The 72,089-nt window shown below is 48.8% G+C and overlaps 1 long non-coding RNA gene across 1 annotated transcript; it reads right to left on the reverse strand.

The window, feature by feature from the left end:
• Positions 1-19,243: 19,243 nt before the first annotated feature.
• On the reverse strand, positions 19,244-29,093 carry LOC132252479 (uncharacterized). The gene is made up of 3 exons (XR_009464384.1): positions 28,741-29,093; positions 25,549-25,614; positions 19,244-24,697 (listed from the first exon to the last, which is right to left on the reverse strand). It is a non-coding gene; the product is annotated as an uncharacterized LOC132252479 (long non-coding RNA).
• Positions 29,094-72,089: the final 42,996 nt, after the last annotated feature.

Genomic DNA, 72,089 nt, shown 5'->3' on the forward strand with positions numbered 1-72,089 from the left:
GCCTTCTTCCACAGCTACTCTTCTCAGGTCCACTTTCTAGGAACCCAGGTTTGTGCTTCAATCAATGTTAACAGCATGCACATCCCATCTTCCAGCACTGCTGCCTACATCTGGCAGTGGTGCTGAGGCTGCTACTTGGCCCTACTAAGTATAATGCCATTGGGCTAGAACTGCCATCTATGGCCTGCCTCATAATACAGCTGGGTATCAAACTCTGAAAGCCATTTAGAAGAGCAGTTCCAGAAAGCATTGGTCCCAGGATGACTGAGCAATCCTTTTCTGCAGTACATACATAAAGCTACATGACTCAGCGCATTTAGAGGGCTACCGGGTTGAACAGCTCAGAAAGTATTTGCTTAATTTTTGCTGTTGTTGCTGGTTGATGCCAATTTATCAAAAGGTCAGCCTTTAGAGGAAACATTAGTTTTGATGAAATTGCCTCTGGTTAGCCAATATCCTGCTAGTAAGGGAAGTCAACTGGGATATGAAAGCATCAGGTTCAAATCACTCTTCTACCTGTTTTAGAGAAAAGGTTGCAGTCAGTCTCCCTCCTGCCTGAGGTAAATGCCCACATCAGAGTCAGTGTCTCTCTGACCCAATGAATAGTTAATTAATTGCACAAAGTGGAGCTTCTCCCACAAGGAATAATGAGAGGGGGCTGCCTCTGTAGCCAGTGGTTAGGGAACTTGCAAGGCCCAAGGAAGATCTAGATTCAAGTCCATGCCCTCAATCAGGCAGGCAAGGACTTGACTCTGGAGCTTTACCCCCTCTTTTAAAATTAAATTGAGAATGTACTCCACCAAAAACCAAAACTAAAAGTCATGGGACAGATGGGAAAGGACACATGCATCCATGCATTAAAATTAGAAATTCCTTGCATTGCAACACAAGGAATAAAGCCTAAATGTGGCACTCCCAGACATCACCCGCAGCTGAACCTTGGGCAGCTAAGTTTTGAAGAGAAAAGATACCATTGACCTGTCAGATGGGGTTCCCCCAGATTGTTCACTTGGATTAAGGCCTAAATACTTCGCTGTCTCTGACCCTAAGTGTACCACCAGCTGTCACATATGAAATCTGGTAGACTGGAAAACAGGGTTCCAGCCTGGGCTCCATGGTCATGCTGCCCTTCTCCCCCCTACCCTGCTTTCTCACCACTGCCGCTTCTCCCCGCCGGCTCCAGCACCACATGCAAGAGCAAATCCCACTCTACTGCTGCCCCACCCTGGGCCCCCGCTAGCTGTCACTCACCTCTGAATGTGCTGCTGCCGCCATCGCTCCTTCTCCCCAGCCCTGCGCTGAGCGTTATAACAAAACGGTAGTCCCCCCCGTTGGGGGATGGGGGGACTACCGCCACTGCTGGCCCGCTGAGCAATCCTTGCAAAGCCAGCGGATCACGGCACTCAAGGGAGCCCACCCCGGCCCCAGCCCTGGTAAAATCTGTGGGCAAGGAAGGAGCACCCCAGGGGGCACTTGCCTGCCTGTACACTAATGCCAGAAGCCTGGGGAATAAGCAGGAGGAACTCATTCTCCTGCTCAGTGCAAACAATTACGATGTCATAGGGATAACGGAGACCTGGTGGGACTCCACCCATGACTGGACCACGGGGATAGATGGCTATACCCTGTACAGGAGGGATCGTGTAGAGAAAAGGGGCGGGGGTGTAGCTCTCTATGTTAGGGAAAGCTATGCGTCCCTGCAAGCCGATATTGGTGACCAGGGTGAACGGCTGGAGACCCTCTGGGTTAAAATCCATGGGGAACACGGCACAGGGGACACAATGATGGGAGTCTATTACAGACCTCCCACCCAAAAGTCCTGAGCTTGACCAGGAGTTTGCCCAGGAACTGGCTGAGGCAGCTTGCTCCAGGACCATGGTTGTCATGGGTGACTTCAATTACCCAGACATCTCGTGGGAGGATCGCTCAGCAAAATCTGAGCGGTCGCAGAGCTTCCTCTCATGCGTGGATGACCTCTACCTGACTCAAGAAGTCTATGGGCCAACGAGAGGCAAAGCGCTGCTCAACCTGGTACTGGCTACTGGGGATGACCTAGTCGGCGACCTAGTGATCGATGGGAAGCTGGGTGACAGCGACCACGAGCTGATCACCTTCACCATCCACCGAAAAGCTGGCAAGTCAGTCAGCAACACGCAAGTCCTTGACTTCAGGAAAGCCGACTTTGACAAGCTCAGGAGGCTTGTCAGTGAGGCCCTAAGGGACTGTGACCACAGGGAGAGGGGAGTTCAAGAAGAGTGGTTGCTCCTCAAGGGACCGATCCTCAATGCCCAAACTAAGTCTATTCCATCTCGGAGGAAAGGCAGCAAGAGGGCACAGCAGCCCCCCTGGCTCTCCAGGGACCTAGCAGACCTCCTGAGGCTAAAAAGAAAGGCCTACAAAGGATGGAGGATGGGAGTCACCTCCAAGGAGGATTATTCTGCACTGGTCCGGTCCTGTAGGGAGCTGACCAGGAAAGCCAAGGCTGCAACTGAACTCCAGCTAGCTTTGAGCATCAAGGACAATAAAAAGTCCTTTTTCAGATACGTGGGGAGCCGGAGGAAAAGCAGGGGCAATGTTGGACCCCTGCTGAACCAGATGGGGCAACTGACAACTGACACCCAGGAAAAAGCCAACCTATTAAATAGGTACTTTGCGTCGGTCTTTCATCAGCCCCATGGGACGCCCATGCCCGCTACAGGGCCGGGAAGTCCGGGTGAGGGTGATCCCCTGCCCTCCATTAATGCTGACTTCATGAAGGAACATCTTGAGAAGCTGGATACCTTCAAGTCAGCCGGCCCTGACAATCTTCACCCCAGGGTACTCAAGGAGCTGGCGAACATCACAGCCCAGCCTCTAGCGCGGATCTTTGAAAACTCTTGGTGCTCTGGTGTAGTGGCCGAAGACTGGAAGAAGGCCAATGTGGTGCCTATCTTCAAGAAAGGGAGGAAACTGGATCCGGCTAACTATAGGCCCATCAGCCTGACTTCTATCCCGGGGAAGATCTTAGAAAAGTTTATTAAAGAGGCCATCCTTAATGGACTGGCCGACGCCAACATCTTAAGGGATAGCCAGCACGGGTTTGTTGCGGGTAGGTCTTGCTTGACCAATCTCATTTCCTTCTATGACCAGGTGACCTATCACCTGGACAAGGGAGATGAGATTGATGTCATATATCTTGACTTCAAAAAAGCCTTCGATCTGGTGTCCCATGATCGTCTCTTGGAGAAACTGGCCAATTGTCGCCTTGGGTCCTCCACGATCCACTGGCTGGAAAATTGGCCCCGTGGTCGGACCCAGAGGGTAGTAATTGATGGAAGTCACTCATCGTGGTGTCCTGTGACCAGTGGGGTCCCCCAGGGCTCTGTCCTTGGACCCATACTGTTCAACATCTTCATTAATGATGTGGACACTGGAGTCAGAAGCGGACTGGCCAAGTTCGCAGATGACACCAAACTTTGGGGCAAAGCATCCACACCAGAAGACAGGCAGATGATCCAGGCTGACCTGGACAGGCTCAGCAAGTGGGCGGATGAGAATCTGATGGTGTTCAACGCCGATAAATGCAAGGTTCTCCACCTTGGGAAAAAAAACCTGCAGCATCCTTATAGGCTCGGCAGTGCTATGTTGGCTAGCACTATGGAAGAAAGAGACTTGGGGGTCATCATTGACCACAAGATGAACATGAGCCTGCAATGCGATGCTGCGGCTAGTAAAGCGACCAAAACGCTGGCTTGCATCCATAGATGCTTCTCAAGCAAATCCCGGGACGTCATTCTCCCCCTGTACTCGGCCTTAGTGAGGCCGCAGGTGGAGTACTGCGTCCAGTTTTGGGCTCCACAATTCAAAAAGGATGTGGAGAAGCTTGAGAGAGTCCAGAAGAGAGCCACGCGCATGATCAGAGGTCAGGGAAGCAGACCCTACGATGACAGGCTGAGAGCCCTGGGGCTCTTTAGCCTGGAAAAGCACAGGCTCAGGGGTGATCTGATGGCCACCTACAAGTTTATCAGGGGTGACCACCAGTATCTAGGGGAACGTTTGTTCACCAGAGCGCCCCAAGGGATGACAAGGTCGAATGGTCACAAACTACTACAAGATCGTTTCAGGCTGGACATAAGGAAGAATTTCTTTACTGTCCGAGCCCCCAAGGTCTGGAACAGCCTGCCACTGGAGGTGGTTCAAGTGCCTTCATTGAACACCTTCAAGACAAAACTGGATGCTCATCTTGCTGGGATCCTATGACCCCAGCTGACTTCCTGCCCTTTGGGCGGGGGGCTGGACTCGATGATCTTCCGAGGTCCCTTCCAGCCCTAATGTCTATGAAATCTATGAAATCTATGAAAACGCTCTGAGTGCTAAGTGAAATAGGTTATGTATTTTAAATGAGCGTTATAGCTAAATCGCAGTAAGCGAAACCACGTTAAGTGGGGGTTGCCTGTAACTATTTCTTGGCACCCACAGGTTGAGACAGTTCAGATAGACCATTGCATATGCTCACTTATTATACAATTGCAGGGTTTGAAACATGCACATAGTGTACTCACAGTTTGTATGGGTGTATACAATTGGCACTGTGGCCCTTTAGTAAGGCTAGTACTGAACAAGAGCTGGAATTTCTTTGGAGCACGTGCAAAGGCCCAGATGGTTCCCTTGCAGTTTTGGGTGAAGATACAAGTGGCCAACACCTGGGTAACATTCCACATTTGAGTTGAATTTGCTATGAAATCTTGGTTCTTAGTCTAAAACTGTCTGCCCTCAACAGTTCCCTGATCCATCTAGCTTTTCACTAGCTGGGTGGGAATAATCATGCCTACTAAATCCTTTGGAAAAGCAATTGTGTGATGATGAATGATCCAGTAGTCACGGAACTAGCTTAGGCCTTAGGAAAACTAGCTTCAGTCCTTTTCTCTGTCACAGATGTTGAGAGAAGATCCAGTACCTAGACTCCTACCGGCCCCACACAGACTTTTAGTATCAAGGCCCCCCTTCACCACTCTGCAGCATTTTATTTTGTTACAAAAGTCTTTATCACATCTGTGGTATTGATGTCTTTAAATAGTTTGTTCTCAATTAATAACACTGCCAGTCCTGTATATGTGCAATATTAAGACTTTATTTGCAATTGTAATTTTTGAATTTTTTTCATTTTCGGGCCCTCTTTCTATCCGGGCCTCAGGCGGCCGCCTGGTTCTCCTATGCCTGTGTCAGGATCTGACAAGATCCAGAAGAATACTCGGGTGCCCAACCTGTATGTCAGACAATTTCAGTGCCTACATCCAAATAAGCAATCCAAATAAGCAATCCACAAACCAACCCCCGCTCCAACAGGCCCTTGGCACCTATGCTTTCTCTTGAAATCTCCCTTAGGTGACTAAAGTTCAAGTACCGCATGTGCCCATCTTGGCTGAGTTGCCATCTTGGCCCCCAAGCCAAGTCTATGGCATTCAGGCCCAGACTCAAAATGGGACATACACGTGCTAGTCACTTCTCAGTCTGAACTGACGTGCCTGTTCTCTAATTTGTGAATGAGCAAAAGCCTGCCTAAATGTTAAGTGCATCAAAGCCCCAGGCATTTCAGTGCAGGTCTATGTGGTCTAGTGCTTAGATGCAAAGGGACCAAGGTGCTTGTAAATGTTGCTCTTATGAATACTTGGTGCACCCACCATTTTGAATGGGGTGTGCATGTTAGGGTCTGGATCCTGCCTAAGGCTATTTGGGATTCACAAGCTGAGCACCCCTGTGCACAAGTCCACCACCCAGTACACACCAACAGCATCAGATCCAGCACTCAGGATCACCTTCCCTGGAAAGCAACCAGGTAGCGGAATAGGCTGAGATGAGAGCACTCTCCACCCTCTTATTGTATTAGGACCACCAAAGAGTCAGGAATGCAAGACTCATGGGGCCAGAGGGAAGGCAGGCAAGCGGTGGCATGACTGCACAACAGTGATGCAAGCACTTCCCTAAGAAAGAAGCACTCCTGAGTCGTGGTCCCTGTTCCCTTTGCTATTTTTGCATTGTATCCAATGACTCTTCAATGCAAAATGTATAAGGGGATCTGCCCAAAAGGGGGAAGAGGAGGGGCACTAGTTGCAGTTGGCTTCCAGGGGCATATTTGATTTCAGTCTGTCTCAGCCGTCTCCTGTAGCCAGTGAGGGTTTTATCACAATCTGAGCGTCTTCACGGTTCTGCTGTTCCAAGCTCCAGGAAGCTGACTGCCAGCCCTTCATTTTGCTGCAGTGAAGGCATCATTGCGCTGCTGCAGAGAAGCAGGCAGCTTAATAAATAAATAAATAAATAAATAATCAAGCCCAGGTGGCTGAATTCCAGGATGGCAGAGTACAGCTATTATTCGATGATTATTCACGTCTCCTAAATCTATCCCCCATGCCAAGAGACTGTAATGACTTGGGGGTATATATCCACCTGAGGCAGATAGCCAGCTCCTAATGGCAACCTCTGCTCCAGCTGTCATCCTGAAGACATGGGAGGGGATGGTGGAATAAGTATAGAGGGCAGCACCATGCATTCTTAGAGTAACTTGGTGGAGGAGGATCCTGAAGAGCTTAGATACAAGAGGAAACCCTCCCCAACCTAGTTAGGCAGAAGATAGGCAGCTAGAGTAGGAATCACACTATCTAAGGAATTTGAAGGAGGTTGGCTCTCATCCAGTTTGGGAGACTGGGTGATCACAGAACTAACAGGCCAGCAGTCTCAGACATGCCTAGACCAGAGGCTGTCTTATGGCTCCATGACCAGGATGTGTGCAACTATGTGCTACATGTATACATGCATACACATATGCAGGCACACATTGGCTGTCCTGTTGCTCCCTGCATGCCTTGCAAAGCCCCCTCTAGAAGAAGTGCCACTGCTCATGGTCTAAGCGCAGTTACACACAGGGGCTTGCTGTGTGATGAGAAAAGACCTGATGAAGCCCTGATACAATCTGGCAGCCACAGTATTGATCAGCTGCTTACTGTGACAGACATTGCTTGTCACGTGTCTGCATCTCTCCGAGATTTCCAGTGCATGTATCACCAACTTGTCCAAGCCACATCCTTGTCCTAGTGAACCTCAGGATCCCTCACAGAACTCCTGGGTCCGCCTTGTCCCAAGGGTCACCAGTGCCAAGCTGTAGCTGAGACAACCAGCTGATTCTCTGCCTACCTGAAAGATCACTTCTCAGCTCATGAGCCGCAGCCATAGCTACAATAAGCTGCAAACTCTCTTGGCAGGGTGTTCTCTACGAAAGCTCCATGATATGCCCCAAACCCTGCTCTGGAGAAGTCCTGATTTGCTAACTTTCAGAGGAAGCTGCCGGACCCATTTCATTCAGCCTGTGAGCTGAGACTTGGGAAAGTGAACTGTGTCTGAGTTGTGGGGGTGTTTTCGTTTGTATTAAAACTGCTGGCAAGAGGAGGAGGTTGGAGGTTGGAAGGATGGTACAATGAGCATCTCGCTAGGTTGAGACTGTTAGAACTGGCACAGAACAGGATGGAGGGAGCAGCACAGGAAGATGGAGGGAAGAATTTAGAGGAGGCATCAAAAAGTCAGTTTGTGTGCATGTGGCTGGGATGTGAGCTGCAGCTAAAGCGTCTCTGTACATAGCTGTTCTAATAAATGGGCAATTTAGTTTTAGATACACAGAGGCCTCTTGTGTTATTATGCAGCATGGAGTACAATCAGGCAGATTTGAGAAATCTGCTTTCAGTTTCCATCCCTGCCATACATTCCTGGTGTGACCACTTGTGCTACCCTTGTGTTTCTGCAAACTGGACCTAGTACTGCCCTGCTTTGTACAGGTGTGCTATGTACTAAATCCATTATTGACTTTGAGGCTTTCAGATACAAGGGCCATGGGTTTAAAGCCCATAGTAATAGGGTGTCAGTTTGAAATGGGAAGTAGAAAATTACCATACAAAGCTGAGGCTGATGCTGCTGGAAAGATGTAGGTCATCATTCGTTACTAGTTCAGTTACCTATGCAGCAATGTGTCCGGGGCATCCAGGCTAACACCTACAGCCTCATGCAGAAGTAATGAGATACAGAGTGGGATCAAGTGGTCAGAAGGGCTTGGGTTGTACAGTATTCTTTACCCAAAAAAAGTGCCTCAAACAAAGCGGTGCCCCTAGTGACTTCACTCAGTACTGACTCACATCAGGGAGTGCCTCTACTGGATCCATAACTCCGCAGTTTGGCATGTTTCTTGGGGTGGGTTCTCTTAACTAAGTATTGACAATTCATGACCCAGCTCTGGCTGCAGCAGCTGAGAAGATCACAGCCCGAGGGGGTCTGGCTGCAGGCTAATCATATTCCATATTTCATTATGATGTATATTAAGCTGAAATTTGCAGATGCTTAATCACTGCAAGGCATTCCAAGCACACAGTCCTCTCTCTAGCCCAGCAGCTCTGTGCAAACACCAAAAAGAAGCCCTGCTAACTATCCTACCACATGGTGTCCTGGAATCTTTACAGACCATTTCACCTTCACAAATAGCCTTGGAAATGCTCTCTGCATCTCCGTCTCCTGCAGTAGCCAGATAGCGCAGCTGCCTGGTCTGCAGCTTTCCAGCCCCTCTTAAGCATTTCCCAGCACACCATGCAAATGCAAGGCTCTAGAATTTACACCGGAGATGAGCAAACTAGTTCCTGTCAAATAAGATCTTCGCCCGAAGCTCAAAGGAAATGTGAACCATATTTTATAGAGGTCTGGAAAAACTTCAGCTGTTGGGTTTTTTTAATGATTTTCCCATATCCTTTTGCCCTTCTGGTATCTAGGAGGGAATGGTAAAATATCATGGAAAAAAATTGCCCTGGGTAGTTCTGGAAATAATGGAAATCTCCTGAGAAAACTCTTTGGGGAAGAGTCCTGAAACTGGAGGAAGGCCATCTCAATTTTAGGGGTGGAAAAGCAAAGCTCTCTGGCGTGCAGGAAGACAGCAAGCAGGCCTGGGAAGGGTTAATCAGTTACTGTCCTTGCTGTTTTTTCCAGGCCCTCCTGCACCAGATTCTTCCGTTTCTCTTGGCAGACACTAGACTCTTGGGCTCAGAAAATCAGCTGACCATGTGACCCTGGAGAGTCCCTGGAATCTGATGGCAAGCGGCAGACAGAGGAAGTCACTCTGCGGCTTATTAGGAAAGCAGCAATCTCTGTCCAGGGGATGCGGGCGCCAAGTGAGTGGCAGCAGCAGCAGCAAAATAAACAGGGCATCAGGCAGGAGACGCAGAAACCAGACGATTCCGTTCTCCTATTTAGAGCTCTTTCCCTCTTCAACAACATTGTCTCAGCAGTGCGTGCATGCACACAGGCTTCTCATTAGTATTAATATACTAGAGTAAAATATCACATGCTGCCATATCATGAAATATACAGGAAGGGGACAGTGCTTACTAATCACCTTAATAGTGGTGTAAGTGTTCGTCCTTCCCTGTGTTTCACAGACTTTGATAGTTGCTTTCCCTGTGGTCTCTTTCCAGCACTGTGGAATTCCAATTATCCAAAGAGAAACACTGCATTTGTTTGGTGAATTAGGAATGCAGCTAATCAGGGAAGAGGGAATCAACAGAGGGGCACGTGCTGGCTGACGGTGCCACAAGGAAGCTGGGGTGATCAGTAGAGCCCCTTGAACTAAATTCTGTTCACTCTGACTCACTTATTCGTAAATATTCAGACAACTGACAGCTGGGTGCTTGTGAAAATGTTCGTACTTCCAGAAAGCATCGCAACATATAGCACAAATAACTCTTTGTCCCAGAATCTGCAGCAGCAGAGTGTGATTTGCTGGTCACGATGGCTTAATCTCCTGTCGAAAATACTTGGCCTCAGTTCTACAAGGTAGTTAGGGAAAGACAGCAATGTAACTAGAGGCACCAGTGCCAGGTGCTGCTTTTGAGGGAGAACAAGAATGGTGGTGTCTGTTGGCCCAGCTACCACCATTGCCCTGGCTGCCACTGCTACCTACAGCACAGAAACTGCTTGTAAAATCTCTGGGTAAAGAGACCAGTTTTCAGGAAGCAAACTCCAGGACACAGTCCCGTGTACTCCACAGTCTATATGACTTCTGGGGCTGATGAGCATAGCTGCCTGGCTGCAGTACTGTGGCCAGGCTGGTAAGTAAGGCCACACTGGAAACAGCTTTGCCACATTCACACAGCCCCAGGCGGCTCTGAGCTGTGTCCTCTCAGTGATATGACTGGGACCAAATTTGAGACATTTCTTGTTTCAAGGTCTCTTTGGAGACACCCAAAATTTAGAACAGTCCCAGAAAATTTGATAGGTTTATATTTAAACATGTGTCTAAGTATAAGCACATGACTAGTCCCTTTGGCTGCAACAAGACTACTCACGTACTTAATCTAGGCACATGTTTTGAGGCCTCCATCACCCCATCAGAGAGCTAGAAAAACATCAGGAAATGTAGGTTCCCAGCCACATACTGTGAATAATAAATAGGAACTAGTCAAGGGAAATAGTCTGTGAACAACTCCTAATTATGAACATCACTTGACCAAAGCCTTTGGAAAAACACAATATGAAGTATGAACCAAATATATCTCTGTTGTAACCTAATTATCACCATAGTTGGATTTGGCCTACTTGACAATCAAATTGATACCAGAAAGTTGAATAAAATGTCAGCTAACTATATAAATATTAAGCTTATTTGTTATTTGTATTGCCTACCCTAGTGTATAAAAGTCCTTGGCATGGACCAAGATACTCTTGTGCCAGGTGCAACACACAGGACATGCCTACACGTGCAGTCAGCACAACTGAATAAACTCTGGTGCAGTTCACGCCAGAGTGTATTGCTCCCGAGTGCGCTGTTTGCACATGTGCTCAGGACTCCAATACATTGTGCCAGGGCAACGCAGCCCCAGCCAGCAGGAGGCCCTGGGGGGTCAGCCTGCCAGCCTAGGGCTACTCTAACCTGGCTCAACATGCTGTGGAGGGGCTGGCTGAGGCACAAGGATGCTTTAGCGTGGGGCTAGCCAGCAGGCAACCACTGCACTAAAGCACCCTCATGCCCTAGGCAGCCCCATCAGCATCTACATGTGCACTGTGGCAGAGTAAATAATTCTGCCATAGGATAATACTTGTGTCTTGCAGTACTCTCCTATGGCAGAGTTAATGAGTTTACTCCGTGCTAATAGCATTTGCACATGTAGACGCTGATGTTTTAGGAGAGAGCTAATTAGGCAACTGCAGTAAGTGACTCATGTAGATGCACTCACAGAAAACAAGAAGACAACTCCTGCCCTGAAGACCTGTCAGTCAAAGACAGGAAATTAAATGGAAACAGGCAGACAAGGGAGAACAAGGAAACAGTATTGGTCAGCGTGCAAGGCAGCGGTCTCTGTGCATCAGCAGCCTAACCACTGTCAACTTTAACATACAATTTATCACTTTATACCCTGAGTTGGCCATTCACTCCCCTAAGAAAATATTTCCCTAACCAGTTCTTCATCCACAGCCCAGGGATGGCAACAGGAGTCTTCCCACTGTCCTCAGAGAGCTTTCCATCAGGCCTCTAGAGATATGCCAAGTCTGTTGGGTTTGGATTCATCAGTGATTGAATACCAACACTAAGTTTTCATCAGATGCCAAATCTGATTCAAATCTAGATAAAAAAACAACATACTCTTTCTGGGGGAGGAAGGAGAGAGAGGAAGGGAAGAATTTATTCCAGTGGTGCTTTAAAATTAAAAAATCAATACAAATTCCATACTTTTCATTTGGAATACACTAGCAACTACAGACCTCAAACAAGCTCAGGGCCCTGTGGTATTAGGCGCTATGCAGACACATTGAAAGAGGAAGTGTTTGTACCGGGGACCTTACAGTCAAAACTGATGAGGGAAGAAAGGAAGGGAAGCAAGTTGCTCTAGTTCCCATAGCAGATCAGCAAAAGAAGTGGGCATAGGATTCAAGTGTCCTGAGACCCTGCCCAAAAACCTGTTCAGCAGACCTCAGTGCCTCCTGATGGGAGCCTCTAGACAGGGGCTGAATCCCATGACTTGACTGATCAGTTGTTGAGCAGCTTTGGACTGACACAAACTACAAAACCAGACAGGATTGGGGCCCCTGGGTCCAGGTTCCTGCTATCAGAGGAACCATATCATATGGTCCCTTCCACAAGTTGCTCAAACTCCATCTTAAAAACAGTCAGTTTGTGGGCCTGAGTACTCTTACAGGAAGACTATTCCAGAACCTCCCACTCTGGTGGTCAGAGATTTTCTTCTCGTTGGATGCATCTACATGAGATGCTTTACCACGCAGTAGACTAATTGACTGTGCAGTAAAGCGTCACCATATACACGTGCAGGCACTTACTGTGGAGTCAATTAGTCTACTGCATGGTTAATTTGCTACTTGCAAATGCAGGTAACAATTTAACCGTGCCATAGTAACTGCATAGTAGCACACATGTAGATGCCAACAGGGAGCAAATTTGCTCCCAGTTAGCCCCACCACCAAGAAGCCACCATCCTCGGGCTATCCCCAAAGCCATGGAGCTTGGAGCTGCTCCAGGCCCAAGGCTGGGGTGGCTCTTTGCCTGCCCCAGCCTGCCCTTTAAAACTCTGCAATGACCCCAGAGGTCTGTGCCACCTGCTGCCAGCCTCTGGCCACCAGGTCTCACAGCAGTAGCCCCAGGCAAGCCTCAGCACCTCCTTGGACCCTGGCACTGGCCCCTGGCCCACTCCGCTGCCTGCCTGCCTGTCCTGTACCATGTCCCTGTGCTGGGCACTGCAGACACCTGCCCAGGTCCATCAGTCCCAGACTCTCACCCACAGCACCTGAGGGCCATTGAGGCAACCACGTTGGCATCATCCCCAACACCACACACTGCCTCCTGGGGATGGAACTGGTCCGATGAGGAGACCACAGACCTCATGGTGCTGTGGAACAAAGCTGAGATCCTGAGCCAGTTCACCTGTAACAGGCGCTCCAACACCCACATCTAAGTGGGCGTGGCAAGCTGTATGCAGGAGCGTGGGCACAAGCAGTTGGTGTGCCAGCGGCCCATAAAGGTCAAGGGCCTGGAGGCACAGTGGGTCTACATCACCGACCACAACCACAGGTTGGGGGCAGCCCACAGGCCCATGTTATTTATGTGGCAGCTGGACCACATCTTCACACCCCAGGACCGTGGGTGGAGCTGTGCCGTGTATTCCAGCACAGAGCCTCCGCCATGGCCTGGCAGCAGCAACAAGACACCAGGAGCCTGTCCCACTGTGGCCCCCGCCTCCAGTGTCATCCAGCAGCTCCAGCAGCCTACATGCGCACTAGATCTAGGTGCGCAGCCAGTGCCCCCTTGGCTAGGTAGGCACAGGCCCCTCATACACGGAGAAATGCATTGATGCTAGTAGTGATGTCATCCTCGGCTGTGAGGGGCAGGGAGGTGTAGCATAGGCACAAGTACCCCTCCAGGCAGCAGCAAACATTGCAGGGAAGCACAGGCTTGCCCACTGCACCGTTGAAGCTCAGGATCCTATGCTACCTGCCATGTCTCTCAGATGTTATGCAGTACACAGGCTGCAATGATGACACAGGGGATGTTGGCCTCCATGACTTCAAGGCAGGTGGTGAGGGTGCACCAATGTCCCTTCAGGCAGCTGAAGGCGCACTCCACCAGTGCACGGGTCTGGCCCAAGCACCTGTTAAAATGTGCCTGCCAGAGGAGGAGTGGGTAGGTGAGGTACCCAATGAGGAGGAGTGGTACTGCCACCTTGTCCAGCCGGAGGCCCAGCACCGCTGGCACAAAGTACCTGCTGTCCACCAGGTCTGGCAGGGCAGAGTTCCAAAAGATGCAGGCATTGTAGGCACTGGCCACCCGGCCAGCGTTTATATTGGCGAAGGCACCATGGTGGTTGACAGCCGGCAGCACAATGGAGTGAAAGTCCCATGAGCTCTAGTAGGGGCAGTCGGCACAGGACAGGCAGGTGAGGGGGATGTGGGTCCCATCCAGAGCCCTAGTGCACTGGGGGAAGCCCATGGCGTGGAACCCTGCCACCACTGCCAGGGAGCCATGGACCTGGAGTACGGTGTGCCCCAGCATATCCTGGAGGGCATTGCACACCTCCAGGGCAGCCTTCCCAGAGGTTTCCTTGCCCATTCCAAAGACGTGGTCAACATAGTGCAGGCTGGCAGGCATGGCCAGCTTGAGCTGGGTGATGGCCAGCCGGGTTTCTGCGGGGAGGGGCTGCAGCATGGTGGTGCCCTGCCACTGCAGGTGGGGGCAGAGCTGGTTGAGGAGCTCCTGGAAGGTGGCCCAGATCATCTGAAAGGATTCCAGTTAGTGCTCATCATCCCAGGTGGTCTGGACAATGTGCAGCCACCAGTCTTGGCTGGCTGGGTGAGCCCACAGGCGGCAGAGCTGGAGACCCAGGAGCACATGGACAGCACTGGTGACACTGTCCACGTGCACATTGTTGGTGTACCTGCCAGGGTCCAGGAGCCAATCCAGAGGCTTGGCAGCAGTAGTGCAGTGACAGACACTCTGGAGAGCCTGGCCACGCCACACAGTATGGTGGAGCGGGCAGGCCCGAGACTGACCTGGGCTAGGCAGCGGCTGCCACAGTGGCAAAGCACAGTAAGCAAGATGGCCAGCAGGAGCCTGGGACACAGGTCATTGCTCCCAGGGCCTGGGGATGCAGCAGCCATTGCAATCTGGTCACAGGCTCCACAAGCAGTGCGGGAGAGGACTGTGCCAGCACACTGCAACCTGCTCCGGGCCAGATAGGCAGGTGGCCAGGGAGCATGGCACAGGGCTGGATTTGAAAGAGGGCCCTTGGCTGCAGGCAGCTGTGGCTGGAGCCCCCAGCTCCCCATGGCTTGTGTAAGTGAGTGGAGCAGGGCCAGAGGAAGCCGGGAGCAGGCCAGTGCCATGAGGAGCAAATCTGTTCCCAAATGGGAACACATATAGACACCTGCCCAGGGTGGGCTTATGCCTCAGTAAACTACTGAGCAGTAAATTGATATAGCACTAATTGCATGCATAGATCCACCCATTTTAACATAAATTTTTCATGCACAATTAATACCCATTTGTTTTGTGACAACATTGTCCTTTGTCTTAAATAGTTCACTCTCTTCTCTAATGTATGCCCCTTGGACATATTTACAACCCACAGTCATATCCTTCCTTAGTCCTCATGTTTGAGGGTAAACAAACCAAACTCCTATAGTCTCTTTTAAGACAGCCTCTCCAACTCCTGGAGCATCTTAGTAGCCCTTCTCTGAACTTGTGCCAGTTGAGATTCAACTTGTGAATTCATTTGATAAAACAGAGCACAGCCCTTGTTGGGAGGGGGAAGGGAAGGAAGTGTTTCATTTGTTCCAGTAGTGCTTAAATACAAAACCATTAGCAAAAGCAAGAATACACTAAGTGGCAACGCTTACTTAGTTAAAAGGACAATATACAACATATGTCTTGCAGTAGAGTATGAGGGATATTGGCTGGATTCCACTGTCATTTACACCTGCATAATTCTTCTGATATCAGAGTGGTTCATACTGGGTGCATCTACACAAAACACTTTAGTATGCAGCAGACTAATTTGCTGCACAGTAAAACGTCACTGTCTACACATGCATGGCAATTAGGGCACAGTAGACTAATTTACGGCACTGCTGGATAGTCCCATCAGACTACCTGGCAGCACAGTAAATTACAGTGCTTAAATGCACCTGTAGACAGTGATGTCAGGATTAGTCTACTCAATCACATTACTTGCATATGTAGACATGCCCACTGAGGACTAGATCTGAGCTATGTACTGCAAAGCTTCAAAGACAAATTAAACCATTTATGATACAGTACTAATAATCTATGGCTGTGAGGAATAGGTGACTCTAATTAGCTTCTTTGCATTTACTAAATGCTCCCCGGCATTATGATATTCCTTAATAAGAAGGCCACAACATTCTTTTTGTTGAAATTGCTTTTGCTATAGAACAAGGAAAACAAAAGGAAGGAAGGAGTGCAAAGTCTCCATGAAGAGAGTATGGTGTGTGAGCTTCTTCTCCAGGATGCCAGAACAATTTGGGGATCAAAATAGCTGCTCCAGGAGCAGAGCTCTTGCAAATGGAAAGGTGTGGCACAAAGTAAACAGGGACATGACCGAAGTGTCACAGTAACAGCTTGGCAGCTGGGCCTGGGATAAGAGATGCAATTGATTGCCATTGAGCACAAGTTACAGGGCGCTAGGGGGGGAGGGTTTATGTGGTTATCTGTCAGATTTTTTTCAGGCCATTTGCTTGATGAGTCCTGGAATAACTCAAAATGAGGCAAAGCTTACTCTGTGGCAGGAATTATTTTGTCAAGGGATGTTTGAAAGGCACTGCCCCTTTCAAAGGACTTTCAGTGAAGAAGTTACTCTTGGCTTCTCTGGTGAAGGATAATTTAAAAGATATGGATCATATTATTATTCATTTACATTTTTAAAATATGCCTATTGATTTTGTGGGGCCATGGGCAGTCTCCTTGGACAGCTGCTCTCAGGGGGTAGAATGTACCTCTCCGCAGATATCCCGAACCCGGGATGTTTAACTGAGGGCTTTAACTGGGCTTGCCTCTCCTCTGACCTCTAAGGTTATTTCAAAGAAGACAGTTTACCTCAGGCCCATTTAACCTCTGCCCCCCCTGCCATGTTTGTGTCATTACGATGTAATGTTCATCTGCAAATGGTGGAAGCAAGACCTTCAGCTGGTGTAGATTAGAGTAACTTCTATGACATGCAGAATATTACAGTTTGATGACCTTACCATTTCCCTCATTACACTGCCCATCTCACTGTTGGCAGAGTAGGGCATAAAGGCCCCACTTCACCCACTTGCTGCCCACCCACAGTGGCAGTCTGAGGAGACCTCCTCCAGCATTTGCTGGTCTCTGCTGTATCTCCACCTACTCCATGCATAGGACAAGCTCCAGCCTTGCCTTGACCCGTCACTCAGGTACGTTTCCATTCCCATTCATTTTGAGCTGGGTGATGGCCAGCCGGAGCTGTGGATGCAACAACACTGACATGAAGTGTTTGGCTCTACCTGACACCGCCCTAACACTGAGTTTGCACTGTGAATCAGTTCTGTGACCACATATACACAGAAGGAACAACACAACTTGTGTGACACCGTAGTTTGAAGCACATAGAATCACACAAATATAAGTCTCAGGCAGAAAAAAAAAATCATTCAAAAAGGGGAAAATGGCCTTTTGTAAGATTCCCACACCTAGCAGAAAAAACATGTGGAAGTTAGATTCAGCTGAGTAATCGACAGCCTTAAACTGAAATGACATCTCTTATGAATGCAGCATTCAGGGACAGAAGGTCCATGCACAGAGATAAACAGGAATCTGAGTAAATCTGGCAGCTCTTTAAAAGAAATTACTAATGCTGTACGTGTCCATCAAGGGCTTCTGCATTATTCCTACAGGTAACACACATTGACAGTCATGACTGTACAGAGCTCTTTACAGTGATGTTCAGAGATCGTGTCTGGTATCGCAGTTTCAGGGATCTATGGCCAAATCTACCTTCATATAGCTTTCCTAGCTTTTTACTTTGGTAAGGCAAAAGAAGGCAGATTTAGACCAGCCTAGGAGATAGTATGGCAAGGAGTACCTTTCCATCACTAGCCACCACCCACTGACCAAAGAGGCAAAAGCAGGTAAGGAGGGGGTGGGCATTTCAGAGGAACATTTCTGGGCTTTAGGCAGAGGTGACTCCTGTAGATTTGGATAGATATTTGAACCCCATTGAGCCTCTTTTCAACTTCTTTCCAGGCTCCCTGCACACTTGTTCGTTCCTTAGGTTTTGTAACAAGAATGCTGGGGCTTGCATGGTTTTTTGTTTCCCTGACAGTCTGAGAAGCAAGGCAATCATTATGTGAAGGAGAGCCATTATTATTTCAGGATGCAAGTCACAAGAAAGAAGAGAAAACTTGGAAAGTAGAAAGAACCCACTCTCTGTGCCCAACCAACCCCAACCTCCCTTTGGTTTTGCCATTTGTAGACACAAGCTGATCATGCCAATTAAGTCCTGAATCCAGCCTTTAGCGCCTAGCATCGGAGAGACGGGTTGGGGAAAGCAAGAGGAAGAATCTTTCTCCTTCCCCCACAGGCAATGATCCAAACCTCTTGGGTCTGCAAAAATGGACTGGAAATCTCACAAGAACAGGCTCCCTCATGAGATTTTCTACTGCTTCCTGTTTCTTGTCAGGCAGGAAATACCAAGCAAACAGTTTCTTGCATTACTTCAAAACTTCCACTTCCAGTACCGGCCAGAATCCAGAGAGTGGAGGCCCGGATGGGAGAAAGACTAAAGGAGAAAGTTAATGAGACCTTATGAACCTTTAAGAAATGTCTTTTTTTGGGCACTGGGCTAGGTTATGTGAACTGTCTCACCCACCCCTATGCAGGGTGAGTACTCTCCTGATTGTGCCACCTGATGTGAAACCCCTGTGGCAATGACTTCTGGTTACCATTAAAGCATACATTCTCAGAGGAACGCAGCCGTGATTGCCTTGAAATCCCACGCCACTCACACTGTTGGGAAAACCTCTATTTCTAATCTAAGTCCATGCCAAGGGAAAACAAAATAGTTCAGTACTGTTCACTCATGCTCACCACAGCTTAGAGCCACAGAAAAAGAGTGTCTGGAAAAGCAGGGACTGCTGCTGTCATGAAAATAATATCAGTGGAAGGAGGAGTCCATGAACACTTACATTCTATTTTGTGTTGGCTGCCATGGTATTGTTGTCTGTGCAACTTCTATGAGAGTTTTCATTGCAAATATTACGTAGACTACTGGCTTATTTTTTCTGATGGAAAAGTATGCAAAGCACTGAACAATGTTAGATATAAAATATGTGTCGTCTTACAAAACTGTCAGCACTTCCTCACCACATTGCCCGGTTTCTCACAGCTTGGGAGCTTTTATTATTATTTAGGTTATAGTTGCATTTAGCCATGCTAGGTGTTGTACAAATGCATAGTCAGAGAGAAGCTCCGTCCTGAGAAGCTCACAATCTAAATCTTCAAGACAGACAAAGTGTAGGAGGAGAAACAGGTATGAAGAAGTGAAGTGACTTTCACAAGGCCACATAGCAGGTCAGGGGCAGAGCCTACTGTCGACCCACGTGGCCCGTTTGGGTTTTTTCACCGGCTTCACCGAGTATTGCCCAGAGCCCCTTCCTGAGAAAGAAGCCTGTTGAAGATACTGCTGGGTGTGGGAGGAGGTTGACTTTCAAAACCACATTTCTAAAGGAGTCTCAGCCACCCTCAATACTCCACTCCAGTCTACTGAAAGCTCCAGATTGAGACCATTACAGAATCTAGCCTTGCTTCGCTGACCTCCACCCCCACACATCCCAACCACGCTTCTGAGAGCTCTACGCCTCAGCAGCTATGCTCCACCTACCCAGCCCATCCACGTTTGCTAGGGCATACCCTGAGAGACTGCCCAATGTGTTACACTCTTAGCCAGAAAAACATCAGGCAAAGCATACCCAGCATTGTACCAGACCCCAGTCATGACTCCCATGCTGCCCTCTCTATCCAGTGCCAGAGGAAACATTTTCAAAAAGAAAATTCAAAACCTGATTAAAGATAATAAGGTAGGTGCTGCCACAGAGCTGACAACATTTCCAATCGGTCTATTGATCTGCACTGCAGTTCATTAGTGCTCACCAGGTAGAGCATGGGCTGCCTTTAAAGAGTGCTTCAAGCAGGAAAAGAAAAGCAGGGAGATTCTGGGTTTCAGTGCAAGGCCAAGCTGGTAAACTGGAGGTGGGAGGAGGGAAGCTGATCTGTTTTGTGGGCATGATGGGTAATGGGGAAGCCAGGAAAATCTTCTAATGGTACAAGGCAGGGCTGAGCCAAGCAGCAGAGCTCCAGGGGAGATGGAAAAGAAGCTCCTGTAATATTGCAGCTCAGATATAGCCTGCAGCTGGTAGGTGAGAGAGATGGAGGAAGCCCTGCAGTCGAGAGACGATTAGACTGTGCGATCAATGCTTCTTTGTCTCCCCTGCCCGTCTCTTTCAAGTTGCATTTCCTCTTGCCTTTCTATCCCGTTTCCAGACTCTGCAACATTTCCTTCTGCTCTTAAGGCAAAAGCAGGAGAGCTTTTGCATCTGGGGCTCATTCCCCGCTTGGGAGAAAGTACAAATGACCCAGCGTTCAGCTGTTACTCATGGTGACCACTGACTGGATGGTATTTAAGAAACATAAATCGTTTAATTAACAGGGAGGTGCCTGAGCCATAAAGGTCAGATCCAGAGTTGAGCATTTCTGAAACCCATGGGGATTACAATGCTGGGCTCTAGTTCAGACCCGTTTTGGAGAATTGCTGTTGAGAACCTCAACAATTAGCAGGAGGACCTAGAATTGGAAACATGAATGAAGGGAGACCCAGGGCAGTGTACTGCAAGGTGTTCACAACATAGAAGCGCACTGTTATGTGCTGAGACCACAGTAGCTTCTCAGCCACAGGCACAGTGAGTTACTCAAGTCCAGTCTACAGATGACTGAAGGATATCTCCAAATCCAGACCCTTGTCTGCTGGAAAAATATAGAGGCTTCTGACCAGCCAGAGATAACTTTTTGCTACTCTTGTTAGCTCTGTGGTGCAGATGCACCACTGAGCCCAGAGTGACCAATGAAATATTTGTTGTCCTGATGATGGGTAGGCAAGTGATTTCCCTAGTGGGTAAAGTCAGAAGCTTAGTTGCAGAGAGCACCCTCTGGTAGCAGGCTCTCTGCTCTTTGGCTGGATTTAGTTTAAGCCAGCTGCTCTTTGCACATATGCTTATCCCCTCCAGGCATTGTGCCACCTGCCTGGCAGTGCTAGCCACACCTGCTGAGGAGGAGACATATGTTGGGCAATGTCAGAGCATTAGAAGCATTTGGGCGCAAGATGCCACGTGGCTTCACCACGTGGCTTCTCCAAGAGGTGTCATGTGTTCATGTGAAAGGAGAGGAGATATGATAGATCCCCCAGCATCCCACAGCCAGTGGTCCCTGGGGAGGAGGAGCAGGTGCCCTCCCAATTCTCTAGGATATATTCAAGGTAAATGATCAAAACCATCTAAGAGCCATCTCATTTCTTCCTGCCAGGGATGTAAGTCTGACAATAGCAGCTGGGGTTGATGGTGTGGAAAGCACAGTGGGCACAAGCATTTACCTTGTGCCCAGAGCTATGAGCAGATCACCCATCAACATCAACAGAGCAGATTTTTTGCCCTTGTGCTGACTTGTCTCCCAACTCAGAGGCATGTAGGATATATGGGCAAGGGACAAGTGCAGACCTTGGTTGGTCACCAGGACCTTCTCACCTTTTCATTGATTTAGCCCAGGATGGGGAGTGAGACACTGAGTAAGGGAGAGGAGAGGAGTAACTGATGGGCCAATTGGCACTGAGTATTGGATTTAGCTTGACAATCAGCCCACCATTTCAGCCTGGCCAGGGGTTGTTTTCTTTGAGGGAGGGTTAATGATTTTAGAAAGTGCCCTTCAGTGAACTCCATCAGCCAGAAGAGGCATGGGCCCATTTCACACGCATCTACAATATGACACTAAAAGCATGGTAGACTAATTCTACTGCACATTAGCGCATCATGGTGAAAGCATGGTGAAACTAGAATTAATCTACTGCACATTAGCATCACATACAAGATGTGCACCAGCACAACTACACGGTAGCGCAGATTACAGAGTATTTAGTACGTATTACAGGTACTAAACTTAATGCATGTGTAGATGTGTCCAGTAGCTGCATGACTCTCTAGCTTCACTTTGAATAACTGGAGCACATTCTGACAGGGAGGGCGACATCATAAAATCATGAAGGACTTCAGTAGGGTAACCGTATGTCCCAGTTTAGCTGAGACAGTCCTGGATTTCAGAGGCTGGATCCAGCCAGGTGTTGGGAATTATAATGAATGCAGCAGAAACGCAGGGGCATGGGGCGCAGTCTGGTTGGGAGTCGGAGCAGCTCAGAGCACCTTGCAGGTGGGCAGGCAGGCACCGATGCCTGCCCAGCATGTAGCCCTGCCCCCACTGACTTGTGACAGCACCAGAGGGAGGGGAGGGCAGTGTCCTGGATTTCCCAGATGATATCCCAGATTTCCAGGATTTCCACAGTCAGCCTAATTCTCAGGGGTCATTTGGTCCAGTCCCTCTAACCAGGCTTCTTTTCTTCAGGCCTCATCAGACTCAGTTGGTTAACCTTCATTTGCAAAGCTAGGTACACGCATTCAAACTTTTTTTTTTAAATAAAGACATTTTTCACTTTCCAAGCCAAATTAAGTCCAAATTCGTAAGTCAGTCCAGAACCATATGTGGCTCTACAACCAGCAAACATCCTCCATTTGCAGCAGGGGCTTCAGATGTTTCCAACATATTTTGGCAGGCATCCTACATGCAGGCCCAATCCTGGAGGCTTAAGGTTTGGATGCCCCCAAGTTTTGCCTGCCCTCAGCCAAATGGCCACAGGTGCAAGCTAGGGAGGAGCCTCCCATTTCCATAAAATAATCTTTAAGCCCCAGCACCTCGGCAGGTACTAAACCACACCAGAAGAACAGTTATCTGGGAGAGGGCTTAAGGAAAACTGCCTTCTTGGACCCAGATACATGGTGTTTTCCCTGCCAGGTAAGTACAAACATTCAAAAAGCCTGAGGCAGAATCAATCTAAGTTGCATGGTTTTCTGTAGGCAGCGTATTTTAGATTGGTATCAAACAGAACACACATTCAACCTTTGGCGGGGGGGGGACACAAATCTTAGACCGGGTTCCGCCATTTTTAAACCAGTCTATGCGTGATGTTTTGTTATGGGTTTCCAATCACTTACTCTGGTAAAAGTGTAATGTCAGTACCTGGCCCAATACACAGCATTTGGGCTGAAACTCCTTGTGCCACTCTCATAGTTGGGACAACACAGTAGCAACCATTGACTACCTACCATGGGGCCCTATATCAGGAGCAGTCTATAAAGGTTTGCAGTTTAATTTCCCTTCTATACAGAATGTGTAGACACCCACAGTGGGCCAGATTCAGGTCTTACATCGCTTTACATGGATGTGACTCCACTGATTTGTATGTCATTACTCCTAATTTAAGGGAGAAGGAGAACAGAATCGAGCCCTTTACACTGGACAAGGGAGGTGCTGTTCCTACCCTCCTGCCCTTTCTTTCCCAGGGCCATGTCTGTGCAAAATGAATGCAATGTGTAACCACTGGTGCATTTTGCACCCACCCTGCCCAGAAGCAGGGGCAATCAGGCCCAGGGTGTTGTCCATGTCTTGATCTGGTTCACCTTCACCTTTGTGAGAGGCTATCACTCCTCAGGAGCTGCCAAGTAGGAGCTATTTCTGAAATAGAAGTGCACTATTTTTACCCAGCTGTATGTGGCACAGCTGTGTAATGTTTCACCATTGTAACGTCAGAAATTGCAGGCAGCCCTAGGAGGGGCATGGCAGCAGCATATAGAACTAGGCACGCCGAAAGATGATATGTTTAACAGCCAAGTCCTTGAATCTGCCTGAGTTGGGCTGGTGCAGGACCTGGGTGGGAGGCTGGTCAGGGGAGAGCCATCTTTCTGTTGCTTGCTCTGTTTCCTAGGCCCATCAGCTCAGAGCAGCATTAGGGTTTCTCTAACTTACAGCAGTGTTATTTACCACCCCCTGAAGGCCTTACATCAGCCTGGGGACAGTGAAGAGCACCAATGCCTGAATATACCCTCCTCTAGAGACAACTCTGTTAGGAGCAGCCACATTCAGGTAGTTATAGTGTAGACAGAATGGCTACATCATAGGGAGGCTCAGCTATTGCCACTACAAATGATTGGCTATAACGAAACAAGATTGTGATCTTCCATTACTGATAAAATGCAGGAGCCCAGCCGTATAGACCAGGCTGAGCCTTCAGCTAGGTTGTGCTCTAGGATGGCACAGGCAGTTCCTGTTTCAACAGGAGCTCCAGAAATCCTGGTGTGGAAACTGGGTAGGCGGAATAGATGGAGGAGGAGCCAGACAGAACAAGCACTTACACCTCCCTGACTGATCACCTGGTCCTGTGTGTGTGTGCTGGTCTCATGTTACAACTTGGGATGGGTTCCACTGGGGCATTTCCATTGGTGACATGTACGCTTGCTGCCCGCCTCCTCCCCCACCGCCAACACTGCTGCGGCTGCCTGCAGGCAGTCGCCATGCCCCCCCAGCCTCCAGGGGCATGTAGTGTTCGTGGGCATTTCCTTTCACTGCTGCAAAACCCAAGTTGTCCAGCTGGGAGAAGGGATTTCCAAGGACATGGCAGAGCTTTCCCCTGCTTTTGGCCTTAAATTCACTTCCTCTCTGGTCCCCCCTCACCAGTTTCCAGTGTCACCCACAGTAGTAATTTTCCCTAATGGATGCTGTTCCCCTACTCAACTCCCCATTATATAGGGCCATGACGATTCACCCCAGGAGAGAGTGTTCCCTAATGGTAAACTATGCCTATGTGAGGAGCTCCCCTGGCACCCCACTGCTGAATATCCAAGGGCCTAGTCCCACTGGCACTGAAGTCAGCGAAAAGACTCCCATCAGCTTCACTGGCAGATGGGTTGGATAATCCCAGGAAAATCCACACCTGAATCAGGAATACCACTCCAGGGACCAGCCAAGAGGAGAGCACCTTTGGAGGACTCTGCTGAGTGGGATCTGTGAGGAATAATAGGAGGAGAGAGGGAAGATATCATAGCAAGTGATGACTCCCTATACAATACGTTTCACATGCAATTAATACATTCTCCATAAGTTGGTCTGCCCTTTCCCAGGAGAAAGGAGATCACCGATCCAGTACCAACTAGAAGCAGGGTAATGGCTGTTCTTCCCTTCCTACTGCCTCCAGGTACTAGTCTGGAACAGACCAGGTAGCTGAAGCGCAGAGATGGTGGGTACCTACCTTCACCCCCTTGATTGTCCAGCCTGGGAAAGCCATAAATCACCACTGATGTCACTCAGATCAGTGCTGTTGCTTGTACCCATAATAGAGTCAGCCCAGCTGTCTCTTTGGTGCCTTTCCAAAATGCCTCACCCTTTGCCTTGGCTGGGCACAGCCCCCTGGGAACAGTAGGGGCTATTACAAGGAGGATTTAGGAATCCCGCCTGATACTGCTGGGGCTGAATTCAGCAATGAATTCAGAGGAGTGGCTAGAAATGTTCATGCCTAGAAAATTGTTTCAGTTAAGCCCGTGCTCACGTTATTTGGTTCTGCCCTACGGCTGGGCTGGGCTGGGCATGCCAGGGAGAAACTCTGCCTTTATATCACACATGTACAGTGCTTAGCACCATGGGGTACTAACCCCTGTACTGGAGAGCATCGGATGCTACTGTCACATGAGAAATCTCACATTGGGTCTCCTCCCAGGCCGGAGCCCTTGCTGTCAACTTCTCAGCCCCATTCTCCTCTCAGTCCCTTGTTGGTCTTGTCTGGTTGCTCTCAATGATTTTGGTCCTAATTAGAACCTCCCTAGGTGGTGAGATTGGAAGATGATGTGGGAACCACTGACCTGGAGCATTCATGGCCTGCATGGCAGAGCCCCTCTTTGCAGCCCAAGGCAGTGTCCAGGGCAGTCCTGTGAGGTAATGAGAAATAACAGGGACAAAGTTGGACCCAGAGTTTAACATCCCTGATGAAAGCCTTGGGTCTCAACACTGGCACCAGTTCAGATACAATGAGGAGGGAACCCAGACCCAGATTATGATCACCCCAGCATGTCACTTCCCATGGCTTTTGCCTGGTCCCTCTCGAGCTATCATTCTTTTCCAGCTGTTTGTCCAGCCCATCCAAACACCCACGTCCTTCAGCCTCATAGCCTTGCAGCTGCTAGGATTTGGTTTCCTGTGCCCCGCACTGAGCTGCCAAGGTCTCAGCTGCCATTGTGTGAGCCAGAGCAGAGCAGTCTGCAGCCTGCTATTGGGATGTTTACACTGTGCTCTCTGGGCTGGGTTTGTGAGCAAGGAAGTATTCTAGGGGTGGCTTTACCCCCACTCTGGGTGCCTGTACAAGGGATCAGCAACCCACTCAAAGTTACAGCAGATGCATCCAGAATGCCTATAGGGCACAGCCCTACAATGAGAGTTGCAAGAAAACCTGTATAGACTATAGGAAATCTCCCCAGCTGGCTCAGGAGCTAGCTTGGCTCCTTCACCCCTGCAGCACTGGAGCTGCAAGGGGGCAAGCTGCTCACCATTACTTCACTGTGCCTCCTTGTTTTGCTGTTTCACCTCACGAAGCCCCCAGGAATGAGAGCAGCTGCTCTCTGGTGGGGACAAACAGTCCAGAGCTTGCACTGTTTGCTTATCACTGCAGTGTTTAACAACATCCAGCTTCTTTGCACTGGGTAACACCCAGTACTCAGCCACCAAGACACTGGTTAATAAGTTCTTAAATCCAGAGCAGGCACTGCTGGTCTGTTCCAGGGAGATTGCATTTCTCCAGGTAATGTAAGGGGAGTCCATGCTGTGACCCATGGTCCACCCTTTGCTGCCTCCATCCATCCCTGCCGGGGGTCACCAGTCTGCAAAACAAACTTGGATGTTGTTCACTCTCACAGCAGGCCTCTCCCATTCATTCTGCTGCCTGCAGCAGGAGCATAGGGGTAGAGATGGTGCCCCTGAGACTGATGCAGAGACAGTGTCAGAAATGTCACCAGTGAAGCACTGTGTGGGCTGCTAAACATGGGAATCTCAATGGTACTGGCTGAGCTGGACTGGAACTACCTTCCCCCCACACCCGGGCATGGGCCAGGGCTACCAAGAGGATTGGGCTGCAGGGTTTAGTGCTTGACACCAGCTTGACACCTTTATGCCACTGAATTTGGCATCAGAAAACCCCCAGCTCTTCCACTAATTTACTGTGTGGCCTTGGGCAAGTCTCTTCTCTTCCTTGTGCCTCAGTTTCCCCTCTCTGTCAAATGATCCCCACCCCTCTGTACAGCACTTGGGGAAGTGCTGTGTGTTTGGAGATGAACAACAGCAGCACTCACTTCCCCCACCCCGATCCCAGGTGTGCTGGCTGGTGTCTGCTCGAAAGGCTGCTGGGACTCCCCATTCTGGCACTCTGCAGGAGCTGAGGCTGGGAGAGGATTTCCTTTTCTATCTATCTCATATAGCAGCTGGGAGCCTGGCAGCCCCTACTGCTGACTGTGTGCTTTTGCCTTAGAAATCATCCCAGAAGGCCCTTCCCAGACTCTGCTGGTGCAGGGTCATTCAAACAGACCCTTCACCTCCAGTTCAGCCAATGTAGAAGTGGAACCAGCAGGCTAGGGTCTATGCACTCAAGGGCTTGTGAACCCAATCGTTTTATGTGGAAGCAGCACTTAAAGGGACAGGCTGTCAGGCTGTCCCCAGGTGCTCCCATGGTGACTCCTAACAGCAGCCAAAACTGGCAGATTGCTCAGCTCCCATGGGTCTAAGTGGAAGCAAAATTATTTTGCCACCACATCCCTCGGGTTACTGGGGACATGCACTGTGCAGCACACTCCACTCACCCACTCCTGCTGGCAGGAACCAAACCTGGATGTGCAGCCATCTCAAGGCACCTCTCATGACCACCCCCAAGCATGTCAGAAACAGAGGGCTCAAGAACAGCAGTAGGGGTTGCCCCCAGAGCTGTTCACAGCTGCATTTCAAGGTTGGCATGGGCAAGCAAAGAGACAGGGCATGGTGTGGTCAAGAGCTGGTGCTCCACTGTGCCATGAAAATGGTGTAGACATATCCCAGTTGACTGCCTCTTCTTTCATACCCAACAGTTTAACTGCTCTTACTATAGTTAGAGAGACCCAAACTCCTGCCCCCAGTGCAGATACAGTTGCACTGGGATAATGGTTAATGCTAGTTTATTCCAGGATGGTATGAAGAATAAGCTCTCCTGATATAAGGCACCTGCATTCCAGTAGGGTTGCACCCAAACTAGGGGTTGTGCCAATAGAGCTATAGCAGTGAAACCTCACACCCTGCACAATATGTATACAGGAGTGCAGACAGGGGAAGGGGCCTCCTGGGCCAGCCATTCAGGTATTGCCTTGGCAGACAAGCATTTACTCTTGCTCCTCTTGTGAGCTATGGTTGCAAAGCACCCTAAGAAAGCCTACACAATGTGCCCCAGAGAAAGAAGAGCAGGCAGGGGCATTGCTAGTGCAGGGTGCTGCACCGCCAGCGAATTTACACCGACATGAACCAGGTGCAGTTCCACTAGAGCTCAGTGGGGTTTCTGCTCCTAAATCGCCAAGGTGCTTTTGAAAATCCCACCCTAACTGATATGGATAGGGTTGCAGAGGGTGCCCAGGACAGAGCTGACAGCCTCTGTCTCCCAGTCACCTGCAGAGATATTGCACACTTATCGCCTCCCTTTGAAGTCTGCTGCCTCCAGAGTGGCATGGTAGGAGGGGCCATTCTCCCAGGCTTGATCATGCTGGTAGCTTATAAGTGCTCTGTGACAAGGTTGGCTCCAGCCCACCCCTCAAGGGCCCACCCTGCCTACCTGCAGTGTGGGGCTTTCCTCCCCTCCCAGCACGTTATGAATCAGAGATGTTATTGTTCATGATTATTACATGCCACAGATTTATCACTCGCTCCCTGCAGTTCCACTTCCCAGGCTCACCCCCCCCAATCTGCCTCCCACTCTCACTCTGGGAGGACTTTTCAATCTCTTTCCACGGCTGCATCAGAAATCTCTGTTCCAGGAGGGTTACTCTGACCTTGACCTGGAGTAACTCCGCTGCGGTGTCTGCAGGAAGGGACGTGAGCTCAGCGACCTGCCTTAAAAAAAAACACAAAAAACCTCCTCGCTTTCTCTCTCTTGCTCCCATCCATTTGCCTGGGCGCTGCGGCCTCAGCAAAGCTTTATCTTGGTTCTCTAAAAGGCTCCCTGGTTGACATACACACCGTATGGGAGCACTCAGCCGAAGAGAGCTGTAAATCTCCAAAGGCCTCATCTTGTGGGGCACATTAGCTGTTTTAAGCTTGTCAGCTTTCACCAATGGAAATTGACTGTTTAAAGCCAGGACTCCCCCAGCATCCTGCTCCATTTTACATCCCTGAGACACCAGCGTGTCCTGATTCTATTGGACTGTTGGGCATTACACTCCCCCTCGTCCTAGGGGAGCATGTTTTCCTAGGCTCAGTTTCCTTGCGTCCCGCCAGGGGTATGTGCGTCTCAGAGCAGCCTCCTCCCATTCTATCTGATGCAGCGCTGCCCTCACCTCTGGGATTGGGTGGTGATACATAACATTGCCAAGTGCCCGGTATGATCACGCTGTCTCCTCCGGTGTCAGTGCATTCTGATGACATCAGACCCCACAGCAGCTTAGTCTGGGAGGTTTATGAAAATCGGAGCAGACTTCAAGGCGATCCAGTGGGATTCGAATGCAGTGATGTGTGTGTGCTTCTCAGCACTTGGTAGGGACTCTCATCAGAGAGACGGTGGCTGCACTCAGATTGCATCAGCAGCACATGCCGTTCCACTTCCCAGGAGCTTGCCTGGTGAGAACGCTGCACTGTGACCCGATAACTCCATGCGTCTATTGTTCAGTGGCTTGGAGCTGATATCCTGTGAGCTGAATCATTAGCATGCAAATAAGCCCTGCTCCGGGCTACATTTTCCAAAAAAAATTGTGTCTGAGTAACAACCCCCACCCCTGCCCTCTCCCACTTGGCACCTTTGCACTTGCCCTTCCCTAGCACATCAGAGCATAATTTCTGTTGGACATATAAGCAAGAGCTCAAGGAAACTGGCTGTCTCTCGAGGCCTTGCCACAGGCCCAAGGCTGGGATGTTCCTAAACAAGTCAAGTACTCCATGGTTTTGCTGGTATAAAATTCCAGTCTCAGGGCATATGGCAGCTCTTCTCAATGGGGCATGACCCAGCCCAGTGGCACTATGGGTACAAGCACAAGGGAAAGACAACAAACAGTATGGGGAGCGTAAGGGAACCTGACCTTAAATGAATGTAAGTATTGGTGGAAGAACAACAGGGTGAACCTGATAAAGCATGGGCCTGCTGAAGGGAGTACAGAGCTAGGGGCTTTGCTACAGCCCAGTGATTGTGCCCGTGTCCCCAGCAGATGAGCTGTTTTCCAGCCACCCCCTGCTTCTCTTTTGCCCTATATACTCCAGGGTCAGGGAGCAGGTGCATAGGGAAGCAGTGTAAAGCATAGGGGCCAGCATCTAATGTTACTCATACCCACAGATGGCACATGAGTTAGATTACAGCAACCCTGAACAGTGCATGGAACTGCAGGAGCAAGTTCTGAGTCATCAGATCTGAAAAGGCACAGAGGCTGGGCAGTATTAGCTACCAAACCCAGGGAGGACAGGTGCATCCATCTTGAGATATGGATGCACCCTAAAGCAAAGCTCCCCTTGTTGAAACCTGGGCGATCTGTGAGTCCTCAGTGTCTCTGAAGGTCTGTAGGTGTTTCCCTCATGCTGGGACTTCAGGACCTGGATCAGTGAAATTAATTTAGACTGGGTTATTCCGAGGAGCCAAAGGAGGTGGATGCCTCTGCCACTTTGGAATTCAGTCAGGTAGAGGCCAAACTCTACTGAAAATCCCCACTTTTTCCTCTTTGGACCCAGTCCTGACACCACTAGAAGTTTGGCCTCTTAGGAAGATCCCTAAGCCCAAACTGTATTCCATAGTCAAACCAAACAGGAGATGGCTGTCGACTCTGTGGCATCTCAGCATGGTGCAAATGCCAGCAGCTCTGCCCATGGGTCCCATCCACCCTGATATGTTATTAATAGAAACAGACCTGAATCAAAACTGCTCTTTTTATCCCTAATCACCCCAAATGCTGAGCCTAGGGGTGAGCTGTGTAACTTGGGGTGGGGGGCACTTCTATTTTTGATCCTATATTCTTCAGGGCTTTCCAGCCAGGACAAAGAAGCAATGGGTGATGTCTTTAACTCTTGGAGGAGCAAGCATTTCCCAGATACCAGTTTGAGCAGCAGTAATTAATATCTGTGAGAATTAAAGGGTAATTGGAGAAGGAACTAGAGCTTTCACATGCTGCTAATTTTCTCCTTGGTTACAGCAGAGAGGGAAAGGAGCTCGGAGAGGCTGCTGACATGGGGAGAACTGGCAGGAGAGGCGTGTGGGTTGATTAGTAAAGGGGCATTGCACAGTGTGGGGCATGATCAATGGTAAGTGTAAATATTAGCCCCGAATTCATGGAGCAGCCAATGACTTTCTGTTGGCCTTGGAGGGGGGTGGTAGCAGCTCAGTCATAGAGCCGTTACTCTCGGCTGCGTTAGGTGTTCAGCTGCCTTCGGGAAACCAGTCATGCCATTCTCCATTAGAAGACAAAGCCTTTCCATGCATAATGAAGGCAAATGGATCACATGCAGCTCACGTGCAGGGGAGGGAAGGGCAAAACAGGCACATTCCCAAAAAGCAAGCCCGAATTCTGGTTGTGCTCTGGGTGCTGGCACTGGCCCTGGCTCTCCTCTTACTTATTCCAGTTGAATGCCAGATTTGAGTGTCATACCCAGCTGCCCTCTGTGTGGCAGGGAACAGAATCTGGCCCTGTCTCAGCTGTCAGCTCTAGCAATTCCCAGCAAACCCATTCTGCTGTGATTCTGTACACTCCTCAGTGTCTGTCCCTGGCGGTGCCCAGAAAAAGGCTGGCATCAGCCAGCCTCTGTGCCCGTCTGATAAAGCTGGATTTTGATTCTGGAAACCTGAGACAAGGGGGTGCCAGGAAGGATCCAGCCAGTTGCCTCCTGCTGCTACCTGCAGTCCAGCTCTACTTAAGAGACCATGCCAGCTCTCTCTTCTGGCAGGTGGCTTGGCCAACAAGAGCAGGGATGCGAAGTGGGAGTAGCTGTAGGAGCCACTGACACCAAGATGACTGGGGGCTCGGGGGAGTGCTGACTGTCAAGGGAAAGGATGGGGAGGCTGCAGGATGACTTCCAAGGTGGTGCAATGACACAGAGCTGTCACGGCTAAGAATCAGGCAAGAAAGAGATTTGGAGTCATAGTTACTGATTCAGGGGGTGAAGGCAAGATCAGCATTACATCAGTGTAAAAATAACAGACAGGCAAGGCAAACTCCTAAACTGTGGTAAGTTTTATGCAGCTGATGAAAATTACTTCTGAAAGAATAAAGGGTAAAGATCTACTGATGAGTTAAACCAGTTTCAGTTTCATGTGTCCACATCCTTCATCCCAGGGTAGACAGTTGCTAAATGCAAACTGGTATTTACCTGCTCCCTGATGCTCTGTGTGCAAGACAGTAATAGCTGCCTGCTACGTGAGCTACCCCAGCATAGCTGCCCATCTATCCGTTCCTGAACCCAGTGTACTTTACATCAGCATGCAAAAGTGATGTAAATTATTCCAGGCTATACATATGTCTGCTTGTGCCCACAGTCCCTGGCTCGGGGAAGGGCGACACTCAGCAGACGGCTGCTGTTTCCCTGCAAGTCCCTCAACAAGCTGAGCAGTTTCCTGTGTGAGATGAGTCACTGCTCCATCTGGAGATGAGACTTCCCTCTGGCAGCCAGTTATGGGCAGCTGTGCTTGCAAGAAGCCAACCTTGACCCAAGTACAGCCTTAAAACCAGCAGGCTGGGCAGTACTGACTTGCCTTCACAATTCAGCTGGTGAGCCTGTAGACTGCCCTGGTCCTACTGCCTTGCTTTGACTATGGCCCCTGCTGTTGCTCCCTGTTGCTGGGACTCTGGTTCTGATCTATGGCTCGCTCCTGACTCGGCTCCTGAGCCCTGGACTGTTTTTGGCCTTGACTTTTCTGTGGACTCCTGATCCAGCCCCTCAACCAGCCATATCACCCAGGTGCTGACAGTCAGTTTACCCCTTAATAAATGCATGATGTGTCTGCACTCTACGTCAGTGGTTCTCAGACTTCTGGGGACAACAGACTGTGCCAATCCCCCAGATTCCTCACAGACAATAATGTCTTTCTTTGGGGACGGGAGAGGAGAGGGACAGCAATCCGCAGAGTGTTTACAATAGACCATAATTTGAGAACCACTGATCTAACAGAGAATGGCTAAACTGAATACAGGGTCCCCAGTATTGTCAAGGCAAGGAGTAAATGTACAGAAAAAGAATCGCTCCTCCTGGCTCCATGCTCTGTGCTGCTTTATCCAGCATGCAGCCCAAATGTGGGCTGTGTTTGTAACCATACCCCATTGTGCTCTCTCATTTCAGCCGCTGCCCGCCAGCACCCAAAGGTCTTGTTCAGCATTTTCCAATAATCTCCCTCCCCCCCAGGATATCTTTCATTTTGATTGTTTTCCTCCAGGGATATTAGCTCGCGTGTTTGCCGACTGAATCTCAATTTATTTCCTCTCCGTGTTCCTGACCTCTCGAGGGCACCACGCCTCCTGCTTTGGTATCCTCTGCACATTTAAATCGCATGCTGCACCGTCTCCCTTCCAGATGGCTAAATGTAGCTGCAGCGCCCCATGGAGCATCTTTTCCCCCACTTGGTAATCTGTGCTGTAGCTACTGCTCAGTCCAAGGGTTGGCACTCACATCCATGGCAACCTGAATTCATGCGTCACTGTAGTAAGGGCAGGCCCATATGCAGGGAGGTGCTAGGGATGCTGCCTCCCAGTGCTTCAACAGATCCCCAAGCAGGGGAAGGAAGGGCTTTAGGTTCTGCTGCCTCTCTACTCCTGCATCCCTTGCAGCAAGCTCTTCTCCCTTTAGCTCCCTCTACATGAGCAGGCAGCACACTGAGCAACCCAGGTGCCAAAAGAGTCTGAAAGTGTGCGTGGATCAGCCTTAGACAAAGGCACACAGACCACCAACTCTACACCCACAATCCATTTTTCCTGCCAAAGCACCAGGAGAAAGGGTGTGCAGCTAAAGACCCCGTGAGCTGTATGACACACTGGGGTGGTCTTACCTGGCTGGGTGGATGGAAGAATGATATACCATCACAGCACTGGCCCATCCACTTTAAAGTTGGTAACTCCATTGGGGTAACTTAGAGCAGGGTCAGGGACATGGGCTCAAATCCTACTCTGAATCATACAGACACCCCTCTGCAGCTAACAGCTGTACAAACTGTATGCAGCAGCATAGCTGGCATAAATCAGTGTTGCCCTAGTGCAAGCAACAGACCTGTGTTGATTTTCACCAGCAGGAGTCTGGCCCTGCAAACAACTGGAAACGAGCTCTGGTCCTCAAGTGACTCAACCAAAACTGCTCACAAATTGCTACATTTGTCATTGCTGATGGGTCCACTGATTACAGTAGAGTCCTCACTGATTTGCATCAGCATGCAAAGAGAACCAGGCCCTTGCTAAGGAGTCTGATTTTCCAAGATGCTTACTGGATGTCTCAGTGCCACTCTGGACTCCACATCCAAAGCTAAGGCCACTTTTTCAGCCCATTACAAGAGCATTGTAAACACGCTGAAAAATGTGGCTGAATCAGTCATGTGCTGTGAACCAGGCTGTGGCTGAAAGTATCAAGAACGCCCTAGCTGCTGGTCAGCTTGAAATCCAGTTTGACAGCTCCAGCTCCCAACCTTTGCCCTTTGTTAAAGGGTCCACCTCAGAAAGGCTAGAGTCTCAACAGTTCTGCCTACTTTTCTCCTATTGGCATGTGGGGCACCTCTGTGGTAGCTCACCCAGTTTTATGGAAACAGATGGTTTCTCAAGCCACAGTCACTTGCACTTGCACTCTAGCCAACATTTTTTCCATCTCATTCTGTATTATTTACACGGAGGGCACCCCTTCAAGCTGCAAGCAAGTATACAGCCCTGCTGTCCTAGGCACTGTATATACGAATTGTAGAAGAAAAACCTCACACTAGAGGGCCAGTGGAGGGCAATGTGTATTTGCCCTTTGATTTCCATGTACAGCTGTTGCTGGGGAGATATTTTTGTGCACTGGTGAAGCCCTGAGTGCAAACACTGATAACAGAACTGATAACAGTGCAGCTGCAGTGGTATGGCTTAGCCACCCCCAGTTACTGGAAAGGGGGGTCTTAGCCCATGCTGAACTCATAACTACACAATTACCAGTCAACAATTCAGCTGCCTTGGAACTAGCAAGCACGTGGTAGCACAATATAGGTGGGGCAAGCAGGGCATCAGCCCCAGCACCGAGCTAGAAGGGGTGTCAGTACAGCCTCCTCCCACCAAAAGTCTTTCTGTGCCCTGCAGAGCCCTATGTAACCTGGCCACAGGAATGGAATTAAGCCCCCTCCCACCTGGGGACTCAGCCATGCCCTGGGAACACCATGGGGTACGAGGAGGCCCACCTGATATCCTCAGGGCACCCCTGCGGCTGCCTGTCACTCAGCAGAAGCAGCCTGTCACAGTCCACTAGGCTCGCCAGCCTAGTGGGTAGAACCAGGCATAGAGAGGTGGTTGTTGGGGTAAAGGTCAGAAGCCAGGATCCAAAGCCTGGAATCAGAAACCTAGTTACTAATTCCAAAGGATAATGCACAGGACAAAGTCCAAGAGTAAGCCAAGCCAGGGCCAGAAGTCAGAAAACAGGCTGCAAAGAGAATCCAAAGGACAAAATCCAGGATCAAGCTGAAGGCTGGGTCAGGAATCCAAGAAACCAGAAATGTTGCCAGGATAGAAGCTGCTCAGGGACTGAAGATTAGTGCGTTGTGCAGCAAGGCTCGGGTGCTGGAGGAGTTCCTTAAATGCTGCTCCAGAACCAATCAGAGGGAAGGGGCTGGGGGTCAGCGTCAGCTCACTTTCATTGGTACTAACTGGGTCAGTGCGCTTAACAAAGGCTGCAGGGCAGGAGCCTGCCTCAGCCTTACAGAGCTGACCTGGGCAGTAGCACAAAAAGAACCTTACGGTATGCCCCCCCTTCTCAAGGATGGTTTCCAGACACCCCTGACCCCTGGGTCAACTTTATTACGGTAAGCCTGATGGAAGTCTTTTATGAGGTCCAGTGCATGGACATTGCTCATTGGTTCCCAAGAACATTCCTGTGGGTCATGCCTCTCCCAGTCCACTAGATAGTGTACTTTTCACCTGATTATCTTGGAGTCTAAAATGTGGTGAATCAAAAACTCCTCTTGACCTTGGATCTGCACAGGGGGTGGAGTGCTCAACCTAGAAATGGGTTTTCCTTATGAGGCTTCAGTAGGGAAATGTGAAAGACCAAGTGCATTTTCATCTGTATGTGACTGGGTTGATCTTTGCAACGATTAGGAAGGGCCCAAGTACCGGTAGTCCAGTTTGGTGGATGGACACATAGATTGTAGGTTGCAGGTGGATAGCCAAACCTTATCCTCCACCAAGAAGCCTTCTTGACAATTATCTGCCAATTTCTACAAGTGTCCTTGGCGGCTTTCAGAAGTTGCTTTAGCTTGTGTTGGACCTGGTGGATGTGACTGACCAGGTTGGCTGTGGCTGGTGTGTGAGAGTTCTGGAAGGCAAGAAATGAACGTTGAGGTGGAAACCATAATTCAAATAAAAAAAGGCGGGGTGGAGGGGGTTGGTGGCAACATGTTCTGAGTTATTATATGTGAATTCCACAAGTAGGAGTAGCGAGACCCAAATGTCTCAGTAATCATTCAAAGAGCATTGGAAATATTGTTTGAGCATCTGACTGATCTGTTCTGTTTCTGTCTATTAGTGGGTGATAGGCAGATGAAGTAAGAGGTTTGATTTCTAACAATTTTAAGAGCTCTTTCCAGAAGTGGGAAATGAATTGTGGGCTACAGTCTAACATGATGCCTCTAGGAAGACCATGCAGCCAGAAGACATTTTCTAAGAATAGTTGGGCTATCTCTGGGATAGTGGTGGTCTGGGGGCAAGGGATGAAGTGGGCCATCTTGGTGAGGAGGTCCACTACCACCAGGATGCTTGAGTGTCCTAGGGCAGGAGGTAGATCAGTAACTAAATAAATAAATATCAACAGACGCTGTGCGCAAGGGCAAGCTTGGTTGGAGGAGGCCTAGTGGCTTGGCATGTGGAGTTTTGGCAAGCCTCACAGGAGTCAGTATATTTCCAATGCTCTGACAAAGTTGGGGCCACCAAAAAGTGTGGAGGATCAGGCTGGTAGTTCTGGCAATACCAAAATGCCATGCGAGCCAAGAGCCGTGGCACCCTCAGAGGACTTCTTTGAGATCCCCTTCAGGATTTAGAGATATCCCTTATGCCAACGGTGCTCATTGTGAACCTGAAATTCTGATAGGGAGCATGGTCTGGGTCCTTCTGAACCCTGCCAAACCTGAGCAACAAATAGTCCTGGGGGATCAACGAATAGCCGTGTCATTAAGTCCTTCTGCACTGTGGCCCTAACAAAGTTCTTGGGGCTCAGAATGATGGAGTAGGTTTTGGGACAGCGTTCTAGATGTTCATTCTTCTGGGACAGGGTGCCTGCCTTACTATTTTTGGTGCCTGGATGGTAGGTGAAATTGAACCATGTAAAGAACAAAGACCAATGGATCTGTCTTTGGTTTAGATTTCATGCAGCTTGTAGGTATTCAAGATGTCTGTGGTCAGTTAATACCTGGACCAGGAACCAAGACCCTTTTAGGTGGTATTGCCATTCCTCAAAGACAGCCTTGATTGCTTGGAGCTCCTGATCCAAGATGTTATAGTTGGGGTCAGCTTCCTAGAGAAGAAGGCGCATGGGTGGGGAGCCCCTGAGGGCTGATGGTTGGGCCAAGATAGACCTGATGACACAGCTGGAGGCATCTGTCTCCCCCAGGAATGACCATGCTGAGTCTCGGTGAATTAGAATAGGGGCTCAGGTGGAGGCTAGTTTAAGCCCCTCAAAGGCAGACTAGGCCTCTGGGGTCCAAGAGAAGTGCATTCCTTTCTTGTGAAGTGCAGTGATTTGGGCCAGCTGTTTAAAGAACCCCTTGATAAATCTCCTGTAGAAGTTGACAAACCCAAGGAACCACTGAACCTCATGGATATCCCTTGGAGGTTGCTGCTCTAGAATGGCTGAAACCTTCTTCAGATCCATGGACAGTCCCTCTGGTGTAATTACATACCCTTGATAAAACAAGTATTGAGTTTCTAACTCACACTTTTCTAATTTGGCTCCTTAGTCATGCCAATACCTTTCAAACATGGCATTCATGCTGGCTGGGACGCCAGCCAGGTGTCTATCCAATCTCCTTTTAAACACCTCCACGGAAAGGGACAGCACCATCTCCCTTGGAAGCCTATTCCATATTTTAGCAACTCTCACTGTAAAGACTTTTTTCCTGATGTCTAATCTAAATTTGCTCTCTTCCAGTTTATGGCCATTGTTTCTAGTTACCCCGACAGGTGCCCAAGTAAACATTGTATCCCCTATTTCTTGTTGTCCCCCCTGATGAGTTCATAGGCAGCCACTAGATCACCTCTCAGCCTCCTCTTGTGGAGGCTGAAGAGGTTCAGGTCTCCCAATAGGTCCACATAGGGTTTTTTCTGTAGGCCTTTTTGTAGGCCAGTCTTCCATTCATAACCTTTGTGGATGGGGATGAGGTTATAGGCACCCCAGACATCCAGTTCAGTAAATATCTTGGTGGAGTGGAGCCTGTCTAACACCCCTTGAAACAACAGAAATGAGTATTGGTTCCAGAGGGTGCTCTGGTTCAGTGCTCGATAGCAGGGGTGGGCAATTACTTGGGCCCGAGGGCCTCATAGGGAGATTGGATGAGCTGTCGCGGGCTGGGTCAGCACCCCATCCCACTCCCTCTCCACCCATACCCCTCCACAGACACTCACCAAAACTCCCTATGGGGCTTTGGGTGGGCAGGGAGCTGTGTTCAGGAGCAGGACAGACATGATCTGCTCCCTGCATGTCCTGCCCTACTGGGGGAAGTGGTGTGGGGGCGTTCTATGTGCATGTTGGGGGGTGGGGCTCCCTGAGAGCTAGCCGAGGGTGAGGGGAAGGAGGGGAAGGTGGGGGGCACTTGCAGCAGAGCTCGTTCAGTCGGCAGCCGCCCCCATGGAACTCTGCATGGGGCTGAACCTCACCTGGGAGAGCCTGTGCCATGCTTCTGCCCACACCCACCAGTCCCAGTGCCAACCCTGGCCCAGGTCCAGATTCTGGTGGGGCTGTTCCCAATGTGGTTGCAGCTGGCTGGGCTCATGTTGTCACCTGGAGGCAAGGGGAACAGAGCAGCACCTGGCAGCTGCAGCCGCAACAGGAACAGCCCTGCCAGAAGCTGCACACACTGACCAAGGCCCGAGCCCGGCCCAGTGGGGCTGTTCTGCAACCCTTGCCTCCAGCTGTGGCTGCTGCTCCTGCTCCTTCCCATGCCACATCAATCCAGACAAGCAGAGCAGGGGGAAGGCAGCTGAGAGCTAGACCTGGAGCTCCATGTGCTGGTCAGGGGCTGAAGCTTTCGTCCCCACACCAGGAACAGCCCCACCAGAAGCTGTGCAGTGCACACACTGGCCAGGACCCAGGCCACAGCATGCTGCTTTGCTCCCTTCACCTCTAGCGGCAGCTCCTCTTCCCATTCCTGCCCCGCTGTACCACTCTTAGCAGGAGGGGAAGAAACTTCAGCCAGGCAGCTCCCACTGGAAGTGTGGAGAGCAGAACAGCATCCAGCCGACTAGAGACTTGAGATCAAATTCAAAGAGGAAGTGTCTTTAACCAAATAGAGTCTGGGCTCCCAATAAGATATCGATGGGGCAATTGTATGGGTGATACAGAAGAAGCTGATCCACCCCCTTCTTATCAAATACATCAACCAGATCTCAATACTTCCCGGGGATAGAAGAGTCACTGGCTAGCAGACGAGCAGTCTCTTGGGGTGCAGGCTTCGTTCCCTCTGCAGATGGCATTGAGTGGTCTACTGCACTGGCCATATGATCTGGGCTGTGATCTGGGGTATCCCTTAGGAACATGTCCAGTTGCAGTAAGCGGAACCAAACTGGAGTTCCCTCTGCCCCCACACAATATTGGGGTTGCGAAAGGAAAACGAGGGAGCTCCCAAGATAATTGAGTGGGGAGAATGGATCAGGTTAAAGCAGAGAAATTCCTGGCATCCTTTGATCCACATTTGCCCATGGAGCAGTTTCCTTAGTGATGGGTTCCACTGACTCCACTATATTTGGGGTGCATTTAGACATGACTGGAATCTGGTGCTGGGAGGCAAATGCCAGAGACCTCTATATGCAAAAGAGCTATTTGGGAGACACCATCTATGGCTGGATGATTCAAACAAAGGGGGACCAGTAAGGATAAGTGTGGTCTCTTCATGGTGGCAGAGGTTCTTATACAAGACGGAAGGGGCAAGGTCTGAGGTAGACAGCTGACCTGGCTTGCTGTCCCCCCATCAAGGTTTCCCAGAAGTGAAACTCAAGTTGTCTAAAGAAAAATGCCCCACTCGCCCACAGTAGAGGCAGAGACCTCGGTGCGCCTTTTCTTCAGGGGAGAGTTTCTGCCTGGTTTCTACAGGCGACAATATAGGTTTTTCTAGGTCCCTGGGTGGCCGCAGTGCGATAGACTGGGGTGAGTCCCACTTCTCTTGCTGACATTGGGTCAGGCAAATATTGATCTTAATAAAGAGATCAAAGAGGCCATCCAGGTTGCTGGAATCTCAACTAGAGGGGTTTATCAAAGATGAGCTGGCCTGAGGCCCTAGCTAAAATGGAAATGCTGCGCAGCCTTGTTCCACTCCGTGTCCATGGCCAGGCACCTAAATCCTGTGGCATACCTGGACACAGGGTGGTAGCCCTGTTTAAGAGTCTAGAGGGCCTGTTTGGTTGTGTTCACCTAATTTGAGTCCCCAAAGATGTTGACCATTGCCCCAGTAAAAGCTTCAAGTTGATTGAGGAAGGGATTGAAGGGCTCTGAAACAGGGAAGCCCAGGCCAGGGCATCTCCAGTCAGGAGACTGATTATCATCCCCACTCTGGCTGCGCCTGAGGTGCATATTCAGGGATGCAGCCTGAAGGCCAGGCAGCACTAATTTATCACTTGTGAAACGTACAAGGGCCGTTGTCAAATTTGCTTGGGGGTGAACCCTTGGGTCCGGGGCTGGCGGGAGTGGGAGTGTTTTGAGCCTGCAGCACAGTGATCCGAGTCTGCGAATTCTGCAGCATGGCCACCAGTTCAGCCACAGAAGTCTGACCTGACAACTGGTCTGTCGTGCAATGAACCTGTCAGGTGATTGGACAGCTGTGCAAGCCATCACAATCCATCAGGTTGGCTGGCCTAGTGGATAAAGCCAGGCATGGCGTGGAGGTTGTAGGGATAAGGGTTAGAAGCCACAAGTCAAGAGTCAAAATACCAAGTTATTGTATTTTAGGAATCAGAAACCTAGTTATCAAGTCTGAAGAACAATCATAGACTCATAGAATCATAGAAGTAGGGTCGGAAGGGACCTTGTAGATCTTCAAGTCCAACCCCCTGCCTGGGCAGGAAAACTGGGCTCAAATGACCCCAGCCCGGTAGGCATCAAGCCGCTTCTTAAAGACCCCCAGGGCAGGAGCCAACACCACTTCCCTTGGAGGTTGCTTCCAGATCCTAGCTGCCCTAACTGTGAAGTAGTTCTTACAGATGTCTAATCTAAACCTACTCTCCAACAACTTGTGACCGTTATTCCTTGTTATCCCGGGGGGGCACTAGGGGAAACAAGGTCTCCCCCAAACCCTTCTGATCCCCCCTACTGAGTTTATAGATGGTCACCAGGTCCCCCCTCAGCCTTCTCTTGTGAAGACTGAACAGGTTCAGGTCCCGTAGCCTCTCATTGTAGGGTCTGCCCTGCTGTCCCCGGATCGTGCGGGTGGCCCTCCTCTGGACCATCTCAATGTTGTCCACATCCCTCTTGAAGTGGGGTGCCCAGAACTGGACACAGTACTCCAGCTGTGGCCTGACCAGTGTCGCACAGAGGGGGAGGATCACCTCCTTGACCCTACTTGAGATGCACCTGTGGATGCACAATAGGGTCGGGTCGGGTCAGCCCTGCCGACCTTGACCTTGCATTGTTGGCCCATGTTCATCTTGGAGTCAGTAATGACTCGAAGATCCCTTTCTGCCTCCATGCTCTCAAGAACAGAGTTTCCCTTTGTCGCAGAGCACTTAGGTGCCCTGCTCCTAAGGAGGAGAAACTGCTAGGGAAGGGACCCTAGCAGTGGGTGAATAAGGAGCCCAGCTGAGGGTTGCCAGGGCAACCAGGGAAGGTCAGCTGACTGGAAAGGGCAGGGCCTGGCCCTCATAAAGCCCAGGGGCTGAGGCCAGGCTAGGAGTTCCCTGCCAGCTGCCAAAGAGGAAGGAGCTCTCTCATGGAAGGGATGGAGTATTTCCTGGTAGGCTTAGGGCATTGTTATGGCCAGGCGGCTTCTGTTTAAGTTATAGCCAGTTGGCTTGTATTTCGTGTTGCTGTTTATGACCGGTGGTTTGGGTGAGGCTCTCGGGATGGAGGAGGCCTCATAGGGGACCCACAGTGGTGTGGGGGCCCAAGCGCCAGTGAGGGTGCAGCATCCGGGGTACATTGACCCCAACCCCAGAGAGGGGCAGTTGAGAAACCCCAGTGCGGGCAGGGTGAGCCCCGGAGAAGAGGGTAGCAATGCGGTGAGCGCCGGAGAAGGGAGCAGCATTGTGGTGAACCCTGAGGAAGGGCGTAGCATTGCGGAAAACCCTGGAGAAGGAGACAGTATTACTAAGGAGCCCCCAGAGAGAGGGCGGCTTTACAGAGGAGCCCTGAGAGAAGGGGCGGCACTGCAGACGAGCCCCAGAGGAGGGCAGTGCGATAGTGAAGGTCCTGTGAGAGGGCAGTGCGATAGTGAAGGCCCCAGAGGTGGGCAGCAAAACTAAAGAGGGGCGGCATTGTGGAGAAGGCCCCAGAGAGAGGGCATGGAGAGAGACAGGGCCACGAAGGGCCCGAGCGCCAGAGAGGGTGTAGACCTGGACAGAACAACATCCGTTCCAGCTGCAAGGCGTGGGGTGTGATATAAGGGGTGGTTGGAGCCACACATAGCCCCTAAGGCTAGGGTGCCCCGGAAGCACCCATTTGTAGAGCGGGACACACAAGGGGTCTGGGAGTCCACAGGCAGAGACTACAGCAAGAAGTGACCAAGAGGGCATAAAAAGGCAGCATCCCTAACATACTTTAACATCAAAGATGTGGTGGGCGAGAAATCGAGGATGCTCTTGGGCCAACTTGGCACGGGAAGGGGCCTTAAGGAGATCACGGCCCTCCTGTAGGACCCTGCCTGCGACACCCATCTTATAAGTGTGCTGCTGGTTACTACTGCCCAAGTGCAGCACCCTGCACTTGTCCGTATTGAAACGCATCCTGTCTTTGTTAGCCCACCCTTGCAACCTATCCAGGTCTTTCTGCAGTCTTTCCCTCCCTACTAGCGTGCCCACCTCACCCCAGATTTTGGTATCATCAGCAAATTTGAACAGGTTGCTTTTCACCCTGTCGTCCAAATCCCTGATAAAGAAATTGAACAGTGCGGGCCCAAGGACCAAGCCCTGGGGGACTCCACTGCCCACTTCCCCCCGGTCTAATATGACCCATCCACCACCACTCTCTGAGTTCAACCCTTCAGCCAATTTGCAATCCATCTGACTGTGTAGGGTGAAGTCCAAAAGTAAGCCAGGGCCAGGAGTCAGGAAACAGGCCTGCAGGGAGAATCCAAAGGACAAAATTCAGAAGCAAGCTGAAGGCAGGGTCAGGAATCGAAAAAAACAGAGATGTTGCTGGGACAGGAGCTGCTCAGAAACTGAACACCAGTGCATTGTGCAGCAAGGCTTGGGTGCTGGAGGAGTTCCTTAAATGCCGCTCCAGAACCAATCAGAGGGAAGGGGCTGGGGTCAGATGGCCTTCATTGGTAGTAACTGGGTCAGTGCACTTAACAAGGGCTACAGGACAGGAATCTGAATCTTACAGAGCTGACCTGGGCTGCAGCACAAGGGCATTACACAGCCCAGCCTGCACTGGTAAAGCAACAGCTCAAGTGAGGGGAGCCCAGGCAGGTAAGACTCCTCTCCCTCTTCCCTTTCCCACTCCCTTCCCACTCTCGAGTTGTCAGTATAATTTCACCCCTCCACACCCTTATCCCCACCCCCTGCCTCAGGCACTGGAAAAGTTTGTGACACCTCTGCAAGTACATTTACATGAGCTGAAGTCTCACCTTTGGACTGCAGCATGAACACACCCTCAAAGATTGCCCCTAGTTTTCACAAATTGAAGGTTGGACATATATGGCCGAGGGCCATGCCAGACTCCTGGGCTGACCTGTGGTTTTGACTGTTGGATTTAAACATCCTAGAAGAATCTGGGCCAGATGGAGCATTGGGTGTAGCCTAGCAAAGGATGCATGTCTATGCCATCTCACAGCAGCCTGGGAGCACTCCCAGAAGCATATCCTGCCCACTCAGCCCTACTCAACACTCACCAATTAGGCAGTGAAGCTAATTTAGCTGCAGTCCTGAATAGAAGTCCAGAACCACTCTCAGGCTTCTTGTCTTGAATATGCTTTTGGGTACGTGCTCTGGGCCCTGCTAATCTAGCTGCGCTGCCATTTTTCAGGGTGGGACGTACTACTCATCTATGGTCTGGGATTTGCTATAGAAGGGGTATAGACATGCCCTGAGTCGTAATGTTCAGGGTTTAGTCTGAGTCCAGACTCCCATAAATCCAGGAAGGGCATTGATGGCACCTGTTATGAAGAGGGGTAGCTGGACATAAAATTCAGAGCTCAGTTTGAATCCCCCAACATGTGGAGGTTCAGAATGGATCCATCTGTAATTCTGATTTCTGTGGGAAACTGGGGTCAGATTTGATTGCTTCTGCTCACCCAAAGCATGAAAATGTCTTTGCTGTGAAAATGTATCATTTCAATAGCATCTTATTGCGATACTGAAAATCATAGTAGTAAATGAATTGATTGCTTGTCTAGCACCTATCCCACTACTCCACAGTATATAAAGACCAGCATCTTTTAAATTGCATTTATTAATGAGAGAGAATTTTCCATTCACCATGGTCTGCAGCGATGTGCAAAGGTGAAATCCACACAGGAAGTGCAAACAGCAGCTTGTGAGAGCTGGAAGGAACCTAAGTGCACAACCCCAGCACAGGCACTTCCACAGAAAGATCCTCAAAAAAAGAGAAGGAAAAAAACCACTTAGAAGCACATAAAATTAGAGCTACAAAGCCCCAGCTGGGGAATCTTGGAAAGATCCCCAGGCCCTGAAGCCTCAGGCGAGCTTCATTAAAAGGCAGTGGAGGGGAAGGGAAGGCAGCTCAGGGACCCGCACAACTAGAGCGAGTCACAACGGGGATGGGGACGTGCTTTGTATTGGCTGGTTTGCTTAATCACACTAGCTGTATCCTCACTACCTACACTACACACATCTACACACAAAGTACATGTGCCCTACATACATGCAGTAAATATATGCACACAAATACTGCACACGCCCTATACACAAACAAAATCACGCACATCTAACCCAGTATACTATGTTTTGTACATACTGTACAAAAACCCTGTACACCCACCCTATACACACATACTACCCACACAGAAATTCACAGATGCATGCTACATCCATTTTAAACACACATTCTACATATATACACACATGATACCCTACACACATACCATCTGAGCAGAAATACTCATCCTATATATAAATGCAATATTCATATACACATACTGCAGAAATCCTTTACAGAAGGGCATACATCACAGAAGCCCCAACACACACACACACCATGTACACATACAGATCCATACTGTCTAACCATACCTTCCACAAACACATCTATGCATGCACAAACATACACACTCCTATTCAGTACACCAACTCCCTATACATGTGTGCAGACAGGCACACACTCTTCTACTACACCCATACTATACTCCCAACACAAATGCTTACCTGTGTGCACACACACACAACTTATCCAGAAATCCTTCCAATGTTATTTCATGCAAGAAGGTGTCACTAGTATTGCCAGGTCTCAAGATTTTATTGTGAATCTCAGAATAGGTGGTATTGTTCTTAAGTGTAAGCTTTCTTTTAAAAATGTCTATCGCTGTCAAGGTTTCAGAGCAAAACTTGGCAGTGCGGACACTAACCACCTGAAACCTAGGAGGCAACTAAGCAGAACCACAAGTGCATTGTTGTTAAAAGCAGCATTGCAATTTGAAGTCCATCTCTCATTTCTGCCTGGCCTAATTCATGATTCAGTAACATTCAGAGATGGCAGCTTGGCTGTGCATCCTCCAAGGCAGGCCCTGCTCCACTGGTCAACACAGCTAGGGTCTGCAGCCATTTGCATTCAAAATTGCATTATTATCAACTCATTGCCCCATCCCTGACAGTACGTTTACAGTGGTCTAACCCCACTAACATCAGTGGGGCTGCTCCTGATTTTCCCCAGTGGGAGGGAGCTCAGGTCTGGTGCAGTAGGTGTCCTTGCACCCTAATTATCCATGCACCTGGGGCCCAGGGCCAGATGAGGCATACCAATAAAGTACAAGAGCTGAGCAAAGAATGCCAGGGCCAGGCTCAGTGCCCACTTGCACACCAGGCAATGCTACTGATGTCAGCAGGCCAAGCCAGGGCGTTTTGTCTGCTCTCTCTCTCCAGCTAGGGACAGACATTACACATAAACCAGTTTAAGTGATCAGAAACTTATTTAAACATGTAACAAAACAGATTTTCTGTGCATGTAAACCAGATTAAAAATGGCTGAAACTGGTTTCAGATAAACCTAGTTGAATGTATTATCAGACTTAAACTGGTTTGACCCAAATCAGTTATGCAATGTCTGTTCCAGACCCCTTTCTGGTTTAAGTTAAATCAGATTCCTTCAACATCCCAGCATGCTCTCTGGGCTGGGCAGGGGTCTCTGCTCCACAGCAGAACTGGCCCCTCCCCTCTGCTTCCTGGCCACAGCTCCAGCAGAGACTGCAGGCATCTGCCTGGCTTCTGCTCCCCCCCCACAGCAGGGATCCCGTTGTCCCCTCTGCCTTACACAAACACCTCTTAGCTTTAGCTAGTCGACCACATCCTGGCTATGGTCCATGCTGTGGCAGGCAGGACAAAGGCAGTATCAACAGGGAGCCTGGTAATGTCCCTCTGTTGTTTTCCTAATGGGGCGATAAACACTGAGTTGGGGGGATAAACACTGTGTTATCAATTCCCTGCTGGGCTGGTGGGGGTGGAGGGGAATCCTTCCCTAATCAGACAGTCCTGCTGGGGCCTGGCCATGGCCCCTCAGCTCAGCGCTGTAGAAGGGAATGGAGGGCTGCTCTAGTGCCCAACAGCTTCTAGCCTGAGCCACTGCAGGCATGCATTTTTTTTTAGTCCAGAGGGGATGTGTGTCCAGTTACAAACTGGTTTAGCCTAGCCAGGTTAGACTACCCTACAAAGATTGAATCAATTCAGGCTCAAGCTTTTTGATTGTCTGTCCCTAGCCTCCTTGAGGCATAACTTCCCCTGTGCCTTGGATAGGACTCAATACATCGTCAGGATATAACCCAGCATAAAGAATTTCATTCACAATTTGCCAGCAGCCTGAAACTGCCTCTCTGGATTCCCAGCCTGTCTCATTCTCTTCCTCCTCTCTGAAAAGCCTCTTGATGCTGAGTGCTAGGTCCTTCATGCTGTAGTCCAGAGCAGATGACATGTTTGAGAAGCATTCCCCAGGTTCAGTTAGGAAGATGATTGGTATATATGGGTCCACTTCTCTGGGCAGGGGGGGCTTACATTGCTCTCTACTGCATTCACCTCCAAAACACTTCCTACAGAAAATGAAGTTAGACCTGGATGGAGGAGCAGAAATGGCTTTGAGAAGTCAGGGGAAAGTTGCCCTCCTGAGCCAGCAACCTCCCATTGGCCCAGCAAAGCAGGAGTGCTGAGCTCACAATGACCTCACCCGATCTGCGTCTTGGCTTCAGCCCAGAAAGCTACAGGTACTGAGCAATAGACCTCACAAATGCCTGTAACTTGACATCATCCCAGCAAGCCATGGTTCCTGTGCCAATAAGGCTCAGCGGCTAGAGCCTTGCCATCAGTCAAGCTTGCTAAAGTGGTTGACCTAACAGCCTCACAGAGGACTGCCTCTTGCCATCAGCCCAGCACACTAGACTTACAAAACTACTGACCTTGACATTAGCCAAGACATTACAGGCCATGCAGTCAAAATCGCATCAAGCCTTGCAAGATTAACCTCAAAGAAACCCGTGCCTTGACTTCAGCCTGGTGAGCAAGAGGTACTTATAGATTCATAGTTTTTAAAGCCCAAAAGGGACAATTATGCCCATCCAGTCTAACCCCCTATGGAACACAGGCCATCAAATTTCACCCTTACAATTCCTGTATCAAGCCTGTAATTTCTTTTTGAACTATAGCATAACTTGATTTACAGACATCAAGTGATAGAAAATCCCCACATTCCCAGCTAGGATGTTACAGTGGTTAATTACCCTCTATGCAAAACAATAAGGCCTTCCTTCTACTGTGCATTTATCTAATTTCAGCTTCCAGCCACTGGTTCTTGTTCTCCTTTTGTGTGTTGGATTAGAGCAGTCTATTGTGAGAAATCTTCTCCCCATGTTGGCACTTACAGCCTGTGAGCAAGTCACCTTTTAACTCTCCCTTTGATAAGCTAAATAGATGGTGCTTCCCAAGCATCTCGCTCTAGGGTAGGTTTTCCTGACCTCAAATCTTTCTTGAAGCTCTTATCTAAGCCCTTTCAGCATCCTCTTGGAAATGGAAACTCCCATGTATGGCACCTTACACTTGTGTCATTTGCAAACTTTACCATTGGTGATCTTAGATTTTCTTTTAGTTAGCTGATATGTTGCACAGCATAGCCAGTTACCTCCTGGATGTCTGTGCTCTGAGTGAAGATCTAATTCCTTCATCTAAACCGGTCAAGGGGGGTTGTATAAATATGTATGTGAAGTCACAAGTCCCTCTACGAGATTATGTTGCCCCAAACTGGTCTGCAAAATCAGCTGCAGAGCAGATGCCCAATGACTTTGCACTGAAGTTTGGCTTTTCAGCTCCTATTTATCACGATCAAAGTGGCTGAGGTTTAGAGCCAGTTTCATAGAGCTCCAAAGTGACTATAAAATGGCTATGTCAAGGGCAGCTCTATATCATCCACTCTGCAAAAGCAGAATCTAGAGAGTTAGCTGTACCTATTGCTAATGCTTTGTAGAAGCAGTTGCAAATCCAATAGTCCATGTTCCTCCTTGGTTTCAGGTCCTCATCATACCAGACTTTTCTGCTGGTCAGAGCAAAGATCTTCAGCTGCTCCTTATAAAGTAAATTTTCACTGCTCGACATATATTCAGAACTGGAAACCAGGGTGTAAGATGCATGTAATATTGCACAACAGGGAACCCATGATGTAGCTCAGCCTGGTAAAAAATGCTACCATGGAGGCAAACACAGTAGGATTACAGCAGGGAAAGTGTGTCCTGGTGAGTGTAGCAGATGGGGTGACTTGTATACATACATGCAGTTTCCTGAATGTCCGCTAGGCTATGGACAGCTCTTTAGTATGGAAGGGCAGAGCACTGCTTCACACTGAAAGCACAGAGAAATACAATTTGGTTATGACCCTGTTCCTGGTAAAAGCACCAGGGACATGTTCTGGAGCTTGAGTTTCATGTCTCATCTGAAAAACCCCTGGATGACTGCTGTAATCCTGCTGTATTTGGTTGGGTTTTTTACTACACTGTACTATACCAACACAGCCCTCCCTATTACCATGTTGGTTCAGTGATTAAACAAGGAGTTGCCTGTACCCTGGATTCCCTTTGGAAAGCTCCCCTGGTGACTGTCTCTATGCTAGTACAACAGCAAGGCAATCTGAGTTGTACCCATGACACTGCACTGGTTTGTGAGTTGTGAACTTCAGTCAAAGAGATCCTTTGACATCTCCAGGAGAACCTCCTGGACTCTCTTACTCTGAAGGGTGTAAGCATATCCTGTCAGCATTCACATTGGACTCCTCATGCAGGTCAGCTGCCTCTGCTTAACCTTTTTGGGCTCGGCCAAGATAGAAACATAATGCAAGACCTGTGTTTGACCATCAGCCCACCCTCCCTGTCCTTTTGCCGACTGTGGCTAGTGCCTGATAGTTCAGGCTTGGAGAATAGGTGCGGAAAGCCCCGGTGCAACTATCTAACGCTCTGCCATGGAGAGAAGAATTGCTTCCTCAAGCATGAGATTTGATTATCTGTGTGACATGCCATAACAGGGCTATGATATGATGTCCAAGACATTCATGCATGTGCGTGAGGGCATGTGCAATCACGGGTTGCTCCTGTCCAACCCTCCTAGAGGACTGGGGATTTGCCAGAAGATGGGACCGTACTCAGACAGTTCGGGCTGACTGGATTCAGGGAGGGGATCCTGCTGCCCTACCTAAAGCTGGTTATTGCCTGCACATTCTCTGGCTGGTCCCTCCCTGAGGCACAAATGCCCTTAGTGCAGCTGGGAGTGAGGGCAGTGTGCCCCCACACCACCCACAGTGCAGCCCAGTGCCTTCTGCTGGGGCTGGCCCTGCTGTATATCCCTGCAGTAAGCAATCTCCAGCACCAGCACTAATGCTGTTGCAAAGTGCACGCTCCTTCCCTCCTCCCCCTCACCAACTCCCCTGGTGTTTTGCTTCGGAGTGCAGCCCTGACACGCTACGGCCTGTTTTCCCAGTGCCTGCATGTGTTATTGGGCACATTTATCGTGCAGCTGCCGTGCTGCAGCTCCCTGAACAGCCAGTCAAGGTCAGCAGCATCCGTAGCTAGGAGATTCACCTGATGTTCTCTGGCTTCCCTGAGCACAGGAGGGGGCGGATGTGTTTCTGTCTCATCCAGTGCTGTCCCTGCATTCCCAGAAGGGCAAGAGTTTGCAAGGCAGAATGCCAGAGGGAAGCCTGCGCTAGCAATATTTACCTTGCACTCTCCACACCCTCCTCTTAACCCTGTGAAGCCAGCTCAGAATAGCCACCTTCCTCCTCCTCTGCTCACTCAGGGCATTCTGTTAAGCAAGGTGCTCCCATGTGCACTGTGAACCATCACTAGCAATCTAAGAATTCCCCATGCATAGGAACCCTAGTGAGGCTGCCGCAGGACTGAGCTTAGCTCAGGAGGTCATGCCATGCCCCTGGAACCGCCAGCCCTGCAGGTCCCCTGCACATCTGACGACCTACGTGTGTTCTCTCTGCTTCCTCCATTAGTACCAATAATGAAGCATCTGCCAGTAGCACTTGGTGGATAAATCTTTAGACAATATATAAGAGACAACAGAATCCAGCTTGCTGTGCTGTGGCTGCATGGGTTCAGCAGAGCTGGTGGGAGGAGAAAGGTTCTGAGTGGGAGGTAAGGACTGGATAAATGAACATGAGCAAAATGGAATCACCATTACTCAGTTTGTGTGTCATGGGCCCAATACTGCCACGAGCTTATGGAGATTCTCCTCTACACCAGTACTTCTAGAGTTGGAGAACCCAGGTTTTGTTCTGTTGCTGCCATTGAGTTCTCAGTGATCCTAGAGTGCAGTACAGACATCAAAAACAAGTCCTACATTACTGAAAACCTCAGTCACATTTCTGCCTTGAACCACACATTAAGAGAAAGGTGGCAGCAGCTTCTGCTTGGAAGGTGGCTGGCATTTATTTGAGCTGCCTGAATTTCGAGCCTATCTTGTTCTGTTTTAGGAGGTAAAACAGAGAGACCATCTGATAGCTCTAACTCTGAGTATCCAGACTTCACAACCTCCTGGTGCAGTGGTTTGAATGGCCAAGAGGACCAGTGAGTTCAGAATCCTACCTTTGAAAGGAACTGAAACTGATGTAGTCCTGTGGTTTCTTCTTTGCGCGTGTAGTGCATAATGGTTTCAGAGAGATGCCAGAGTCTGTATCTGAGATCTTTCGACATCTGTCTGATAGGAGAGACCTTTATCTCTTTTCGGCTCCTTTCCAACACAGTTCTCTAGAGGTAGCAGGGGAAAAAAATCACAATAATCCTGTCCAAAGAGCCCCACCTAATCCACTGCATATGGAAAATTACTGTCACTGCCTGCACCCGGATTCAGGCTTACTTGGGTGTCTTTCATTCACATTTTCCACATACTCATTTTAGCTAATGCTAGCAAAGGGGTTTTTTATTATTATTTCTTGCAGCTGAGAGAATAGGAACTTTAGCAGTTGGACAAACCTGAGAAAACAACCTCTTGGTGCTCTGTGAAGTCAAGTTACTTTGTGTCCTCCTTTTGTCTTTGGGCAAGGTAGATTTGTCAGGAACAAAAGTAGAGTTCACAATAAAAAGCCATCACTAGCAGTCTAGGAAGTCTCTGTTCAGATTATCATATTTACTGTAATAGCTGGAGCACACTAAGGACTTCTGCAAGGATCTAGAAACAGTGAGTGTCATTAAGGATAAGTGCCTTGCAGAACCATCTTGTCTGTGTCCCTCCCTGTGACCTGCTCCATTTTTAGTAGCATCCTTTTTATTAGGATCAGCATTATTTGCATTACGGTATCATAAAATCCTGTTGTATTAGCTACAGGCACATTGTGAGTGACACTCCCCACATTAAATAGATGAGACAGGCAAGGAGTAGAAGAGAAAAAACCATTACTCCATTTTACAGATGGGAAACTGAGGCATGGATATTAGGTGACTTGCTGAACAACCTGTGGCAAAGCTGGGAACCAACTCAGGTCTGAGTGGAAGTACAGCATTTCAACTATACATCCACACCTTGTGGATTGGGCCAGATTCTGTTCTGCCTTGTAGGCTTAAGAGTGGACTTAATGCATAGATGTGATTCCATTCCATTCTGAATGAGTCCTGTAAGAACAGGTAATGCAGAAGGCAGTTGGCTGCTCCTTGCTGCTTTTTTGTGACTCAGCCTTAAAGGTAAGATGATGGTATGTTACATAAGTCGACTCTTTTCTGAATTTTCAGGGACGTGTGCAAGGTGAAATAGGATTGCACTTAGATGCCTATACTCATTTAAATGCCCAAGAGCAGATCAGGGGAGAGGTGAGGTGAGGAGGAGCTCACCACCAAAAGCTTCAGTCTTGACTGCTAGTCACATGTGCAGTGAACTCTCTGCCATTGCTGCATCTCCTATTTTGCTGTTCTGGATCTGCTACTGTAGGTGCTCACTAGAATCTGGTCTCTATATTCTAGTAATGTTTCATATAGAGGCAGAGTGCTCAAGGTGCCTCCCTGTGAATCTGGAGAGGTAAACTTGAGCCTTGCTCAGGACTTGCGTTGAAGGCTGCTCCCACTTGACCCAGCTTCAGACAGGTGCCTGGTAGAGCAGTCTGGGAACAAAAAAGCATCTTAATGTAAGGTCAGCAGCATCACTCCCTTCTTTGCCATTGGCTACAGGAAGCAGCATGCATTACCTGTGCTAGCCCCCAGGGGCACTGGTCATTAAGATAAGATCTTTGACTTAGTAATAGTTGCCAAACAGGTAATAGTGTAAAATGTGTTTCTTTCCTAATTCAGTCATTCCAGGAAAATAAAGGAAAGTACAGACCAGTGTAAATGCAGGTGGAAAAAAAAATTTACAGGATGTATGGTGCCAAGAATTATTTATAGCATGGCATCATCTGAAACTTCTATCAAGATAGTAGTTCTGTTGCACCAGACACTGAATAAATATAAATCATCTCTGCCCTGTCTGATAGAGATGAGAGAAGACAAAACTGGGGGATTTCTACTTGGCAAATTTAGACATAAAAATGAGCCCAAAAGAAGGTGAAGAAATCTGGCCACTTCATTTGGATGTCTCCGTAGGTGCTGGGCTCTTTAAAAATCTGGCTGGGCAGGAATAAGGCCTTAATTTTCACTAGATATTGGATAACAGTGTAAAAGCACCTAAGAGATTTAGGGTTTTAAGTCGCACTTTCCCCATACCGTAAAAATGGTACTTGGAAGATAAGAGCTATGTTATCTCAGTGGGGTCAGTTTCTTCTGATAACCATCCAGTTGACAGTGGTCCAGGCCAGAAGAGAACAAACCCCAGAGGTCTTATCGTGCTTGTAGATGACTCTGGGCTCGTTATATTTTCTGTTCAAATAAAATAAACAGGTGATTAAGGTAAAATCCTGCCCCATTAAAATGAACAGCCATTTTGTCCAGACTTTCTCCCAGTTGACTCTCTTCTTCCATGGCTCTAAACACTCTTCATGAAAGATGAGGCACTTCAATGGCCCCTTTCTACAAATGAGGAAACTGAGCCACAGGATGATGAGGTAATTTGACCAAGATTACCCAGCTCCATGAAAACACCCCAGGCCTCCAAAATCCCTGTTGCACTGTGAACTCTAGCCATTCAAACTGCAGCATTCACCCACTGCACAGTTATGAATAAATTCAGCCTTACAATGCCAGACTTATTATCCCCATTGCATAGATGGGGAACTGAGGCACCAGTAAATCAGACAACTTTATCCAGGAAGCTGGTATCCCAGGTAGGAACAGAATGCAAGTCTCTGGTATCAGATGGTAGTGTGCTGCCCATAAGACCAGGCTTCTTTCCCTGCTTGCTTCCTCACTAAGAAAATAAATAAAGCTCAGCTGAGGCAATCCAGTTTGATGCCCCAGCTCCAGCTTCTCCGAAATAGCCACTTTAAGGTGGCAGTTGCTCATATGCCAACTTTAAGGGTCATGATGCTGCCAGCAGCACACTGGCATTTCACTGCACACACCACCCACTGGGACAAATGCAGGCCGAGTGACCCCTGCGTGCAGGAGAAGTGAGCATGTCAGGCCTGCCGAGCTAGCCCACAGACCTAACCAGCTGATTAGAATGCAGCGCCGGGCCGTACAGGGCCCGTCCCCACCATCTCCTGGCCTTAAATAATAGCTTAATTATCTCATTTGCATTTTGTTCTTCTCATGGAGGCGCTGCCATTTATTAACATTTTCCCTCCCGATTTCTTTCAGTGGTTTCAGAATGCTTTCTGGCAAGCAGCACAACCAGATCCTCTCATCCCTTGAACAACCCTTTTTCCCTCCGCACCTGCTTAGGGACCTTGCTCTTTCCCTATTCCCTCTGGACATGCCTAGAAGCCTCCTACAGTCCTTCTGTTTCCTTGTTCCCCTCCCTGCAACTCCCCTGCTCTAGACCCTCCCTCCAGGCCACTATTTTCTTGGTTCAGTTCCTCACCTAAATCTTTCCTTGTCTCATCTGCTTGAGCCTGGCAGTAGTTTCCTGTGGTCTCCAGCTTCCACCCTAGTTCTTTTGTTGTTGTCTTTCTTTTTTATCTTAAATAAACCTTCCATCCAGGCATTTACTTTATGCAAAGGAAAAGGAAACCATTCAGATGATCAGTCCTCTCACTAGTTTTATAGTAGCTTGAGAACCACCCAGCCTCAGTAATAGGAAATACTGTGACTTGTCCCCTCCACTGAGAGGCATTCCTCAAACATTTCATTAGGATTTCAGCATAAGTTTACATATGAAATTACACCCTTAATTATCTCATGTGCCAATAGCAAAAGCTATAGCAAAGGTTATATAAAGACTTTCATTATTCCCTCCAGTTGCCATATACTCACCATCTTTCAAAATACCTAAGGAGTTTAGAAGCACAAGCTGTAAATCCCAGTGGCACTCATACTCCTAAGGTACTTGGGTTCCTCTGAAACCCCTCCCCCTTTTAAAAGTGTCATATATTGGCAGAGATTTGGCCATGTTCAGACCCAGGCCAAAGAGGAGTGAGTACTGGTGACAGGTTGTACCCGATCTGCTCATCAACTTCAGGAATTCAGGGGGGAAATACTTTCTGGTTGCGATGGGGTGTGTGTGAGGGGTGAGAAGCTGCCTGCACTGGGGGAGGTTACAATCAAGTTCCTGTGCTAGGCTGGAGATAACAGCCAGACCAGAGTTCGGAAATATTTCCCTGTCAGACAGCCAAGCCAATAACATGTGCTATGACGAGCTAATGGGGACTGGATGTGGAGTTTGCTGAAATAGGGACAACCACTAGTGGCAGCCTAGGAGAACAGGAACCTGACTGCTGACTGCTGACCTTGGAGGAGATGAGTCAAGAGTAAAGAGATGGCTAGCCAATGAAGTCAGGGCTAATGCTGACAGTGCCCTCCCCAAAGAGTGCTGGAGGGGCCTGAGTATTGTCCAACATGGGCACTGAGGGCATTGCCTGACCTAAAGGCTTCTTGTTATATCTACTTACTGGCCTCTCTGGGCAAAGAAAGCTCTTGCTGTAACAACCCATTTCCCTGGATTGTGCAGTACAAGGTTCCTCCTCCTCTTCCAGCTTGTCTTAATGTAGCCCTGGAGGACACTTCCCGGTTCAGGTTTGGCAGGGCTTGCTGAGACTTTACACAGAATTACAGGCCACACTGCTGAATTACAATCTCCGCCATGAGTGGCAGGTGTTTCAAGACAGCCCTATTGATTTTGTATAGCCTCCAAACTCTGTGCCCGCTGTTAATTTAGCTGGGACAGCAGCGGGTCCCTTCTCTCAATGCTGTGTACTGTTAGCCCTCTGATTCTCTCACTATCATTTTCTTCAAACAATTCCTCATTGCTAGAAGAGTTGGTGCCTTAGCACAGAGGTGCTCTTTTTGGAACATATATTTTTAATGGGTATTTCATATATAGCAGAGCCACAAGGCAGGAATTCCCTTGTGCCCTGGTATTTACATATTTTGCACTGCGTGCAGGCTCAACAGCATGAGCACTGCAAGGAGGAAGCCCAAATATTAGTATTTTATATAGTATGTGTCCAATTATGGCCTGAGTGGCAACAGCACAGGGAGGTCGCCTGAATACAGCCAGCCACAACCATTCCAGAGCTGTGAGTCAGCTGGACCCCAATCCTGAGAGTCGTTTAAAAATCACAAGATTTAAAAAAAAAAAAAAAAAAGAAGAATAAATACTCCATTCGTTTTGTCTGCTTGCCAGGGTCAAAGCCTTCAGGGTTCAGCTAGGTCCCTTCTTCAGGCTTTTCAGAAGAAGCAAAAAACCTTAAAACGTCCTTTTATTTATTTATTTTTTAAAGAAGCTGAATGTCTCAGGTAGTCACATGACTCCAGGCTCTTGACCTGTAGCATGTTGCAGGGTGTTCATGATGCCCCAGGTATTGTTCCTTGTAGGTGTGGGCAAGGATTTGAAGTATGGATTTTGCGGGGTTCCTTTAGTTAACAGCTGCCCACAAATGCAGAGGACCCAACTCATGGCCCAGCAGGCCCTTCCAGCCCTATGTTCTTAATCACCACACCTGGTAAAACTCGTGATAGAATCGTGAGAGTTAGCAGCTCCTCATCTCACGGGCTCCAGTGCTCCAGGGATTGGCATTTGACTGCACAACCCATAATGGCTGCAGTCGTGCAGTGCGGGGGAGTAGTGAATAATATCACACCCTTCAGTGAGAACTGACAGCTGTGCCACGCACAAGGGGATACCTTTCCCCTGGTCCCATGGTTCCTACATAACGCTGTAACCAGCACCCTCACCCAGGCTGTTTCCAATACTCATAGACAAGTTTTGGCTCCTGAGCTGCAGTACTGAGTAGGTGAATGAAGCAAGAATGAAGCACTTTGTGCATTTTCTGGTATAAGCATGAAGAGGAATGTGTTAATGTTTATACTGAATAAGGAAGATGTGTAAGAAGACTCAGTGCCTGTGCAGTGCGGTCAGTCTGATGCTTGATGAGGCAATGCAACATCTACATGCTGAAGCCTGAATCCCCTGCAAGTCAGCGTGTGTCCTTGCCTAGTTCTAGGTGGTCTTCATGTTCCATTTTCATTTCATTTTTCACTGGGGCAGTGTGGGGAGGGAGGAGAGCTAAAGAGAGCCATGCAGACCTCCATGAAACTCTTCTTGTCTGGGATTTATGTGACCAGGTAAACTCTATACTTAGGATGTTGCATTTGTGCTCAGTTGCTATTTCAATGCAAGGACAGGACACATATGCTTCAGGACATGTATGCTCCAGGCTGGGCGACCCCCTCAAGCGCTGCTGAAGAAGGCGTAGACATTAACACAGTTGCCATGTACAATTTCACAGTACTACTGGGAGAGCTAATAGGTACAAGGTGCTCTTCATGGGTATGGGGTTCAGCATCTGAGGAGCAGAACTAATTTGCCTAGACATGGTGCCCCATGAACACAGGTCTACAGCCTCCAGTTCAGAGCTAGGGCTGCAAAGCTAGTTAGTTTTCTCTTTCCACATAGACACAGCCTGAAGGTTGTAGGTATTTTGGGCAAAGACTGTCTTTTTGTTCTGTGTTTGTACAGTGCCTTGCACCATGGGGTCCTCATCTATGACTGAGACTCCTAGGCATTATTGAAACACAGATTGTAAAGCTAACAGTGCCACAGTGAGATAGTAGGCTGGTTGTGTTATTCCTGTCATTCCTGTTGTTTTATTGTATTGTGAAACTTTCATTTATATGGGGTTTTTCCAACATTAAATACAGTTCCTGTTCCAGAGAATTTCCAATCGATGGGCCATACACATGAGGTGAGAATAGAAGTGCTGAGACTAACCATGAGAAATTTAGCCTGGAGAGCTCCTTTCTCCAATCTAAACATACCATCCTTGCTCGCTATTTTTATCTTCACAGCATTGCTCGGAGGGGAACTGCATTTCCAGCAGAGTGCAACGGCATTCTTTGTTGCTAAAATTAAGTGAATGTGTAGGTCTCGTCAGTGGTCTCAGCAGAACAGACCCAGAAGAGCATTAATGGTGCCAACAGATTCGTAATGTCAATTATTTCATTCTTGATCATTCTTCAGAACTCCCAAATGCAGGAGCAAGGTCAGGTGCATGTGGTCTGTTGCTGAAAGCAGGCAAATAGGTGCTAGAACTCCTGGGGACCCACCTTTTTTTCAACCAATGACTTCTCCAATGAGCCATGGCATCACTCTATGCCTCACTTTCCACATATATAAAAAGGAGTTCTTTATCACAGATGGTCTTGTGTGAGGCTGGGCATGTACAGCAAAACAGCCTTTGTGAAAATTATTTTGACTAAAACTGGTCATTTCTCTTCTATGCTACTTAGAGGGTTGGGGTTTTTTTACCTGCAAGAATTTGTGTGTTTATTCTTGAGAATGCTTTCAGAAAGCAGAAGACTTGCAGAATAAAAACTGGGACAAGACCTATGCCTACTTTGTCTATGGGACTGAACCCAGTCTCTGAAGCCAAAGCACAAGCATCTGATGTTTTAATTGAAGGACCAAGGCTGTTAGTTCACAGTGGGTGCATCTACACGTGCGCCTGACTGCATAGTTGTTACTGCGCAATCATTTAGTACTTGATTTTGCAAGTACTAAACCGCCATTATTGCACAGTCCTGGCAGTGCACAGGTTGTTTCCAACCCTACTGCACAGTAGCAACAAGCTACTGTACCAGAGTGGCAACAGCCTCTTCCCAGTGGGAGGCCTGAGGTGGGCTAGACAGAAAATTGCGGGACCTATGCTATACAAAGGCAGGACACGGGCCCCATGGACCGGGCTGGGAGCACCACACCTCTGTGGGGTGCAGGCAGGAGGCAGGTGGCGACAGCGGAGGCAGCCTGGGGTAGGAGGCATTGGCCTTGGAGAAGGGCAGCACAGAAGGGTTGGCTACAGAGGGGCTAAGGCAAATTTTGGGGTGGCTATAGCCCCCCCCAGCCCCCCCAGCACTGCCCCTGTACTACACAGAAATCATTGTTACTGTGCAGTAGTGATGGCATCATGGTTTGAGCCCACCAATGCTACATCACCCTTCATCACCATTTTACCATAGCTGTAGGCTCTAAAAAGAGTCACAGTGTGTTAGCTGGAGTTCCTTATCTGAGGGAGTCTTTGCACTGGGAAAGCTCCAATGCACTCTAAAAACCATCACTGTTTACACAAAGGAGCCATCAAACAATGGAGTAGATTTGTAGATAATTTGCAAGCAGAAAAGGGGTTCCTTTAAGTTCAGAGAGCTTAGGTCATCCAATCAGGAAAAATGCTACTTAATTTAGGTTGCCAGTCAATGGGAACATCTACATGTTCATTAATGCGCAGTGGTTACTGCGCATTTGAGTACTTGTATAATCAAGTACTAAATAAATGCACAGTAACTGGAGTTACTACACAGTAGTGCCGGCAAATGCTTTTTAAGTGACACTATTGCTCAGCAGCCTCATAATACTGCAGAGGAGTGTATTAGCACTGTTTGTGCTGTGACACACTACTGTGCAGTATTATTAAGCTACTGCACTGTTAGCATCTCTTGTATATGTGCCCAATGAGTAGCTAATGCACAAAGTAACTAAAGCCTGAAACTTGCCCATCCCAAAATCTGAGTGAACATTTGCAAATTCTGAATGCATTCATATAAACCACAGTCTTGCCACCCTGGAGGAAAGCTGGACCGATGGTTAATCACTAGCAATGGACTTGGAATGCTTCAGTTAGTTCATTTCTTTGCTCTGCCACAGGCTTCCAATAGGATCTTAGGCAAGTCACTTGGCTGCCCCGTGGTGCAGCTCCCCATCTGTAAAGCAGAGCTGACTGCATGTTATGAGGACAGCATGTTAAAGATAGTGAGGGACTGAAAAATAAAAACATGAGATAGAATGCATAAAGAGATAATAAGCTAAAAGTGGCTATACTTTTTGTAAAGCATTTATGACTCGAAGGTAACCAATATTCTTCAAGTGTTTTGCATTCCTTCAGAGAAAGATAGCCTGCTAGGCTGTGAGCAGGCCAAGTTTGGCCTTTAGTCACTGGCATAGTTAACTTATGAACAAGTATGTGAAGGTAGAATTTGTCCTACTAAACTCAATGGATTGAGCTTAAGTCCACCACTGCAGAACAGTAGAAATTCCATTTTCACAGATTTCATAGACTTTAGGGCTGGAAGGGACCTCGGAAGATCATTGAGTCCAGCCCCCTGCCCAAAGGGCAGGAAGTCAGCTGGGGTCATAGGATCCCAGCAAGATAAGCATCCAGTTTGCTCTTGAAGGTATTCAATGTAGGCGAAGCGTTTCCTTGAAGCCCTTCCAGCTTATGAGTCCTGCCTGACATTATACCACATTTTCAGGTCTAAATCTGTTCAACGGTCTCTAGACATATGCTGTAGGATATGATACAGAGCATTTGGGCATAGATTTCCATGTATTAGTGCCGTCTGTTTCTAAGCATTTGTGCTGTGTACATCTTGGCCCAATAGCACTGTAAAAGATGTGTATTATTTCAGTATACAGAGTAGGAGCCGTAGCATATTAGAATGTCTAGTAGGAAAAGCCCTACTATGTGGTCCAACACTACAGTTCCTGGAGGATAGAGATAGAGGAGGGAAGGTTGTTAGCCTATGAAAGGAAATAATGTTTTCTCTTTAGCAGAGGCATGCAGACAGCAGACTGGCAACAGAAATGGGACCTACCCAAGCATCCCAAAGAAAATGGCCATAGCTGTAACAATACCATTAGGAAAGCTTGGGGTCAGCAGTATGGTCCAGTGATTACAGCAGTAGACCAGGCATCAGGAAGCATGTATTCTGAGCCTAGCTCTGATTTGTGTAATCTCAGAACAGCTGTATCCTGCACTTTGAGTCTCTTTTTCCCTCCCAATCTTTTGTCCATCATGCCTGCTTAGACTGTGAACTCTTTGAGGCAGGAACTGACTTGCAGCATGTAGCAACTACCACCCTGGGCCCCCAGTCTCTAACCAAATTGATAGGGCAACTTCAATATCAATGGAGTTGCCATTGGTAGGCTTCAGTGTCAACAGCCACTTGAAATGAATGGATGCTATGTAAGGACACACCTCTTCCACGTAGAGAGGTTGGGTTAGATTTTTCACTGTACTAGGTTTTTGGCTGATGCCTGGTCTTCTGAGAGCCACTTTCCCAGTTTACTTGGAATCTACCAGAACTCACCAGAATGGACATAACATGTGAAAACCATAGCAGGCTCTGTGGATTACAGTCCCCATCATTTGTTCCAAAGTCTTGCTCAGGCAAATGGAGAGGATGCTTCCCAGATCTTTGAGACAGCTTGAGAATTCAAGACCCCAGTGAGCCAGTGGGATAATTCCCATCAAGAGGAGAAGGAGATGGGGAGAAAAAAAACATACTAAGAAAGGACCAGAGACACTTGAGTGGCATAAAATCCATGTGCAGAGAGCTGTGTCTAGCTGGTCACGTGGTCTCACTTTCGCTGTTCAATTCCCAGCTAGATATTTCACCTACGTCAACCTCTGCCTGCCGACAAGTGACACTCGGAAGGTGCGGCTAGAAGAGATCTCACACTGCGGCGAACATGTTAGAAAAGCTGCATGATGCGCTCACCACAGGCTATCTCTGCCTCTCCCTGTCTGACTCTCTCCTCTCATGTTGGCTGCACACAAAGGCCTGGCATCCTGGCCTCCTCAGACCTGCGTCAGTGCTGGGCAAAAGCAGACATCCTTTTAGTTTGCATGTGCCAAGAGCCGGAGACAGGCATTGAAGCCCATGCACCCAGCATCTTTGGATCCCCAGCACAGCTATGAAGGCTAATCTCAGTTTTCGTTGGGGAAAAAGACATTGCAAGAGCAGAGATAACATTGAAACTGAAATCTGGGCACTGCCTCAAAAGTTGTCTACTTAACCATTGTCCTGAGAAACCTACACTTTTATCTCAGAAGGTCCCTTCCAATCCTACATCTTCTGTTTGTGCTGATCATGGCACTGGCTCTACAAAGTAGAAAACCCAAGGTATAGGCATTACAGTGTGTCCGGACAAGTGCGGACATTTGTTTTCCTGGGGACGAGTAGCAAGGACCTTGTGCCTCTGCTACCTGTCCCCAGGGAATGTCCATGCCACGTGTGCTCTGTTGTGTGGCAGGCTACCCCGGGTGCAGCAGAGGAGGCTGGGGCTAGCAACTCTGCTTGCCCCAGCAACCTTACCTGGGTCTCTGGGAGCCTCCCTGGGCTGCAGCTGCAGCAGGAAGCCTGGCCAGCAGTTGGAGCATGGCTCCGGCTACCATGCTGCCACCATGTGTGCTACCCCACTTTTTTTTGGTGTGGGTTTTTTGACCCTGGGATCACCGGGGTCAACCAACCCTCCACCCCCACTATGCTGCAAGGTAGCAGTGTGGGGAATGCCCGCATGTGCAGTGTGTGGCATCGCAGATGGGTCTGTGCCACCACATACCGTACATCTGCGCTTATCTGCACACAGCCACTGTCTAGGGGTGGGATTTAAACCTGCATCTCTCTGATGTTCTAACACAGTGCTCTGACCACCAAGTCATGGGTCTGGCATTAATCAGTGTCCTTTCCAACACTCCTTTTGTAAATGAGTCACTGCACTCTATATTTAATAGTCATTGGATAGCCAGTAGGATATGAAGGCTGTTTCTCCTCCACTGGGAGCAAGGGTCCCAGCTAGAAACCACATCCTGCTTTCTTACAGGGCAACACACCTCCACTTTGCTTACTCTCTTCTAGCTCCACATACCGTGTCTCTTGTGGCTGCCCAGGACTGCTACAAAGAGAGCACTGGACAGCAACAAACCTGGGGCAGGGTGGCCAGGGCATTCTGCTTGGAAGTCAGAGGGTGCATCTACATGTGCAAATAATCCAGGAGCAGTTTAGTCTCGAACAAACTACTTGAGAGTAAACTCTCCCGGACACATGTCTACATGAGCAGGGACATGGGAGCAGATTTGTGGCTCCTAGCAGCAGACTGCTCCCACTCCCTGCAGCCCTGCAATGGGCCCCTGCAGCAGCCAGAGAGAGCACTAGGCTCCCCCTGGGTGCTAGCCCAAGGGCAAGGGCTGGGACATTGTTCCTTGCCCCTGGAAGCTGCCTGCTACCAGGGTGGGCTCTGCCACCAGAGCCTGGATGGGGACAATATCCCCCTGCCCCTGCAGCAGGCCCCCACTCCATGATTGTGGGCCTGGGCTGGGAGATCCTTCCCTCCCAGCGCCAGTTCTGCAGTCATGGGGCCGGTGCTGGGAGATCCTTATCTCCCAGCCAGGGCCCTGAGACCATGGAGCAGGGGCTAGGAGCTCCCTGCTGCTGGGGTAGGGGGCACTGTCCCCAGCTGGGCCCCAGTGACAGCACCTGCCCCAGCAGCAGACAGCTCCCAGGGGCAGGGAGCAATCTCTCATCCCCTGCTGCCTGGCTGACCAGGAGCACATTTGCTCCCCATCAGAGGTCTGCACTTGTGCTACTGTGCAGTAGGTAATCGCAAGTAAACTTGTTACTTGTATTTGCAAATAGCACATTTATTCGCAATTAGAGCCAATTACTGCACAGTAAGCATATGCACATGTAGACACGGATACTTACTGTGCAGTAATTAGCTCTACTGCGCAGTAAAGTTTCTCATGTAGGTGTGCCCAGCGAGATACAGGTTCAGGGAGAGCTAGCACCAGCACCTCCTTGCAAGGAGGGCTAGCACCAGGACCTTCTGCTTCCTAAACAAGTCCCCTAATCACTTTGTTACTAAAGCTAAGGCATCAGAGAGTATCTAACACCTGTTAGTCACTGGTTTTCAGATGGCTACTTTTTGTGACTTGCACCTACTTTTGTGTCCACAATAGGTACATATCCACCACCACACATCTACCCAGCCAGTATGAAACCAAGTATATGTGCTTAGTCTACACTTATACATCCACAGTTCAGAAGTGACAGAATCATAACCTGTGCTCAAGTGCCAAACATGCCTCTTATGTGGGTGACAGGAAACTGCCTGTTAGGCACACCAAGGGAAACAGAATTCTGTAAGGCCAGTAAAATTAATGCAAAAAAGAAGATATTTCTTCTACATATTGCAAATTCTTCATGTTTCCTCTTAGAAGTTGCATAAAGACCAGTGCCAAAGATCCTTTATTTTGGGGATCCCAGATCAAGTTGTGACTGTTGTGACCTATAGCTGTCTGACTCACTAATGCTTTTCCACTTCAGACATACAGTACTTGGGACTCCCCATGGAGAGAGAGACTGGGGGAAAGGTTAAGGTCTCCTCCTCACTGATCCACCCAACAGCAAGGACACCTGGGGCTCATATTTAATGAGTGGCAGCTGACAAAATGGGTATGTTCCAGGTTAAGGCTAAATGGTAGAGCTGTTTTATGCTATTGTCTACACAAACCAAAATGAAGGCAGTATCTACTGCTGTTCCAAGTCCTCCAGTGCCAGTATACCAGCTAAGGCAAGGATAGCCATTATTCAAAAGGTGTTAGCTCCTCCTGGCAAAGGTCTTGTATGCCTGTTGTCTCTCAGTGCTAATGTTGCTTCACTTCTTTTTCTGGACAAAGTATAAAACCCCTGTTTACCTAACAGCTTTGTATGGAAGCTTGAGGAGTCCATAACTGGCCTAGCCATGTGGGGTCTTCAATGAAGACTCAGTCAGGTTTAGACTCAGGGGCTGAAAGTCCCCTCCAACCACCCACATCATCATTTGAAATCACAGGTCACATTGCATCTCACAGACGCCTCCGTCAGCCCACACTCAGAAGCGTGCCAAAGGGCAGGGTGAGGATGACACAGAAGAGACAGCACTGCACCCCTGCTGCCAAATGCCCTTAAAAGTAAAATCCACGTGTCTCACTTATAGCTGCTGGCTCTCTGCCAACAGACATTTCCAGCCTCTGGATAATGATGCTTGTAGCCAGTTCTCTAGATCTATATTTAGCCTTGTGTCTGCAGGTTTCATGGATGTCCAGTTGCTAAACATGAATGTTACAGACAGAGACAGTGTGGCATCCCAAAGTCCTGGGAATGCAGCTGAACCCAATGTCAGCTGAGTGTGCTGGAGAGGACTCTTGCACTTGTATTTGGGAGAAGGCACAGAAGGATCTTCCTTTAGTAGGGTGTATTATATCATCACCATGCTAAGGATTATGTCAAATGAATTAGGATTCCAAAATACTCCGTCTCATCACTTTATGGTGATGCAGCAAAAAGCCTGCACAAATACTTTCTCTACAAAGCTGATTTTGACTTGGCAAAGCTATCTAGGTAGAACCAGATCCTAACCTAGGAATCAAAATACTCAGCCCTGCCACTGGCCTCAAAACTGTCCATGCTGGGAGCTCCTAGAATCAGTTGAAAGAAGCTCCTCTGTCCAAAACACATCCAGTGCTTCCCACCAACTGCACTGCTAGCTCCTATAACAGATTTTTATAATGGTCTTTTCAGCTTAGAATAGACCTGACTTAAGCAAAGGGGCCTCCCTGGAAGGACTATTCTACATTCTATGGGCCACTCAGTTAATAGCACCCAGCACCACTGACAAATACAGCAAGATCATCTGCCCCAAGGGCATAAATGCACCTCATACTATTGGCAGACAAGGTTCTTTGGATGAATGTGATATCTTTTATTAGACCAACTTAAATAGTTGGAAAAAATGTTTACCAAGCTTTCAGGTTTAAAAACCCTTCATCGGGCTGAGGAAGTCTCTGCAGTTGGTGTGCTCTTCCTGGATACCTTCCTCATGATATTCTTCACAGAAAGTCAAACAAGAAGAAAATGTTTCTCCTTGGAGCAATGGTATAACTGAAAGAAGCACAAGAGTTACTGCTCTAGCAGACCCTGCAATCCCTTTTGTGTGCACTGGGGGCAACATGCTAGCACTATCAGGCAAATACTCCATCACACTGTATCCACAAAAATAGAAGAGTGAGAAGCTAGTTATCATTAAAACTCAAATTCTCTATGTACTGGACTCTTCTGCTCTGTTCTGGAGGCTCCAGGGGGGACTCATGGTAGGAACAGGATCAGGAGAACTGCCAGGCTAGACCCAAGTTTCAGTTATTACAGTATCCTGTCTCCCACAATGGCTGGCATCGCACACCCCCTGTAAAAGCAAATGAATTCCTACTGCTGTTTACCATGAGACAATCAGTCCCCATGGAGGCCTCTTCCTTGCACCAGATAGTTAGAGATGGGCTTCAGTCCTGAAGCACAGAGCTTTTCTCTCTTGTAATACCTGTTCTTAGCGTTGAACTCTCAGTATGCTTGCTGCCCATAGACCTGTTCGGTCCCTCTTGGAATCCTGCTACATCTTTGGCCTTAGTGACTTCCTGTACAGTGAGTTACATAGTCCAAACTTACATCATGTAACTGATTGCTGCTGTTCCTTAGACGTGGTTCACATGGGTCTTACCTGGCCTTCTGGGTCTGTTGCAGTCTTAGAATGAGCTGCTAACAACTAGACAGGCAGGGCACTTCAATGACAGCCTATTCATAGATTCATAGATGTTAGGGTCGGAAGGGACCTCAATAGATCATCAAGTCCGACCTCCTGCATAGGCAGGAAAGAGTGCTGGGTCTAGATGACCCCAGCTAGATGCTTATCTAACCTCCTCTTGAAGACCCCCAGGGTAGGGGAGAGCACCACCTCCCTTGGGAGCCCATTCCAGACTTTGGCCACTCTAACTGTGAAGAAGTTCTTCCTAATGTCCAGTCTAAATCTGCTCTCTGCTAGCTTGTGGCCATTATTTCTTGTAACCCCCAGGGACGCCTTGGTGAGTAAAGCCTCACCAATTCCCTTCTGTGCCCCCATGATGAACTTATAGGCAGCCACAAGGTCGCCTCTCAACCTTCTCTTGAGGAGGCTGAAGAGGTCCAGGTGGCCTAGTCTCTCCTCATAGGGCTTGGCCTGCAAGCCCTTAACCATACGAGTGTCCCTTCTCTGGACCCTCTCCAGGTTACCCACACCCCTCTTGAAGTGCGGCGCCCAAAATTGCACGCAGTACTCCAACTGCAGTCTGACCAGCGCCCGATAGAGGGGAAGTATCACCTCCTTGGTTCTGTTCATCATGCATCTGCTGATGCATGATAAAGTGCCATTAGCTTTTCTGATGACTTTGTCACGCTGACGACTCATGTTCATCTTGGAGTCCAGTAGGACTCCAAGATCCCTTTCCATTTCTGTGCCTCCAAGCAGGTCATTTCCTAGACAGTAGGTATGCTGGACATTTTTCCTCCCTAGGTGCAGCACTTTGCATTTCTCCTTGTTGAATTGCATTCTGTTGTTTTCTGCCCATATGTCCAACCTGTCCAGGTCTGCTTGTAGTTGTTCCCTGCTCTCCGGCATGTCCACTTCTCCCCACAGTTTTGTGTCATTCGCAAACTTGGACAGAGTACACTTCACTCCCTCGTCCAAGATGCTGATGAAGACATTGAAGAGTATCGGTCCAAGGACCGAGCCCTGTGGGACCCCACTGCCCACACCCTTCCAGGTTGATACCGACCCATCTACTACGACTCTCTGGGTGCGACCCTCTAGCCAATTCGCCACCCACCAGACTGTGTAGTCATCCAAGTCACAGCCTCTTAACTTGTTCACCAGTATGGGGTGGGATACCATATCGAAGGCCTTCCTGAAGTCTAAGTAAATGACGTCAACCCCTACTCCTGCGTCCAGGTGTTTTGTAACCTGGTCATAAAAAGAGACTAGATTAGTCAGGCATGATTTACCTGCTACGAACCTGTGCTGGTTTCCCCTCAGCATAATTTGTCCTACCGGGCTCTCGCAAATGTGAGCCTTGATAATTTTTTCAAAGACTTTGCCAAGTTGAACAGCACTTGGATTCTCCTGACTCATGCTCTTCCTTTGGGCTTAGCACTCGTTGGAAGCACTCCAAAGTTGCCTTGGCCTCACCTCCTCCACTAAGCTGTGTCCATCTATTTCCATCTCCTGTCATCCCTTCCAGCTGGGGCTGATCTCCTTCAGTCCCAACTGGGCTCATCTACATGAGACTTTTACTGCAGAGCTGCCTAATTAGCTCTTCAGTAAAGTCTCAGCATCTACACATGGGGCCCTATTAGGCCGCAGTAAACTAATGAACTCCACCTTAGGTTAGTACTTGTAAACACAAGTACTATTTTAGGGTGGCATTCTTTAGCATGCAGCAACATGTGTTGCTGCTGATGTGGCTGGCTAGCCCACACTGGAGCACCATCATGCCCCAGCCAGTCCCATTGAAGCACACTGAGCTGGGTTATAGCAGCCCTGGACTGGCAGGCTGATCCCCACAGTCCCTCTGCCAGCTGGGGCTGCTCCAACGCAGCTCAATATGCTTTAGTCCCAGGTGCACATGTAAATGTGGCACCCAGGAGCAATTAATTCCAGTGTGATATGTGCTGTTTATTGCATCACATTAATTTTGTGTATAGATGCACCCACTAAAGCCATCCCAGATGTATTAGACTCTATCTTTCTTCTTACCTATCCCAACACACCCAGTAGCCGCTCAGCAAACCATATACAGCTGCTCTCTGTGTGGAGACATTACTTGTTGCCCACTGGTCCCAGAGGTGGAATACACACCCTTCACAGTCAGCAGAGTGCAGTCAGTGAGGGCCTTCTGTCTGTCTCTCACAGGGCCATGCAAGAATGTAGCCTACAAGGAGGTAAGAGGAGGCAGAAGTCTTTTCTCTTGTGAAAGCTTTAACCTGCATTTCCAGACTTCCAAAGGGCTAAGCTTCACTTTAGACAGCGGTGTAGTTTAGTGACTGAAACACTGACCCACAAGACCTGGGTTCTGTTCCCAGCTCTAGCACTGCTTGACCTTCAGCATTTAACTTCAACTTGCTATGCCTCAGTTTCCCTTCCTATTTTAGGTCCATTAAGTTTGTAATGCCTTTGAGCAGGGACTCCCTTACTGTATTCAGAACACTAGGACCATGACCTTGGTGGGGGACTCTGGAATGGATTGTTACACAAATGAAAATTGAGGGTAAATTCAAAGGACAGGCACCTGGGCCAGCAGTCATGCACAGGGACAGCAGTGGCTTCCAGTTGCCAATGCACTGCTGGCTCAGTAGTGTGGCTGCAGCAGTAGCCATTTTTTTCTGCCCCATCCCCCACAAGTTGGCACCCAAGGTAGCTGCCCCTATCGCTCCTCCCTAGTCATGCCACTGGTTGACTTCAACTCTGAATTTCTGCATGTGCAATGAGCAGGTGAGTGTACTGTTTTTAACTCTTAACTAAGTGTTCTCTGCTCTCAAGCAAAATTCAACTTTAGCAGACTTTTTGGGCTGAGGGATTAACGTGTATTCATGCGTAGTCACGTGGAATGTTTTGTCATAACATCTGCTCAAGCAATATTTGGCACACCTGCACTGCAGATGTGTACAGTAGTGTTACTCACTGTACTAATAATCCTTTCCCATTATTGAGTGGACTTTGAGGTGATTATGGAGGAAAGCATTAGCAAAGCTTTGCTTTCTGAAATGGAACCTGGGTTAGAAAAAACATCCACTTGGTTGTGGTGGTCTACTTTTGCAGGACTCTGCTGGAATTGTGCACGCAGGACATTTTAAATATAGGCCATATTTCTGTCCCTCTGCCCACCTCTGGCTTGCTTCAGCTTGTGCCCAGCTGCAACAATTCCCAAGGGGAATCCCTGGCGATCTATGTCAACTTTGTGGTTGTTTTGAGAGAACAGAGCAGCCCAAGTATGCTCAGGGGTGGGTCATGTTCCAGCTCTTAATGATGGCATTAAAGCACTGATTAGCTTTAGCTCATTGCTCTGTTTTATGTCCATGCACAATGGGCCGTGTGTGAAATCATTCATTTTTGCATGAATTGTTCTGTGTGGCTCATTGTTCTTGCATGGAAATGACCGGCGAATGGCTGGGCAGGTGGTTCCTATGCAGTTTTTGGAGGTAAAGCTGCAGAGGAAGCAAAGGAGGTACAGCAGTCTTCACAGCCAGCAATATGCTCAGTTAAAATTGTCTCAGGGCCAGGCTGAGGGACACTTGTTAAGCCTGGCTGTACCACTGCAGTGTAATGCAACACAGGGAAACCTGGGGCTCAGTCCCATCCTGCCCAGGCCTGAATGAAACCTACTTCATATTGACATAGAGTGGGACAGTTACTAAAAACTGTCTCACTTCCCGGTATGGGAACCCCTTCCCAGTATGAGGTCAGAGTGGATCACTCTGTCTTTTCTGTATTTGCACATCCAGGGGTTTAGCAAGTCCAAAGATACAAGAATCCAGTGGGCTCTTGGTGAAGAAGGACGGAAGCCATTTGACAAGGTCGCTTCAGCAGCAGATTGGGAAAAGATGGGCAAACGTGGCTGCTCCCTGCTGTAAACAGCTCGTTGTCATGGTAACCCTGCACCCTTTGGCTGAAGGATGTCATAGAGGAAGCCGTAGCTCTCAGGGAGCCCTGCAGGAAACAGAGGGGCAGCGATCACCCCCTACCGCTCTCCAAAGGAACAGCAGGGAAAGCAGGTACCTCAAAACAAGGGGCAATTTGTGGGAGCCACTCAACAGAAGAACGAATGCCACCGCTATTCCAAGTGTGCCTGGTGTGCAGGTCTCCCAGGGTATGCACATCCCATCCAATCAGCCTGCTCTTCCTGGCTGATGCAATTACTGATGTCATCCACCTTTGTTTATACCACAGTTATCAGCAGAGCTGGCACCTGGAGGTCACTCCTAAGCCCTTACCCAGGCAAACTCACTGCTGAAGCCTGTGCAAAGAAGGGATTTAAACTGAGTGAGAATGGTGCTGCGCATGTTATCAACTGTGTCATCACAGGAGGAAGCAGGTCAGAGAAGCACATTAGGTAAGTTTTGAGCAGCATTTAAATTTTTGCCTTGAGTGAGTGTTTGGCATTTATTGTGGCAAAAAGGGGAACAAAACAAAATGGCAATTCTAAATCAAAGGCACACTGGACTCCTAACTACAGTGCTAGTGAGGGGGCTGGATCCTCAGTTAGTATAGATCCACACAGCTCCACTGGCATCAATAAAGTTGCATCAGTCTACTCCAGCTGAGGACCTGGCAGTGTGAGAACTGTGCTCAGAGCTAAAGCAATGCATCTGCTAACCACTGCCCTTCAGGAACTCCAGACCAAGTCTGGAGGGTCTTTCAGGTACCTTCAAATGTACTTTAAGCAGCAAAGTGAGAGGCAAAAGAGGAATCGCTTATAGAAAAGCAATAGGAGCAAGCTGTGAAGGCTGGAGAGTGGCAGACAGCCCATAGAATTTGGGTGAGATGCAAAGGAGTCTCACGGATGTCTAGCAGAGCCTCCAAGGGCTTGGGACCATCAGGATATGACTACACTGTGGTAGCAGCATGTCCCGGAACAAATATCCCTGAGCACGTTCTGCCCACCCACTCCTACTCCAGCAGTTAGAGCAATGTTTAAGGTAAGAACAGCACTGAAGATGACCAGCAGAACAGGAAAG

Source organism: Alligator mississippiensis, chromosome 9 (genome assembly GCF_030867095.1).
Source record: "Alligator mississippiensis isolate rAllMis1 chromosome 9, rAllMis1, whole genome shotgun sequence".
Lineage (NCBI taxonomy): Eukaryota > Metazoa > Chordata > Crocodylia > Alligatoridae > Alligator > Alligator mississippiensis.